Source organism: Sapajus apella, unplaced genomic scaffold, assembly GCF_009761245.1.
Source record: "Sapajus apella isolate SASKATOON/1434 unplaced genomic scaffold, GSC_monkey_1.0 scaffold115, whole genome shotgun sequence".
NCBI classification, from domain to species: Eukaryota; Metazoa; Chordata; class Mammalia; order Primates; family Cebidae; genus Sapajus; species Sapajus apella.
The window spans coordinates 5,256,980-5,317,927 of NW_022437055.1; the positions used below are offsets into that span (position 1 = coordinate 5,256,980).

General features: G+C 41.8%; 1 protein-coding gene across 3 annotated transcripts; it reads right to left on the reverse strand.

The window, feature by feature from the left end:
- Positions 1-34,051: 34,051 nt before the first annotated feature.
- MOSPD1 (motile sperm domain containing 1) lies at positions 34,052-59,337 on the reverse strand. 3 transcript variants are annotated; one of them, XM_032260274.1, is made up of 6 exons: positions 59,175-59,337; positions 45,800-46,054; positions 45,608-45,683; positions 43,339-43,556; positions 37,861-38,022; positions 34,052-35,612 (listed from the first exon to the last, which is right to left on the reverse strand). In XM_032260274.1, the coding sequence occupies exons 2-6, from the start codon at positions 45,951-45,953 to the stop codon at positions 35,581-35,583; spliced, it is 642 nt and encodes a 213-aa protein (XP_032116165.1). In that variant the 5' UTR covers positions 45,954-46,054; positions 59,175-59,337; the 3' UTR covers positions 34,052-35,580. The 3 variants fall into 3 exon arrangements, with proteins under 3 accessions (XP_032116165.1, XP_032116167.1, XP_032116166.1); XM_032260275.1 differs by lacking the exons at positions 34,052-35,612; positions 37,861-38,022 and adding exons at positions 38,105-38,230; positions 39,504-39,611; XM_032260276.1 differs by lacking the exon at positions 37,861-38,022.
- Between the last annotated feature and the right edge of the window lie 1,611 nt (positions 59,338-60,948).

The window sequence follows — 60,948 nt, forward strand, 5'->3', positions numbered from 1 at the left end:
TCTTTCCTAAATTAGTTTTTTAAAATTGTCCTGTAACTCGTCTTTTTTTTTTTTTGAGACGGAGTCTCACTCTGTCATCCAGGCCAGAGTGCACTGGGGAGATGTTGGCTCACTGCAACTTCTGCCTTCTGGGTTCAAGCAATTCTCCTGCCCACAGCCTCCTCCTCAGTAGCTGGGATTGCAGGCATGCACCACCATGTCCAGCTAATTTTTTGCATTTTTAGTAGAGACAGGGTTTCACCATGTTGGCGGGCTGGTTTTGAACTCCTGACCTCGTGATCCACCCGTCTTGGCCTCCCAAACTGCTGTGATTACAGGCATGAGCCACCGCACCCGGCTAACGTCTTAAAAATGTGAGAACAAGAGGTGACTATAAAGCATCATTATTAAGCCTCAAATATGTGTTCAATCAAGTATTCCTATTTTACTTACAATGTTATGAAAGAGCAGTGCTCCAAATTTACCCTAATGATTCACTGAGATTCAACATGAAAACTCACTGTGGTAATGAGTTGTGTTGTCAGATCAGGAAAGAATATATATGGTTTTTTAAATTTATAATTACTAAATCAACCGATAACATTTATGATTTTAAGTATATTCAATAAATACCTAATGAATACATTCTGTGACAGGAAACTTTAGTAAAACTTGTGTGATACATGAGGATGAGTGAGATACGTTATCTGTCTTCAAGCAGAATAACTAAGTACAAAAATAATGATACAAGATAGCCTATGATAATATGACTATAGATGCACATAAGAAAGGACACTTTTACTATAAAATAGGATATAATACTGAGATCATGTAATCTTAGTATTTAGGGATTTTAGACGTCTTTGAAAGAATTCCAGATTATTTTTTAGTCTTAGTTTGAAATCTTGGAGGAATGAACTGACTCTATCACAAGACAGTTCATTCTATTGTTGGACAGCTCTCATATTTAGAAATCTCTTATGTTAAAAGGTGGGGGGATGGGTGTAGAGTTTGTATTTAGGTGGCCTGTTTCATTGGCTCTTTAGAATTGAGGCAAATCAAATGAGCTATTAAAAGCACACAAGTTAAGTTTCTAATTCTGCATTAATCTTTGTCCCTGCTCCTTGAATTATTAGTACTCCCACTACAGGATATATTTAATCTCATCTCCTAAATGAATTTTTAAAATTCACCTAGAAGCAACTATATATAAATATCCATGATGAAAATGCATGTATGATACTTTAGATATGTGGGGAAAACTAATTACAATTTGCCTAGAGTGTTTTTAAATATTTTAGATCTTAAAAGTTGAGCTTGAAAAATCTATCATATAGGTAGTCTTCACTGTCGGATAGTTAAAATTGTGCATTTAGAAAAGGTCAGGGAGCCATAAGTACTCCAGCAAATATGTAATTTTGTTTTCCTGAAATTCCATAATGTCTCGTAGACTTCTTACAATGTGGTTCTTAACCCAAGGGTAAACAAGATTGATTTCCACAAGCGTCTATAAGGTATAGGGGGAGAGAATCATACATCATATAGGAATCTTGGAAACTTGCTCCACCCCCTTATTAAGGGAGACTTGATGACCATGGTCTCTCAGAAGAAATGCATTAAATGAATGCAGTTATTAACTGAATCCTATAAATTGACCAACAGCTACATATGTGCAACTGGAGATTTCTGTGGCTTTACTCACAGCAAGGTAAATCAGCAACATAAATGCTCATGTCAGCCTTTTTGGAGAGTGACCAAACTACATTGGTAGTAAGTACAGGAGTCAGGAGACTAGCTACGTGGGCCTTTGGGCAGGTCACTTCACCTCTCTGGGCCTCAGGAATTCAATCTGTAAGAGATCAGACTACTGTAGTTATTTGTAAGGTCCCTTCTGCCTCTTAAAATTTTATGAATTCTGTGACAATATCTGCCTTCCTCTTTGCTGGCATGACAGCAAAAGTCATGGTGGTATTTAAAATATTTGGAAAATTAGAGAGCTTTGTACCTAATATTTTTATTCTTTCTGGCAACAAGAAACTCATTTTGCTCAGCTTCATCAATAGTTTCCTCTCTTTTCTGAATTATACATGATTTATGATGAAATGTGGAAAGCTAATTTCCCCCTGGTTTCTTGTTTTGTGTGAATAAATGATCCTCTCAGGATTTCCATATTAATAACAAGTTCCCACTGACACAGCACTCACCACAAAGTTTTCATTGTACTGTAACAACAACCTGAGACAAAACAAAATAAAGATATACTTGGTTTATTTGTTTCAGAGAAGCAAGGGAGACGTGTCCAAAAACTACATCAACTATGAAAACACCATCCCAATACAAATTCAGAAGTGCTCTACTCGCACTAAAAAGCAGACTACCAGTCAAAGAGCTTTTCCTTTTTCCTTGATAATTATGATGTGGCAATAAGAAAAGCCTTCAAACGTTAAGTTGGTTTACTTCTTGCATGGGTCTTGTGCTTGGTAACTCTGCAATGAACACCAGCAAAAAAGGACAAACTTGAAAGTTGCAAGTAGCTGCCTTGTGACTTTGCTCTGAGAAAGGAAATACTTTAAAATTACATTACCCGGCAGAGGAACCTAATTATACTTTCCATTTCTGGCCTCTCTTTTCTGAGAGGAAGGGGTTAGTTTGCTTACTTAACTCGGCTTATGTTAAGCTCTAAGAGTGGGGTCTTTGGAAAGGATGGTACTGAGGCCGGCATGATAGGGCTGTGAAGGAAGTTCAGCTAAAACTCCAACTTTTTTTTTTTTTTTGAGACAGACTCACTGTTACCCAGGCTGGAGTGCAGTGGTGTGGTGTCAGCTCACTGCAGCCTCCACCTGCTGGTTCAAACCATTCTTGTCCCTCAGCCTTCTGAGTAGCTGCAACTACAGGTGCCTGCCACCATGCCCGGCTAACTTTTTGTGTTTTTAGTAGAGACGGGGTTTCACCATATTGGTCAGGCTGGTCTCGAACTTCTGACCTCAAGTGATCCAGCTCCCTTGGCCTCCCAAAGTGCTGGGATTACAGGCGTGAGCCACCACACCCAGCCCCTTTAACTTGATTTGGAATACATTCCCATGCCACGTTGATTAGCAGAAATTTAAAAAATTTTATTTTTTATTTATTTATTTGTTTATTTTTATTTTTATTTTTATTTTTTTGGGGACGGAGTTTCACTCTTGTTACCCAGGCTGGAGTGCAATGGCGCGATCTCGGCTCACCGCAACCTCCGCCTCCTGGGTTCAGGCAATTCTCCTGCCTCAGCCTCCTGAGTAGCTGGGATTACAGGCACGCGCCACCATGCCCAGCTAATTTTTTTGTATTTTTAGTAAAGACGGGGTTTCACCATGTCGACCAGGATGGTCTCGTTCTCTTGACCTCGTGATCCACCCGCCTCGGCCTCCCAAAGCGCTGGGATTACAGGCTTGAGCCACCGCGCCAGGCCAAAAATTTTAAATAATATACAAGGCTGTTGACAGCAGGAAAAGTGGTGTCTAAATTTACTGTGGTAGAATCCTAATGTCCTTTAATGGGGAAGTTCGGTAGGGTGTATCAAAAAGCCTTCAAAAAGTGCATCTCTTCGCACCATCGCACTCCAGCCTGGGTAACAAGAGTGAAACTCCATCTTAAAAAAAAAAAAAAAAAAAAAGTGCGTCTCTTTGGGGATAGCAATTATAGGAATTTTTCTTAGGGAAAAATATGGGACAAGTTGAAAAAGGTATTTATTGTAATGTTATTTGTAAATGTGAAAAAAATCAGTTATGAAAAAATTTACTGTCTTCAACAAGTGGTGCTGGGGAAACTGAGTAGCTACATGTAAAATAATGAAGTTGGGCCATAAAAAGGAACGAAGTGGCCAGGCACAGTGGCTCATTCCTGTAATCCCAGCACTTTGGAAGGCCGAGGTGGACGGATCACCTGAGGTTAGGAGTTCGAGACCAGTCTGGCCAACATGGAGGAAACCCCCGCCTCTACTAAAAATACAAAAATTAGCCGGGCATGGTGTTACGTACCTGTAATCCCACCTACTCGGGAGGCTGAGGCAGGAGAATCACTTGAACCCAGGAGGTGGAGGTTGCAGTGAACCGAGATCACGCCACTGCACTCCAGCCTGGGCGACAGAGCAAGACTCCATCTCAATAAAAGAAAAAAAAAAAGAATGAAGTCCTAACACATGCTGCAACATGGATGAATCAAGAAACATGATACTAAGTGAAATAAGTCTGACAGAAAAGATCAATATTATTTCACGTCCATGAAATATTTAGAATAGACAAATTCATAAAGACAGACGATAGATTATAGGTTACCAGGGACTGGAGGGAGGGAGGAATGGAGAGTTATTAATGGGTGCAGAGTTTCTGTTTGGGGTGATTTAAAAAAAGGTTTAGAAATAGATAGTAGTGATGGTTGCATAACATTGTGAATGTAATTGAGACTACTGAATTGTATACCTAAAAATGGTTAAAATAGTAAGTTTTATGTTAAAAAAAACTAACGACTAGGGACCAGGCACGGTGACTCATGCCTATAGTCCCAGCACTTTGGGAGGCTGAGGCAGGCGGATCACCTGAGGTTGGACGTTTGAAACCAGCCTGACCAACATGGAGAAACCCCATCTCTCCCAAAACTACAAAATTAGCTGTGTGTGGTGGTCCATGCCTGTAATACCAGCTACTCAGTAGGTTGAGGCAGAAGAATCACTTAAACCCAGGAAGGGGAGGTTGCGGTGAGCTGAGATTTCGCCATTGCACTCCACTCAACAAGAGCAAAACTCTATCTCGAAACAAAAACCAAACCAAACAAAAACAACACCAAAAAAAAAAAAAAAAAAAAAAAAAAAACCAACAACTAATGTCTAGTCACACTAAGATCAATTAAATTAGCATTTCTCAGGGTGCTTTATATTAGGTTGGTGCAAAAGTAATTGTGGTTTTTGCCATTAAAAGAAAAGGCCAAAACTGCAATTCATTTTGTACCAACCTAATAAAATGTGAATAAGTAAATGTCCTGAAGAATTGAAGAAGAAGGTCCAGAGGGATTCCATGATCAAGTAAGCTGGGAAAATTCAGTTGACTTGTTTCTTTAACATTCTGAAAGCCCAAGAAAGAAGATGTGGATGAAGCATTTTCAAACTGTTTAACCCACATTCTCTTGTTAAGGGACAGCTTGTGAGATTGTTATGTAGAATGCCCTTTGGGAAACATTGGGTTAAAATAGATTATGGTATGTTTGTTCCATGGAAAACTTGGCACCAATGAAGAATGATGGCATGGTCATAATCACTTCATGTGGAAAGATATTTACACTAGCTTATAAAGTAAAAAAAACAGTGTGATTAATGGGATCTCATTTTTGGTTTTTTGGTGTTTTTTCTTTGTTGTTTGTTTTGTTTTGTTTTTGAGATAGAGTTTCACATTGCACTCCATGCTGGAGTGCAATGGCGTGATCTCAGCTCACTGCAACCTCTACCTCCCGGGTTCAAGCAATTCTGCTGCCTAGCCTCCCAAGTAGCTGTGACTACAGGCATGCGCCTACATACCCGGCTAATTTTGCATTTTTAGTAGAGATGGGGTTTCAACATGTTGGCCAGGCTGGCCTCGAACTCCTGAGCTCAGGTGATTCACCCACCTTGGCCTCCTAAACTTCTGGGATTACAGGTGTGAGCCGCCACATACAGCTTTGTTTTTATTTTTAAGAAGTATATGTAGCTGGGCGCGGTGGCTCACGCCTATAATCCCAGCACTTTGGCAGACCGAGGCGGGCATATCATGAATTCAAGAGATCGAGACCATCCTGGCCAACATGGTGAAACCCTGTCTCTACTAAAAATACAAAAATTAGCTGGGCGTGGTGGATCATGCCTGTAGTCCCTGCTACTCAGGAGGCTGAAGCAGGAGAATTGCTTGAACCCAGGAGGCAGAGGTTGCAGTGATCCAAGATCGCCCCACTGCACTCCAGCCTGGGCAACAGAGCACGATTCTGCCTAAAAAAAAATGTATATATGTATATAATTTTATATAGATATATAACAGAAAAAAATTCTGTAAGCTTATATGCCAAAAAATTTAAGTTTCTAGGGGAGGTAGTAGGATTGATGATTTTTATTTTTGTTTGCTTTTCTCTTTGCCTTGTCTGTATTTTCAGATTTTTCCACATGGAATATGTATTACTTGTGTAATCAAGAAATAATAGAATTTATATGTATTTTAGAAACTGACATGCAGTTATTAATTGTGTGAGAGATGGGGTGAGAGGATCCAGAAGCCCGCCTCTATTTGAGCTTTTATTGAAGTAAAGTCTAAGAGTCTTTCAACTGTTGGAAAATTCTACTCATTTAAACATTCTTTCTGACATGGAGGCAAAATTACCTTCCAGCCTTTGGCCCTAATTTGTCCCAGGGAATGCCACAAAATAAGGACAACCTACCTCCTCTCCAATCGATGCAGATATTTGGCAATGACTATCATTGCCAAGATTTGTCTTCACAAATCTTTTTTCCTCTAGATTTTCCATTCCAGTATTTTTTCGTTAAGAGTTTCCAGACCTTGATACTATCCTGACCATTAGCTTCTGAACATTTTCCAGTTTATCAACTCGTTTAAAGCATGGCATCCAGAAATTACCACAACACTCCACACTTTTTCCACGTCTAATTCTTAGTTTCTATGAATTGTGGTATTAGAGTTCTCTGACTTGAAAAGTAATTTCAGAATGTGACTGTACTCCGAATTCTATACTAAGATTATGAAGAAGGAGCAGGATTGAAATAATAAAAAAGAAAGAAAAATAATAATAATAAAAAATTGGCAGCCGGCGCAATGGCTTACGCCTGTAACCCAGCACTTTGGGAGGATGAGGCGGGTGGATCACGAGGTCAGGAGTTCAAGACCAGAATGGTCAACATCGTGAAACCCCATCTCTAGTAACAAATACAAAAATTAGCTGGGCGTGGTGGCTCATGCCTATAATCCCAGCTACTTGGGAGGCTGAGGTAGGAGAATTGCTTGAACCAGGACCCGTGAGGCGGAGGTTGCAGTGAGACGAGATCACAGTGAGCCGAGATCATGCCGCTGCACTCCAGCCTGGGCTACAGAGTGAGACTCCATATCAAAAAAAAAAGAAAAAATTGGCTGGGCATGGTGCACTCCATTGCACTCCAGCCTGGGCGACAGGGCAAGACTCCGTCTCAAAAAAAAAAAATTAAGATTAGATGAGAGACATTCAATTATCTATCCCCCCATCTTTAATTTCTAAGGTTATATAGATAGATAAAGCGGTCCAGGTCAATTTCTTATCCAGCCCCCCACATTTATTAAAATGTTAGTAGAACTTTTTACCTAACATTAAAAGAAAAATTAGAGACCTTCTCTACTGTTGGGGAAGGCAAATAAATCCCTGTATCTTGGACAAGGAATTTGAAGAATCTCATGTCCTATGCCATTTTCTACTCTTTGTCCCAGTCGTTGATACCAGTTTTTCTGGCTTTTGATCAACATTAGAGCTGAGTTAGGCAAGGTCACACTGCATGAAGATTGATTGGCCTCTCAACTGAGAGGCACCTCACAAGACGATAGTGAAAGGCCAGGGTTATTGGTGATGTGTAGAATATCACTTCTTGTCCTTGACATGTTCTCTGCTCTCCTGCTGAATCCAGTGTTCACACGGGTCTTCTTTCCAGCCTAATGAGTACTTTGCCTTTTATTCTTTTTGCCATTCCTCGTACATAGTAGGCACCTATTACTAAAGCATGATAAATACATGCACTAGCTCCAAATAACACTGAGCTCAATGATTTCCACCATGCATATGTGCCTATGTGCTTAGTTTTTCAAAAGAGTACTTGCTTAGTTGTAGGTACTGCATCTTGGTACACAGGATGCTTTATATTTCATGCTTACTAGGCAGAAATAACTTTAAATTTTCAAGGCTTGAAGTTTTGTATTTATGCAGCTTTTATTTTATTTTTCTTTTTATTGTTTATTTTTGAGACGGAGTCTCAGTCTGTTGCCCAGGCTGGAGTGCAGTGGCATGATCTTGGCTCACTGCAACCTCCGCCTCCTGGGTTCAAGTGATTCTCCTGCCTCAGCTTCCCAAGTAGCTGGGATTATAGGTGTGTGCCACAAAGCCCAGCTAATTTTTTGTATTTTTTAGTAGAGGCAGGGTTTCACATGTTGGCCAGGCTGGTCTCGAACTCCTGACCTCAAGTGATCCTCTCGCCTCAGCCTCCCAAAGTGCTTGGATTGAAGGAATGAGCCATCATGCCTGTCTTACACAGCTTTTAAAATCAATTTTATTGAGACATAATTTTAAATTACAAATTGTACCCATTTTAAGCTTACAATCAAGATACACACCATTTCCATTGACACGGAAAATGTCCACTGCCCGTTTGCAGTTAAGCCTCCTCCACACTCACCGCTGGCTCCAGGCTACACTGAACTACTTTTCATCACTGTAGATTAGATTTTCTTTTTATAGAACTTCGTATATATGTAATCACACCACATGTACTCTTCTGTGTCTGGTTATTTTTGCCCTGAATAATGTCTTTGAGATCCATCTGTGTTGCTTCCTCTATCAGTAGTTCATTACTTTTTATTGATGAATCGTACTTCATTGTATATGTGGCACAATTTGTTTATCTATTCATGTGTTCATGGACATTTGGGTTATTTCCACTTGAGAGTTGTTACTAATAAAGCTACTGTCAACATTTGTGTTTAAGCCTTGTGTGAACATATATTTTAATTTCTCTTGAGTAAATACCTACTAGAATTGCTTTATTATATAGTGAGTGCCTGCTTAGCTTTCTAAGAAATTAGCAACCTGTTTTCCAAAGTGATTTTACCATTTTATATCCCTGCCGGGAGTGCTTGTTCATTTATGTAGTTCATATATGTAGCTCTTTTAAACAATGTTTTGATTTTGAGATCCTGCTTTTCAAAAGCATTTGTTGGCTAAACGTTGCTTAACAAAAAAAAGACATCAATGAAGGTGAGGGAATATGTTTAAATATGTCTATTTTATTTAAAATGTTGATCAGATTTTTTTTTCTTTTTCTGAGAGGTAGTCTAGCTCTGCCACCCAGGCTGAAGTGCAGTGGCACAATCTTGGCTCACTGCAACCTTTGCTTCCTGGGTTCAAGTCATTCTCCTGCCTCAGCCTCATGAGTAGCTGGGATTACAAGTGTGTGCCACCACACCTGGCTAATTTTTGTATTTTTAGTAGAGATGGGGTTTCACTCTGTTGGCCAGGCTGGTCTCAAACTCCCTACCTCAGGTGATCCACCCGCCTTGGCCTCCCAAAGTGCTGGGTTTACAGGCATGAGCCACCACGCCAGGCCAATCAGATTATTTTAGTTTTTAAAGAATTTAATTTGTAGATCTTGGGTCTTGGTGTTTAACCAAACACAATTATTCATTGCTGTTTAAAATGATCAGCTAAATGGCATACTTCCTTCCAAAGAAAATGCTATGTGATTTAGAGAATAAACTGACCTGACTTTCTCTAGAGGCTGCTAAAATTTTTAGGAATACCTCCATATGACTTCCTACTTCTTTTATTTAACTTGGAAACTCATGGTAAAGCATGTTAAATTAAAAAAAGACTGTGACTTGCTAAAGTTCCAGTGATCAGTGGCATACTAGATGTGTATGTAGCCTCCCAAAGCCCCCCACTTACTGGCTGCAAAAGAATCTGACTTCATAGATACTAACAATGTCCTGTTGATTGGGTATCGGTGGGTATCTGAAAAGCCACAAAGCATGGTATTGCGCTTTGGATCTTGGTAACAAGAAAGAAATAAAAAAGCAAAGCAAAATAAAATAATAGATGTACTTGGTCTATTTCATCATACCAAGATCTAAGGGTTTACAAGAGCACTTGTTACCAAGCAACAAGCTTTTTGCTAATCCCACTTTAACAAATTGAACCTCCAGTGCAAGGACCAGGGTTGTCTGAATCTTGTTTGCAGCTCCCTACACGCGGGCAGTAGAAGGAAGCCATTTGTGTGTTGGATAATGTAGTCCCCCATTCAACAGGCTGTCAACTAAATGAATCTGATGTCTCCTTTCCTGAACAGTGAAAACAGGGGTGATGTGCCTGCCTTTCAGAATTTCTATCCTATTGTAGTCAATCCGCACCAAACAGATCCAACGTTGTGTTCCTTTGTGGCATAGGACCTACAATAACCCATCACATCTGTGGGCTATTAGAGGTCCTTAGGCAATGCCCACCCTGCACCACAGATCTAACCCCTTCTTACTTTTAGCTTTTTAGTTTCCACAAGAAGCTTTTCTTTAGTCTGCTATTTCTTCTAAGTGATTTAAAAATATTTATTCTATACAAGAATTCATCTTTCCTTTATAAACCAAATATTTAAGAGCTACTCCAATGCCCACATTCCAGGGTTACCATATTATATTGACTTTTTATTAAGTCTTTCAGGTAATGTGGGTTCATCTGTGTGAATTTGTGGAATTGTCATTTTTCAATGAGAACTAAAACCAGAGAAAGGCGTTATCTCTGGCTCAAAGTCTTTTTCTTCAAGACAAGATCTCACTTTGTCACCCAGGCTGGAGTACAGCGGTTCGATCTTGGCTCACTGCTACCTCAACCTCCCAGGTTCAAGTGATCCTTCCACCTCAGCCCCAAAGTAGCTGGGACTACAGGTGCATGCCACCATACCTGGCTAATTTGTTATTTTTTGTAGAGACGGGGTTTCACCATGTTGCCCAAGCTGGTCTTGAACTCCTGAGCTCAAGCGATCCCTCAGCCTCCCAAAGTGCTAGGATTACCAGTGTGAGCCATTGCACCTGGCCTGACTCAAAGTCTTTGATCAAGTAGGTCAGAATCCAATATTATTTCTTATGAATAAAAATGACTTTTTTTGACATGGCATATTGCACTGTCACTGAGGAATCTTGGCTCACTGCCACCTCCTCCTCCCAGGTTCAAGCGACTCTCCTGAGTCAGCCTCTCAAGTAGCTGGGATTACAGGTGCCCACCACCACACCTGGCTAATTTTTCATATTTTTAGTGGAGACAGGGTTTCATTCTGTTGGCCAGGCTGGTCTCAAACTCCTGACCTTGTGATCTGCCCGCTTTGGCCTCCCAAGGTGCTGGGATTACAGGCATGAACCACTGCGCCTGGCCAAAAATGATTTTTTTTTTTTTTTAAAGATACAAAGATGACTTCTCAGGAGTCGAATAGCAGTAATATACTTTGAGAGACTAAGCAGGTTGGCAGGACCAAGGCGCTCTCTAATGATGTATTATTTATTGTCAGGTAGATTCTGCTTCCTCCCCAAAAGGACTTGAATTAGAGACAGCTGAAGTTGATAGGGTTCGTCTTTAGTTTCTTTCCACCTTTCTGCAGCTTCTTTCCCTCCGGCTCCCCACACCCAAGCGCTTAGTATCTACCCTGCTCTGCCCTCTTCCAAAAAAGAGCCTATGCTCCCAAGGCACATCATCTTCCCCTCTTCTAATCACAACCTCCCATCCTAGCAAGGCTGAAATCAATTTGGACATTCTGATTAAAGTTCTTCATAGGAAAATTAAGTGACTAATAAATTTAACTCTGGGGAGAGGTGTTTTAAAGCAGTAATTTAGTTCTAATCTCAATTGTTGGCATTGGGAAGGCAGTCAGGGAACACTGCAACTGGGACGCTTGGTCCCCTTCCTGTCCCCTTTCCAAGTCTCCCCTAAGCATGGCATGGAGTGGGTAGAAGCCAATGGGCCCTTCTCTCCTGTATTCCCATTTTTGTCCCCATTAATTTAGGAGGAAACTGAGGTTTGGGAAGGTTAGTCACTTTACCCAAGTTCCTTCCTAGACCAACGGAGACAGTAATGACCCCTCGTAGGGTCATTGTGAAGATGAAATTGTCTGCTGCATGTGAAACCCTAAGCTACCTGGAAAATAAGGACATAGCTTAGAAAGTGCTTTTTGTTGCTGTCATTTAATAACTGACCTACAAAAGGAAGGGAAGGGTCCAGCGCTAGGTACTCTCCAGTTTCCCTTATTTATTTATTTATTTTTGAGATGAAGTCTTGCTCTGTCAACCATGCTGGAGTTCAAGCGGCATGATCTTGGCTCACTGCAGCCTCTACCTCCTGGGTTCAAGCAATTCTCCTACCTCAGCCTCTCAAGTAGCTGAGATTAAAGGCATAAGCCACCATGCCAGGCTAATCTTCGCATTTTTAGTAGATACAGGGTTTCACCATGTAGGCCAGGCTGGTCTCTAACTCCTGACCTAGTGATCCATCCGCCATGGCCTCCCAAAGTGCTGGGATTACAGGCATGTGCCATCTCACCCGGCCCAGACTTTCAAAATTTAGTAATTCATGTGCTTCCTGGCTTCCTTTCCTCCTTCCATGTTGTCCCCCAAATTTAATACAAAAATCAGAAATATTTTTTTTCTTCTTCTTGGTTCTTTACTTGGAAAAAAAATCAGAAATATTGACAAGTGAAAAGGAGAAAATCAAAATTATCCACAATGCCACCATCAAACAATTGGCATTTTGATGTATTTCTTTTCATGTATTTCTTTTCAATCTTTATATGGCCCCTTCCCTTCCTTTTGTAGGTCAGTTATTAAATAACAGCAACAAAAAGCACTTTCTAAGCTATGTCCTTATTTTCCAGGTAGCTTAGGGTTTCACATGCAGCAGACAATTTCATCTTCACAATGACCCTACGAGGGGTCATTACTGTCTCCGTTGGTCTAGGAAGGAACTTGGGTAAAGTGACTAAACTCCCCAAACCTCAGTTTCCTCCTAAATTAATGGGAACAAAAATGGGAATACAGGAGAGAAGGGCCCATTGGCTTCTACCCGTACTCCATGCCATGCTTAGGGGAGACTTGGAGAGGGGACAGGAAGGGGACCAAGCGTCCCAGTTGCAGTGTTCCCTGACTGCCTTCCCAATGCCAACAATTGAGATTAGAACTAAATTGCCGCTTTATGTATTTATGTGTTCTTTACAAAATTGAACCTTAGTATAAATACTGCTTTAGTAAACGCACTTCTTCGAGTGAGTTCATTTCCTCCTGTATAAAGTGAGGACTATTACAGTAACTACTTCACAGGGTTGTTACGAGGATTACCTGAGATAAAAATATAGAAAAACACTTACCACAGTGACACATAGCAAGTTGAATTAACGTTAGCTATTACGATCTTCCCACGTCAACAAATATAGCTCTACATGAGAATGTAACGCATTCTGTCACTGCAGTGTCTGAGAGGGATGACTAAAGCACTGCAGTGACTCAACACACATTCATTTGGCACAAGAGCAAGCATATCTGTGAGATAAACTCCTAAAAGCAGAATTTCTGGGTCAAGGCTATGTGCATTTGTAATTTTGATGGATACAATCAAATTGCCTTCATCTAGTGCAGATTACCATGATTTCTTTAACTTATAAAGAAGTAATGAGGCTGTTTCACATTTTTTCACTGATACAAACCCAGACCACGAAGAAAGTTCTTTTTTTTGACACAGAGTCTCGCTCTGTCGCCTAGGCTGAAGTGCAGTGGCACGATCTTGGCTCACTACAACCTCTGCCTCCTGGGTTCAAGGGATTCTCCTGCCTCAGCCTCCTGAGTAGCTAGGACTACAAGTGCCCACTGCCACGCCCAGCTAATTTTTTGTATTTTTAATAGAGATGGGGTTTCACTATGTTGGCCAGGCTGGTCTTGAACTCCTGACCTTGTGATCCACCTGCCTCAGACTCCCAAAGTGCTGGGGTTACAGAGAACATTCTTATAACCAGATCTTTGCATAAATCCATGATTATTTATCCAGGGCAGAGGAAAGAGTATGAGTAAGGGCCCAGAGGTGGAGGCTCAAATGATGTGCATGGGAAACTGCTAATATCAATAACTAACAGAGGGGAGAATGGCAAGAAGCGGGGAAAATAGAGTGGGAGCAAATTATGAAGGACTGTGAAAGTCACTGTTATTCATTCAGTCAGTCACCAAATATTTATTGACCACCTACTACAGACCAGGTACCATTTTAGATACTTTGTCCACTTACTGAACAAAAACAGAAGATTCCTACCCTGAGTGAGCTTACATTCTAGCAGAGAGTGACAAACACTATATGCAATGTTATAAAGTGATAAGTTCTTTTTTTGTTTTTTTTTTTAAGATGGGGTTTTACCATGTTGGTCAGGCTGGTCTTGAACGCCCGACCTCAGGTGATCCACCCGCCTTGGCCTCCAAAGTGCTTGGATTACAGGTGTGAGCCACCATGCCCAGCCAGAAAGTGATAAGTTCTATACAGAAGGCCGGGCCTGGTGGTGCATGCCTGTAATCCCAGCACTTTAGAGGCTGAGACAGGCGGATCACGAGGTCAAGAGATTGACACCATCCTGGCCAACATGGTGAAACCCCACCTCTACTAAAAATACAAAAATTAGCTAGGTGTGGTGGCACCCACCTGTAGTCCCAGCTATTTGGGAGGCTAAGGCAGGAGAATCGCTTGAACTCAGGAGGCAGAGGTTGCAGTGAGCTGAGATGGTGCCATTGCACTCCAGCCTGATGACAGAGCAAGACTCCATCTCATAAATAAATAAATAAATACGTTCTACAGAGAAAATGTAGAGCAGGCCAAAGGGGATCAGGAGTGCTGAGAGCTGGGGCAGGTAGATGCAATATGAAATACAGTGGCTACCCCAGTGTGGACTTTGAACTTACTCTCCAATGAAGAAATAGGCGTCACTTACATTTATCACCAACTTGCCACATCCACATACCTGATAATCTAATTATTCTCTTTAAATCATCTTACCTCCCCTACTTAAATTTATTTCAAAGGAAACTTCACAACAGTAGCATAAATGGAAACCCAGGAAATCTCTGTCACAAAGGTCTAGAAAGGGAAGACCCTTCTAGAGGGGGCTGAGGCAGGAGGATCACTTGAGCCCAGAAATTCAAGACCAGCCTGGGCAGCATAGGGAGACTCCATCTCTACACACACAAAACTTTTTTTGAAAAATAACCAGGCATCTGGGTGCTGTTACTCAGGCCTATAATCCTAGCACTTTGGAAGGCTAAGGCGGGTGGATCGCCCGAGGTCAGGAGTTCAAGACCAGCCTGGCCAACACAGTGAAACCCTGTCTCTACTAAAAATACAAAAATTAGCTGGGCACGATGGCAGTTACCTGTAATCCCAGCTACTCGGGAGGCTGAGGCAGAAGAATCACTTGAACCTGTGAGGCAGAGGTTGTGGTGAGCCAAAATTGTCCCACTGCACTCCAGCCTGGAGGATAGAGCGAGACACTGCCTCCAAAAAAAAAAAAAAAAAAAAAAAAGTAGCCAGGCATGGTGACATGAGCCTGTGGTTCCAGCTACTCGGGAGGCTGAGGTGGGAGGATCACTTGAGCCCAAGAAGTCAAGGCTGTAGTGAGCCGTGATTGTGCCACTGCACTCCAGCCTGGGTGGCAGAGTGGGGCCCTGTCTCTAAATAAATAAATAAGGGCCGGGCACGGTGGCTCATGCCTATCATCCCAGCACTTGAGGGAGTTCCTGCTTGATAACCCATGTCCTGTCATTGAAATCCAAAGCTAGGCCCAGTACCAAGGGGTCTGGCACAAGGATGGGGTAGGGGATATGAGGAGAGGCAGAGGAGTTGGAACAATCGCTGAGAGAAATTTGATACAGATATATATAAAGGGACTGCCTTGCAGCCCTTGGGGCCCAGCTGAGGCTGGCTGGCCTGGCTTTGTAGTGGAGCCAACTTCATGACATTCTCCAGCAATAGCTAGCAGGCTGGGAGCGGGCAATGGAGAGAATGCATGGTGGGGTTTTCACAGGGCCAGGGATTGGCAGAGCAGGTGCTGCCAAAGGTCACGGGGAGAGTGAGTCCAGGGGGATCAACGCTAGCAGAGCTAAAATGGCCGATGGTGGGCTGACTTGGAAAGAGGAGAGGAAGCCAGGAGGATGGTCTCTGGGAAAGGAGACAGGAGGAAATACAGGCTGGTGGCTGTGGGGCTCAAAATGTGGTTGAGGGAGACCAACAAGAGGCTGCGGTTGGAGGGGCTTTTCTCAGTTTGAGATGTGGAAGTGATCCTTTGACCCTGGATTAAGAGGAAAGGAGAAGCAAGGAAACGGTGCGTGATGAAAAGGTGCAGACTGCATTCAAACAACTCTTACCTTTGGAGACCACTGGGCAACTACTATCAGAATTACAAATGCACATCCCTTCTATCCAGGAATTCCATTCTAAGGAATTTTTCCTCCAGATATACTTACTTGCTTTTGTGCAAGATGAATGTGTAAGGCATGTCACTGAAGTATTGTCTGTAATGGCAACAGGTTGGAAACTGCCTAAAAGTCCATCAGTAGTAATTTGATCAGTTAAATTAATTATGCTTCATAAAATAGAATGCTATGTAGCTGTTAAAAAGGAGGAAGATCTGGCCAGGCACAGTGGCTCACGCTGGTAATCCCAGCACTTTGGGAGGTCATAGGCGGGCGGATCAGGAGGTCAGGACTTTGATACCAGCCCGGCTAATATAGTGAAACCCCCTTCTCTACTAAAAATACAAAAATTAGCTGGTGTGGTGGCGTGTGCCTGTAGTCCCAGCTACTCAGGAGGGTGAGACAGAAGAATCGCTTGAACCCAGGGGGCAGAGGTTGCAGTGAGGCGAGATCGAACCACTGCACTGTCAGCCTGGGCGACAGAGCAAGATTCTGTCACAAAAAAAAAAAAAAAAAAAAAGGAGGAAGATCTTTGTGTATTGATATGGAATGATCTCCAGAATATATTAAGTGGAAGAGACAAGGTGCAGAACACTGAGTAGTTTGCAATCTCTTTACTAGCATATGCATATCTGAAAGGATCCATAGAAAAACTGTTGGTTGGTGCAGTGGCTCATGCCTGTAATCCAAGGGCACTGGGAGGCTGAGGTGGGAAGATTGCTTGAGGCCAGGAGTTCAAGACCAGCCTGGGAAACATAGTAAGCCTTCATTTCTACAAAAAAAAAAAAAAAAAAAATGTAATAACCAGGCATAGGGGTGCATGCCTGTAATCCCCACTACTTGAGAGGCTGAGGCAGGAGGAGCTCTTGAGCCCAGGAGTTCAGGATATAGTGAGCTATGATTACACCACTGCCCTCCAGCCTGGGCAACAGAGCAAGACCCCGTTTCTAAACAAGACAAAACAATAAAACTGTTAATATTCATTGCCCCTGAGGAGGGAGAGTTGTTGGCAAGTGGACAGGGGTTGGAAGAGAACCTTTCACATGTCCTGTTTTTTTTGTATCTTTTGAACTGTGAACCATCTGAATGTATTAATTACTGAGAAAATAATTAAAAACATGTACACATAATTTGAATCTCTTAATTTTAATATGATGTGTACATATGTAATTTGAATCTGTTATATAGATATTAAATCATTAAAACAAAAGCACAACAAAAACTTCCACCAGAGATTTCCTTTATACCAGTTTATCGGAATAATGGGTGGGGATTTGGAGAAAATGAAATTGACCAAGTGTCAATAATTGCTGAAGTTGTGTGATGGGTATATGGGGGTTTGTTTTCATTTAAAACAAAATTGCCATGTGTGTAGATCAAAAATGGTCAAATTTTGGCAATTTCGTGGGACTTAAACTAATGCTGTGTCATTATTTTCGTAAATTCTTCATAGCACAAAAGTTAAAAAAAAAAAAAAACAACTCCCCTTAGGTCCTTGCTAAGAACATGGGTGTGCTTTCTCATCCTGGCTGTTGTATCTCGTAATTAAATGGAAATTCCCATTCCCACATCAACTTCTGAAACAGCAGTACTGCCTTCCCAATTTCCCTTTATTATGGGACCTGGTACTGTTCTCAGGATTTTTTCTATTAACCACACTCTCTCCCCACCCTGTTGCATGTTAATTGGCTACTACCTTATCCTTATTGCTGGTAAAGCTCATCCTGTTCTCACAAAATCACTTCTTCCCTTCTGATTGCTTGACACTCTCTTCCTGCCGTGAAGTTTATTATTAGCAACTTTAACTAATTTGGGCCATGCCATTATCCAGGTTACTTGTATTTATCAATCCGGGGCCTGATACCTCTCGGGCATCCATTATACATCACCCCAAAGGTCATCAGTAAGCACACTTGTGTTCAACCTTTCAGCCTCAACTTTTGCTGATGTCTGCGCTTCTTACGTTACCTTAGAGGCTATAACAACCTCATCCTGGCCTCCAACACCTGCTAATCTGTGCCTTGTTGTCTGTCCTCGGGAAGGAGGTGGCTTCCCCTTGCTGCTTAGGGGCCCAGGCTTCTTCCCCCAACTTCTTGCATGTCTCACTGGCACCCCAAGCTGAGTAAGTTATCTCAACTCTATGCCTCTTCTTTCCCTCCTCTGTAGAGAGCCCCACTGACTCCCTTGCTTAGGGAGTCTGGGTTTAACATACACCTCTGTGCTCACAGTATCCTTGATCACAGGGATGCTTGCCGCTTCATCTCCCCTGCCTCAAACTGTGAGCTAAAGGTAAAGACCATGTCTTGTTCTCCCTTGAATACTTCACACCTAGTACAGCATCAGGCACATAGTTAAATGCTCAAAATAATATATTTAAAAATTTTTAATTTGAAGCACTTTCAACTTACAGAAAATCATATGCAAAAACAGTAAAAAGAACTTTCACATACCCTTTATCAAGATGCATCTGTTGCAAGCATCTTGTTACAAATGCTTTATCATTCTCTCTCTCTATGCATATGCACACAGAAACACACACATTTTTTTCTAAAACATTTCAGAGTAAATTGCAGATGTCATGTTCCTTTTCTCCTTAATACCTAAAACTGCATTTCCTAAGAACAAAGACAATCTGTTATATAAACACAACAGAGTTATCAAATTCAGGAAGGATAGCATTATTACAGTATACTCAAATATAACCTATGGTTCATATCCAATCTTAATTGTCCCAATACTGTCCTGCATAGCCTTTTTTTTTTAAGTCCATGATCTAGTCTAAGATCACACATTGTATTTAGTTTTTATGTCTCTTAATTTCTTATGTCTCCTTAAATCTACAACAGTCCTCGACCTTTGTCTTTTGGAAGAGTACAGGCCAATTATTTTGTAGAATGTCCCTTAACTTGGGTTTGTCTGATGTGTCCTCATGATGAGAGCCAGGTTACACATTTTTGGTGGGAGTGAAATATAAAAAGGCATGCGATTGTTGGTGATGTTAACCTTGATTCTTTGGTTAAGATGATGTCCACCAGTTTTTTCCACTGTAAAGATACTATTTTCTTGGCCGGGTGCGGTGGCTCACGTCTGTAATCCCAGCAATTTGGGAGGCTGAGGTGGGTGGATCATGAGGTCAGGAGTCCGAGACCAGCCTGACCAACACGGTGAAACCCGTCTCTACTAAAAATACAAAAATTAGCCGGGTGTGGTGCCATGCACCTGTAATCCCAGCTACTAGGGAGGCTGAGGCAGTAGAATCACTTGAACTCAGGAGGCAGAGGTTGCGCTGAGCTGAGAGTGTGCCATTGCACTCCAGCCTAGGTGACGGAGCGAGATTCATCTCAAAAAAAAAACAAAAAAAAAAACTATTTTCTTTTTATACTTAATGACTGACATATGAGGAGATACTTTGAGACTATGTAAATATCATGTTTCTCATAAAAATTTCACTCACTAGTTTAAGGATCCATTGATGACTCCTGCCTGAATTAGTCATTACTTTGGTGGTTGCCAATAGTAATTTTTTTTTTGAGACGGAGTTTCACTCTTGTTACCCAGGCTGGAGTGCAATGGCGCGATCTCGGCTCACCGCAACCTCCGCCTCCTGGGTTCAGGCAATCCTCCTGCCTCAACTTCCTGAGTAGCTGGGATTACAGGCATGCGCCACCATGCTCAGCTAATGTTTTGTATTTTTAGTAGAGATGGGGTTTCACCATGTTGACCAGGTTGGTCTTGATCTCTTGACCTCGTCTCGTGATCCACCCGCCTCGGCCTCCCAAAGTGCTGGGATTACAGGCTTGAGCCACCGCGCCCGGCTGTCCAATAGTAATTTTTAAAACTAATACATATGCACTGATTAAATGAATCACCTGTCTGTCCTACCGAAGGGATGCCTCCTTTGCTAGGACAGCAGCCTCTGGTTGGTTGCAAGAGTAGAGGCGTCTAGGCAGAGACAAGCTGGCAGCCTGGCTCTGAAGCATATGATACAGTATAGCAGGGTATATTAGTCCATTTTCACGCTGCTAATAAAGGCATACCCGAGACTGGATAATTGATAAAGGAAAGAGGTTTAATTGACTCACGGTTCAGCATGGCTGGGGAGGCCTTACAATTATGGCAGAAGGGGAAGGAAACGCGTCCTTCTTCACATGGTGGCAGGAAGGAGAATGAGCAAAAGGGGGAAAAGCCCCTTAAAAAACCATCAGATCTCATGAGAAGTCACTCAATATCATGAAAACAGCAATATGGGAGTAATCGCCCACATGATTCAATTACCTCCTACCAGGTCCCTCCCACAACATTTGGGGGATTATGGGAACTCTGATTCAAGATGAGATTTGGGCAGGGATACAGCCAAGCCATAGCACAGAGGTATTCAATCTTTTGGCTTCCCTGGGCCGCACTGGAAGAATTGTCTTGGACCACACATACAATACACTAACACTAACAATAGCTGATGAGCTAAAAAAAGAAATTACAAAAAAATCTCATAATGTTTTAAGAAAGTTTACAAATTTGTGTTGGGCCATAAAGCTGTTCCTAGGCTGCATGTGGCCTGCGGGCCACAGGTTAAACAAACTTGTAGTATCGCTCTTGGAAACCTTAAATGAGGCCAGTTCTCCTGCAAGACCCCTGGCCTTTATCAGGGCCCAGAATGGACCCCCTTGCTTTCCCACGGCAGTCTCCATGCTGAGGGCTAGCAGCAGCAGCTGTTTATGCAGAAGTTCCCATGCCTGTGGGTCCCATGCCTGCCTGTTCTTGCTATTTTCCAACAAACTTGAGAACAGAGAGGGTAAAGGAGGGACCCTTGGCTTCCACCTTGGCTTATTTGAAAAACATGCAATGGTGGGGCACGGTGGCTCACACCTGTAATCCCAGCACTTTGGGAGGCTGAGACAGGCAGGTCACCTGAGGTAAGGAGTTCTAGACCAGCCCGACCGATATGATGAAACCCTATCTCTACTAAAAATACAAAAAATTAGCCGAGCGTGGTGGTAGGCACCTGTAGTCCCAGCTACTGGGAAGGCTGAAACAGGAGAAATGATTGAACCCAGGAGGTGGAGGTTTCAGCAAGCCGGGATCATGCCACTGCAGTTCAGCCTGGGCGACAGAGTGAGACTCCGTCTCAAAAAAAAAAAAGAAAAAAGAAAAATGTACAATCAAATTCAGAATTCCATGCAAGCTCTTCTGCCATTCTGGAGACCCATATTTTGAGGTTCTTGGATCAAGGCATTGTTTATTATGTGGATTCATGTACAGAAAAGAAAGGGGCATCTGACTAGCTGGAGAGCAGAGGGAAGGGCTGTGTCTGTTTTGGAACTGTATTGGTTTCCTGGGGCTGTCACAACACAGTGCCACAAACTGGGTGGCTTACAACACAAATCTATTCTCTCACAGTTCCAGAAGCTAGGAGTATGAAATCGAGGTGTTGGCAGGGCCGTACTCCCTCTGTAGCTTGTAGAAGAGGACTGTTCCTTGCTTCTTCCTGTTTCTGATAGACCCAAGCATTCCTTGACTTGTGGCTGCACACCTCCACTCTCTGCCTCCGTCTTCACATGGCCTCCTTCCCTGTGCGTCTGTGTCTTCACATGGCCTCCTTCCTCGTGTGTGTGTCAGTGTCTTCACATGGCATCCTCCTTCCTCTGTGTCTGTGTCCAAATTTACCTCTTGTAAAGACACAAGTCATATCAGGCTAGGGCCCACCCTTTTGATCTTATCTTAACTAGATTACATCTGCAAAAGCCCTATTTCCAAATAAGATCAAATTCACAGGTACTGGAGGTTAGGACTTCAACATTACATTTGCAGGAACATGATTCATTTCATAACAGGACTTTATCTGAAATCCAACCCACTTGAGAACACAAAGTGGAGTGCTATTCTCTGTAACAGTAGCCCAGTACAACATAACACTCTATGTTTCTCCTGCTCACTCTGGTTTTGGTTGGCTTGACAACATGTAAGGAAGGAAAATAAGACAGGCAGAACATGTTCAGCCCCCTTGAAATAGACTTAGGACATAATTTTCAAGTGATCACAGGCTATTCATGTAACAATTACATAGAGGACAATAATAGAGAACAAGCATTCTGCAGTGCTCTCGCCCCTGCATTCCCTCATATAATTCTAATAATTACTTTATGATATAAATACATCTGTCACCATTTGGCAGATGGGGAGCATGAGACCCAGAGAGGTGAAGTCATTCCCGCAGGTCACACAGCTATAAATGTAGTAAATTCCATGCAAGGCAGGATCATGTCTGTGATACACAGAGCCTAGCCCCACGGTAGGCTTTCAGTAAATGTTTGTTGGCTGAATGAGTGAATCTGGGACTCCAGCTCTGGTCTTCATTTCCTGATCCATTACTCTTTCCACTGCACCTCAGAAATGACTACAGACTGAGGTATGGTCCCAAGACAGTGATTGGGTATAGATGTAACGGGGTCAATTTCAGATTCTCATGCTCCATTTGATAACTTTCTGAATTCTGTGGCAATGAGCGTGCCAGTCTGTAATTGCCTCTTGTTCCTACTTCAGATCTGCAAAACAGATCAATAAGCGATTTTGTTAAGACACTTAAACCATTGGCTTCTAATTTTACTTAAGCTGCATAACTGGTGTCTAAAATTATGTTTGCACTAAAGGCAGGACTTAGCACATGAGTGTTGCTATAACAATGTATCAAGGAAATAAAGCATGTTGGCTGGGTGTGGTGGCTCACTCCTATATTCCCAGCACTTTGGGAGGCCAAGGCAGGTGGATCACCTGAGGTCAGGAGTTCAAGACCACCCTGACCAACATGGTGAAACCCTGTCTCTACCAAAAAATACAGAAAATTTACTGGACGTGGTGGTTGGTGCCTGTAATTCCAGCTCCTCAGGAGTCTGAGGCATGAGAATCACTTGAATCTGGGAGGCACCAGTGAGCTGAGATCATACCACTGTACTCCAGCCTAGGCAGCAGAACTAGACTCCATCAAAAAAAAAAAAAAAAAAAAGTTAAGCATGTTACCCTCATAACTTTGAAATGGCACGTTGGCATTTTCTTACACTCATTTCGGGTCCCCATCAGCATTACTGAGGCAGCCAGGAAAGGTCCATTTAGCGTAGCCAATGCAGAGCCATTAACAAGTTACCGTGTGCCCAACCCTAGGCTACGTACTGGGTGAGAAAGAAAGGAGGGGAGCTCCGTGAAGGAGCTTACAATCTAGTAAGTGATGTGCCATTCACATGGGAAACAATGAACAGAGTAAGGAGAAAGCTAATACCTGCTGAGCACCTGTTAGGTGCCAGGCACCTTATGAACCCTGTAAAGCAGGTTTTACCCCCATTTAACAGGTAAGCAAGCTGCGGGGCAAAAACATTTAGACAACTTGACCAAGATCACATAGCTAGTAGGTGGCAGAGCTGGGATTTGAACCCAGGCTCCTCTAAGTCAAAATAAGAGAACACTGTGAGACAACTTATTGTCAAGTGCTAGGTTGCATGAGCCAGAGACGATGCAATGGAATAAATGTAGGAGGGCCAAGATGGGGCCTCTGGGATATAGGGTGTGTCAGGAATGGGGTAGCCTGCAGCAGACGCTCACATCCCAAATCCCTTTGTGACCTGTGCCCATTACAACCATCTGTTCCCACCAAAGGACTCAGGCTTTGTTCATCTCCTCTTCTGGTGTAGTTGGGGAGGCTGGGAGGGGAAGCTGGTTCAGATTTCTACATTCAACTCAAACTGCTCCCCTCTGAGGCCAGCTTTCAAGTGCCTGATGTCCTGGGCCAATTTCTCTATATGTCTCAACCCCCAAAACACAGCTCTTCCTGAGCTGAGAGGAGCCCCTCCGCTTTGTGCAATGGCCTGGTGCTTCTCATTTCAGAACCACTAGACCCCACACCCTCCTGGCCTGCCCCTCCCTCCTTGCTACCCTTATGCTTCTATTCACATAAAAAGGGTGGAAGGAATTTAACATGTTTCTGCTTTTCTTCTGTGGCAGGAAGAAGAGCTGGCTTAGCCAGCTATAGAAGCTTCCCAGTCCGCTCAAGCCATTACTAGTGGAATAGTTCCATTGGAAACATCGGATCCATAGATAAAATAAAAGAAGGGCACATATGTTATCTGACTTTTTTTTCTCCCAGTGGAGAAATTAAGATGCAAAAGTTTGTTTCTAAGTCTGTAGTTCTAGTTCTCAAGAGTCAAAGAATTATGGTATATGGGGTAGGGGTGAGATGGGCTTCTTTTGAAAGAAAAATTGGATAAATGAAGGTTTTGTAGCACCTTAGAAGGATTTTGTAGGCCCTTGAAGATTTAACTTTTTATTTTGAAATAATTATTGATTCGCAGGAAGTTGCCCTTCACCCAGTCTCCCCCAATGATTACATCTCACGTAATTATAGTACAATATAAGGACCAGAAAATTCAACATAGGTACAATGTGTGTCAGGGGGTTCTATGCCATTTTTGTTTGGTTGGTTTTTGTTTTGCACTAACTGTTCCTTCTGTATGCCATTTTATTACACGTATGTATTCGTGACACCACCGTGGCAATCAAGATCCAAAACACTTCCATCAGCACAAAGATCTCTCCCATGTCTTTATAGTCAAATCCCTGACCGTCCCCAACATCATTAACCTCTGGTAACCATTGACTTGTTCTCTGTCTGTATGATTTTGTACTTTAAAAGGTACAATTTCTTTAAGAAAATAGATTGGCACCTCTAGTTTTCACAGAATCTCAGGCTTGAAGAAGAGGCTTCTCCAGCCCAGACTTGTGTTCCATACCCAAATTCCCTCTGCAATATCCCTGCCAAGTTTCCATCTAGACCCTACCACGTGCAAACCAGGACCTCCTCTGGGATTTTAGAAATATTGAAGAATTTGATATAAACATTTAGAGCAAGGACATTGTTTCATTCCATAAACTCATTCCATAATTAGTGAAACTCTTAGGTTTAACCATTATAAAATGCCTTCTCACGTGCTAATTTCCCCATTGCACACTGTTCTGTCCCAAACAAGCATCTACTTTTGTGTTCCTTTCACCCAGTGAGAGAGATGAGGTTCAGAAAGCCTGGAAGGCTCACAGAAAATTCCAGAAATCCTTTCCTAACTACAGATTACATAGCCTGGCCTCTAGCAGTAGGCACCCTTCAAATAAAGGTGGTTCATGTGTGGAGTTTCATTCCCGGGCTGATTATGAATGTGATATCTACACAATATCTACAAGGCTTGATCCATGAGATAATTTGAACTGGACCCCAACTCCCCAGGACTCAGGAAAGCTATACTCGACGCTCTATTGCCCATTGCAATAACATCAGAAAGTACTGTCAACAAATATAAACCTGAAAGAGCCAGTCCCTCAAGATGAGTCCCAAGTACCTAATTGTTTTTTTGTTTTGTTTTGTTTTGTTTTTTTGAGACAGAGTCTCACTCTGTCACCCATGCTAGAGTGCAGTGGCACCATCTTGGCTCACTGCAGACTCCGCCTCCTAGATTAAAGCAATTCTCCTGCCTTAGCAGGAGTAGCTGGGACTACAGGCACACACCACCATGCCCGGCTAATTTTTGTATTTTTTAGTAGAGACGGGATTTCACCATATTGACCAGGCTGGTCTCAAACTCCTGACCTTGTGCTCCGCCCGCCTCAGCCTCCAAAATTGTTGGGATTACAGGCGTGAGCCACCGCACCTGGCTAAGTGCCTAAATTTTTAATGGAATCAAGTAGCCATCTGCTGACTAGAGGTCAAAAAACCCACACTTCTCTTTAACTTTGGGACTTTCAGAGCCCCCCTGAAGCAACCAATCAGAGCTCACCTGTAGCAACCAGTCAGGGCTCATCTGTATCAACTAATCAGATCTCAGGGATGTTGACCAACCAGAACTAATCAAATTTGAATCCTTCTTTGCATAAAAAGAACCTGACTGAGAACCTGAACAGGAATGTTTGCTATAAAACCTGGACCCTCCCTTTATTAGAAGGCTGTGTTTCCTCTCTACCCCCTGCCCCCCCAACCAGTTTGTTCACTGGAATAAAGTCTCGTCTTCCAAATTCCTTATGAGAGAACTTTTGTTCATACTAATGACTCAAAGTCATGTTAAGACCTGAAGAAGCTAGCAGAAGTGAAGCCATGGTGCTGCCACAGGTAGGATCAATTTGGCTCCCCCACCCCCGTCTCCCCTGGCCTCTTGACATCTTTCCACTTTGCACAAATTTCACTTGCTCTTCACTTCAAGAAGAACACCGTGGTCTCCTCAGCTGCATAACAGCCCATATACAAAGCTACGCTCAGACCCATTAGGATGTAGTGGTCTTCAGAAGAAGTGACTTCAGGCCAGGTGTGGTGGCTCATGCCTGTAATCCTAGCCCTTTGGGAGGCCAAGATGGGTAGATCACCTGAGGTCAGGAGATTTGGGATTTGAACCTGGCCAACACGGCGAAACCTCGTCTCTACTAAAAACACAAAAATTAGCCAGGCTTGGTGGCAGGCACCTGTAAACCCAGCTACTTGGGAAGCTGAAGCAGGAGAATAGCTTCAACCCGGGAGGCAGAAGTTGCAGTGAGCCAAGATCGTGCCATTTTACTCCAGCCTGGGCAACAAGAGCAAGACTCCATCTCAAAAAAAGAAAGGAAGTGACTTCAAACTAATGACTCCCTCCACAGCCAGCCCCAGAGGTAGCGATCAGGGCAGGCAACTGCCTTTGATCCAGGAGACACTGCAGTCCAGGAAACAAGGCCCCAGTTCCTTACTTTTTGAGTAGAGACCCCTGCTTTCCCGCATACTCCTCACTTCCCCTCAGGTGAGGAGAAGATGAGCAGTGAGGGAAGGAAGGAGAGAATGAAGCAAGCTCTGTGCCCCACTCCAAGGGCCACTGCCCTGGGTCTACATCCAAGCACACAACCAAAGGCCCTCAATATGCATGACGAGTGCAGCTTATTATGTCTCAAGCTTTCCCGCTTACCAAATAACACATCGGGTATAATTTGTAATTTTCAAAGTGAAAAAGTATTTCCAACTAATTTAGTAAACCTGACATATTCTCAGTTGCCTTGGTTTTTGTAGGAGGTCATTGTTTGCGGTTACTGTCATGCTGTCTTTTTCTTCCACTTATGGGAAGTGAAAAAGATGCAGGGCTGGCGTGTGATCTGCATGCTGGTTTTGGCTCTGCATCTTACTCACTGGGAGGCCTTTCTTTGGAAGGCAAGTAACTTCAACTTTCAGTCTCAGTTTTCTCAGCCATAGAAGAGGGATAAATGATAATTGCCCTTTCAATCTTATGATGGTAATCCTTGAAATAAAAATATGGCTTAGAAAAGTCTTTGTGAAGCTTTGGAGGGAAAAATACAGTGATTAATACATTATCAAAATGCAGTATTTATAGTACCTTGTTTTAAAATGTTCTTCAGTGTTTAGAAAAACATTCTTAGAATAACTTAAAATCTTATCTATTTTACCTTATATGTTTTTTGTTTTGTTTTTGCTTATGTTGACTCTATTAATATTATTCATTATATATATTTTTAGTATGAGGGCAAGGTTGGCCATGAAATATTAAATTCATTAGAATGTGGGATAAAGTGGCACAAATGGTTTTATTTACATGGCAGGGGACATACCCTAAGAATTTGATCTCATGTATAAAGACAATTAGCTTTGTTGAGCCAATAGGTTTACTACTTTTCCACAGCATATTACTGTTTCACAACAGCACATTATGTCCAGGCTATTTGGTTATAAAGTAGAAAGTCGATCATAACCCCATGGTGACCTATCATTAGGCCAGTTTGTGAGCCTCTTCACCTGGTCTTTTTTATTACGAGAGCAAATTGCCCTGAACTGGATCCCTGGAGCTTTGAGCTAAGAACTTCATCAGATTCCTGCTAGAGGCTAATTAATCATCAAATCAGCTCATTGCAAAACCAAGTAGCCATGCTGATCCATTAATGCAAGTCCCCAGAGTCATTAGGGCAGCAAAAGAGAAGGAAATGGCCTAATCTCCTCCCAGGATTAGAAGGGAGAAGTTCCTGAGATCTAATGAGTTCCTGCTAAACTAAGGGTTGTGCTCCAGGAATTATGCTTTTTCTACCTTTTCCAGTAATATTCCTTTCAAAAAGCTACCCAGAAACAAAAGGGCCTATTGTATTGCCCAGCAGTGCTCAAGCATTTAAGGTTCTCTTCTTGGTGTAAGCAATTCCACACTCATGCAGAGCTACAGGCTAAGGTCGCCCAGCGGGTTAGAAAGAGAAATAGCAATCAACTACCTGCCCTTTCTGCCTACATGAAGTCAGATTGATCTGACTGATTTTTTAAAATGCCTTTACCAGTTACACGGGACTATAGCAAATCTTCTATTTGTTCTGGAAGAGCATGTGGTTTGCAATTTGGTTCATATTTGGCTTAACAGTCACTGACAAGAGGGAATAACTTTGATAATTGCTCCAGGTTTTTTGATTGCTCTGAAATATTTAGCTGTCCAACATGACACCGTAATAACTGGCTGAAACGTGAAAAGCCTTCTAGTGGAGCAAGCAGCATGCAAGTAGCTTGCATGGTAGCAGCTTGGTTTGCTGCTGTTGTTGCTGAGATGACTGGGTCTTTTGGTGTTGTGTATACACATACCATCCCGGTTTCTTTTCTTCACTGAGTTACCCTAAAAGTAAACTCCCTTTAAAAAAGCCAACTCTTGGCCGGGCACGGTGGTTCACAACTGTAATCCCAGCACTTTGGGAAGCCGAGGCAGGCAGATCACCTGAGGTGGTTCGAGACCAAACTGACCAACTTGGAGAAACCCCATCTCTACTAAAAATACAAAAGTTGTCTGGGCGTGGTGGCGTATGCCTGTAATCCCCGCTACTCAGGAGGCTGAGGCAGGAGAATCACTTGAACCCGGGAGGCAGAGGTTGCAGGGAGCCAAGATTGCACCATTGCACTCCAGCCTGGGCAACAAGAGCGAGACTCCGTCTCAAAAAAAAAAAAAAAAAAAAAAAAAGCCAACTCTCTAACTGGGAGGAAGCATGCTATAAATCATAGACTCTGAAGCCAGACCGACCTAAGTTTATTAGCTGTGGGATCTTGGAAAAGCCAAATAACATCTCTGCACTGTAGTTATCTCATTTGTAAATCTGACATGATGATATCTGCCTTGTGGTCTTGTTGCAAGATTGTTAGGATGCTATTCAGAGCCCACCCCGTGCCAGGCAGTCAGTACTTCTTAACTTTCAATACACAGAGCACCTGGGGAATCTTGTTAAACCGCACACCCTGATTCAGTTGTGGGTGGAGCCTGAGGCTCTCCATGGCCAGTAAGCTCCCAGGTAAGCCCATGCTGCTGGGCCATGGACCACACATGGAGTAGCAAGGGTCTAGATACCATTTGCAAAGTGGCTAACACAGTTATTGCTTAATACTAATGCCTGTTCATCCCGGAATAATTTCATCACTCATTTAAAAACGGGTGAGAAGCTCCTTTTCCACAAAAGTAATACCAGTCTGCCAATAGCTATGTTCCCATATCCTTTACAAAATCCATCTTGGCCCCGCGGTGGCTCACGCCTGTAATCTCAGCATTTTGGGAGGCCGAGTTGGGCAGCTCACGAGGTCAGGAGTTCAAAACCAGCCTGGCCCATATGGTGAAACCCTATCTGTACTAAAAGCACAAAAATTAGCAGGGCGTGATCACACATGCCTGTATTTCCAGCTACTCAGGAGGCTGAGGCAAGATAATCACTTGAACCCAGGAGGTGGAGGTTGCAATGAGCTGAGATTGTGCCACTGTACTCCAGCCTGGGCAACAGAGCGAGACTCTGTCTCAGAAAACAACAACAACAACAAAAACAAAGAAACAATATCCATCTCATCACGACTGGCCATGGTTGGTAATTTCCAAAGGCAGGTGATGGGTACATAGGCAGAGTTTATTTATACTATTCTCTTGACCTGTGTAAATATTCAAAATTTTCCATAATAAAAATTTTAAGAAAGAAAACCCCAACAGAGGATTTTTAGGGTAGTGAAACTACTCCGTATGATGCTATACTGGTGGGAACATGCCATTAAACATTTGTCCAAACCCATAGAATATATCACACTAAGAGTGAACCCTAATGTAAACTATGGGCTTTGAGTGATCATGATGTGTCCATGTAGATTCATTGATTGTAACAAATGTACCAGTCTGGTGAGGAATGTTGCTAGTGGGAGAGGCTGGGCATGTGGGGGAGGGAGGAGGGAGTATATGTGAACTCTGTACTTGCTGAAAAATTTTGCTGTGAACCCAAAACTGCTCTCAAAAACAAAGTCTATTTTAAAAAAACACACAAAGAAACAGAAAACATCTGCTCCCTAGCAGCCTGAGAATAGCCGAAGATACAAGTTATTTAGTACAGTCATTAACTGCAAAAACATGTTTATTAGGAGAGAGGGTGCTTTTGTTTAATAAATTGCATTCCTGGCCGGGCGTGATGGCTCACACCTGTAATCCCAGCACTTTGGGAGGCCGAGGTGGGAGGATTGCTTGAACCCAGGAATTTGAGAGCAGTCTGGGAAACAAAGTGAGACCCCTATCTCTACCAAAAAAAATTTTTTTTAATTAGCCAGGTGTGGTGGTGTGTACCTGTAATCCCAGGTACTTGGGAGGCTGAGGTAGGAGGATCACTTGAGCCTGGGAGGTTGAGGCTGAAGTGAGCCATGATCACACTATTGCACTCCAGCTTAGGTGACAGAGGAAGGCTCAGAGAAGGAAGGAAGGAAGGAGGGAAGGAAGGAAGGAAGGAAAGAAGGAAGGAGAGAGAGAAAGAAAGAGAAAAAGAAAGGAAGGAAAAGAAAGGAAAGAAAGGAAGGAAAAGAAAGGAAAGAAAGGAAGGAAAGGGAAGGAAAGAAGGAAAGGAAGAAAGGGAGGGAGGAAGGGAAGAAATAAAGAAAGAGGAAGGAGGGAAGGAAGGAAAGAAGGAAGGAAGGAAGGAAAGGAAGGAAGGAAAGAAAGAGAGGAAGGAACCAAATCAATTTTTAACCATACCTCCTGTGATTTAGGATTGTACAAAAGTAATTTACTGTGGGATTTCATCTGTGTGTATGCATGTGCACCTGTACCACATTTGCATTCTGCTTTCCTTCCCAGAGGTTGGCAGTTTTCTTAATGTAAGCACAACTCACACTTCATTTTGTCAAGACAGATTTCACATTGTGTTTCTCTACCCTGGTGGACTAAAAATCTGTCTACATTCTCATGAAATCATTTCATTTATTCCTTTTACTTTATCAGATCAAGCCTTTCCCTCACCTACTTGGATCACATTCTGAACTGTCTAGCTTATGTGTTTACGTCAGTGATTCACAAAGCAATCACCCAGCTAATCGGCAAACGTATTTAGTGAGCTAGACATACCTCACCATCATCGTCCTCGAACTGGACCCAGTTTCTATTAGGTGTTGAAGCTGACATAGCTCATGGCAGGTGTCACTTTAATTTGTTGATCATCTTTTGATTAACCAAGTGATGGGCAAATCACAGCAAAACTGAATGAACAAAATAGCCAGCTTGAGTTGAGTCCATTTGCATTTCTGTTCTCTCGGTCGTATAAAGCCTTTGCAAACCAGAGTCAATTTGTTCCTTTTTCTGCCCATGGCTTACTTAAAGGGTCTTTGATGTGGTAACTGGTCAGGCCTCTCTTAATGTCCTGTAGCTGGGTCAACTCTTTGTTATTCTGTTTGGTATTTAATCCTGGAGACTAATGTTCTGCTCTGGTATGTTGTTTATCACTTCCAGATTATAGGTGTAGCAAATATTTTCCTAATGAAATAATCACTAACTTGACATTCTGCTTCTAGGATAGTGCAGCTAGGCTGGCTGGGCCCCTCCATTTGAATCCTCTAAGATAGCTCTATGGTCTCAGTTCCTCCCACCTCCTAACTTCCTTTAGGTTTAAATTGATCCTTTTAGGCATGCTTTCTCTAAATGGCAGGGTTTTAGGTGCCACTTGAAATCCTCAATCTCTTTCATAATAGTAAAGTTTTGAAACCTTAGCGTCTATTTCCATGTGCATGCGGAAACCCTGTAGATACCGCCTCTGCAGCTGCTAGAGTCCTTCCACTTACTCGTTCAGTGAACGAAAATACCTGGAAGACACTCGTTTCCAGAATCTTCTCTAGAAACCTAAAACTTCCCATGCTGATTTTGTACAACCCCTTTTCAAATGAACTCAGGAGGCAGAACTGTGCTGGCCTAACAATTTCGAGGTGGCAGAAACACCTGCAGTGACAGATAATTGCGACTATTGCCATGTATCTTGCTGTGTTTCCTGTTTGCTAGCTGCCTTCAGGATGAATCATATTTGTTTTCACAATGACGATTACTTCTTTACCTCTTCTCTGATTGTATTTTGTGATACCTGTAGCCCCTTGGCTAGCTTAGTTCTTCCCTCATGAGCCTGTGTTCATCCCCATGAGTCATGGCAGTCAAGTTTTCTTCACAGCAGACAGGAAATAATGGAACACACAACAGTCTCATCTCCCTAGACATTACTTCCAAACAAATCTCACCTCGTGGCACATCCTTGCCTCTTCTTGTGAATCTAACTTCTCTCTGTATGTGAATTCAACTCACCCTTCCAGAGCCAGCTTAAGCCCCAGGTCTTTGACTACTCATGAAACTGTTATTGTTTATATAGAAAAGAAATAAGAATATACAGGTTGAACACCCCTAATCCAAAACTCCAAGGTCTGAATTGCTCCAAATTAAAACTTCTGGAGTGCCGATTTGATGCCCCAAGTGGAAAATTCCACATCTAACCTCATATGATGGGTTGCAGTCAAAAGGCAGGTGGACAACAGTTTATTCAATGTCCCGAAGGGAAAAATAAAATTACCTGCTGGCAGGCCACGCACGGTGGCTCACGCCTGTAATCCTAGCACTTTGGGAGGCTGAGGTGGGCGGATCATGAGGTCAGGAGTTTGAGACCAGCCTGGCCAACATGGTGAAACTCCGTCTCTACTAAAAATACAAAAATTACCCAAGCACAGTGGTACATGCCTGTAATCCCAGCTACTCAGGAGACTGAGGCAGGAGAATTGCTTGAACCTGGGAGGCAATTGTTGCCGTGAACTGAGATCACACCACTACACTTTAGCCTGGGTGACAGAGCAAGACTCTGTCTCAAAAAAAAAAAAAAAAAAAAAATACCTGCTGGCTATGTGCATAAGGTATGTATGGAACAAATTTCATGTTTAGAAATGGGCCCTATCCCCAAGATACCTCATTATGTATATACAAATATCCCCCAAATCTGAAAAAATTCCCAAATTCTAAACATTTCTGGTCCCAAGCATTTTGGATAAGGGATACTCAACTTGTATATGTTTTGCATAAAGAAACAGAAGTAGCCTGGCCAACATGGTGAAACCCTGTTTCTACTAAAAATACAAAAATTAGCTGGTGTGGTGGCGCAAAGCTGTAATCCCAGCTCCTCAGGAGGCAGAGGCTACAGTGAGCTGAGATCACACCACTGCACTCCAGCCCGGGTGACAGCGTGAGATCCTGTCTCAAAACACATACATATATTTAAACTAATAAAAGTGGTTACTTGTAAAAGGCTGGGTGCACAGGGAGGGTGAGAAGTGATTTTTCACTGTATAAAGTTTTTTTAATTTTTGAAGCATATGATTGTTACCTATTCAAGAAGTTAAATTACAAAGTAAATTAAATCCCTTGAAATAAAGAAACTCAACACATTTCTAGCTGATATATTTCACTGTTTCTATTTTTCCTACATCAGTCACAGAAATACGAGACAACTTTCGGAAATAGGAGAGCTAAAACCTTGAGATCCTCAAAGGTAACTGAAATAAAATGTTTAAATCAATGTGAAGCTCAGGTCTCCAATTTTGTTTATTTTTTTAAAGTAATTTCTCTTCTTTACAATGTGTTATCACACACACATGTGTATGTGCACTTGCACACATGTGCACATAAAGGACTTGAGATGGATAAACAAGAATAGCCTCCACACATGATTTTTTTTTACAAAGTTCAAAGTAGATTACATTTATGTGCTTTTCATTCATTACACAATGTACAGACATGATTTGTTCAATGACTTATGCTCCCCACATGGTTAAACAATGAGGATTTCCTATGGAAGACTAGACATGAAAGTTTTTAGAAGCAGAGACGTTTTCTGCAAAAACCAACTTCAGGCATACATTTGTGTTTACATATATTCCTTGAGAATACTACAGTAGCAGTGCATAAGTTCATTCTGTAAAAAGATCTGAAAGATGATTTTCAAGAGACTTAATGCATTGTGCTTTCAGGTAAAAATCCTAAGACAAAAGATCAGTTACTATGACAACAGTTAAAACTGCATATATGTGTTAGAGATCAGAAGAGGCTATAAAGAAATGTAAATAGTTGTGCTTGGGGGACTTTTTTTGGCAAAGTTGTCTTAATAATAAATAAAAACTTAAAAAAAAGTCTCAGTGACTGATATAAAATAGACACAGCTATCAAGAGTTTCCTATACTTGGCTTAGAGGTGAAAAATAATCTCCACATAAATCACCTGGTATCTGGTAATCCCAGTCTGGGCAAGTCAGGCGGGGAAGGGGCTTGGAAGAAAAGAGAGTGATGTTTCCTTCCTATTAACACAAAGCATTAACCAGAGGTAAAGCCAGGTTGAACCAACTAGCTAAACAGATGCCTACCTTCCTTTAGAACTCTTAGACCAAAGAGAGAGGTCACCCTACTTCTATTAGATTTTTTTTTTTTTTAACCCCATATGATGTTTGGTGTCTGGACCACATCCATTCGTAATTCACAAGATGAACTAAATATGTCCTGTCTTCTGTGAGACCCTAGGATAAGCATGATCCCTTAGTACTTTATGCTTTGTTTGCCCTCTACACATTAATGGTAAAATACTTATTTTTAGAAACACCATGGCAACCATTTATAATGATAGAGGGCAAGGTATAATTTACATAATCAGGTTGATGTTTGTAGGTAGGGAATAAACGTCATTTTAGTTTTAGGCCAGTTTGCTCTTTTGGTCCTGTAACTTTAAAGCATACGTGACCCCTCGTAATCAAAGGGAATTAGAAAAAAGATGAGAAAATAACAAATGTTTTAAAGTCTTTTGCACACCAGGTATAGATATAAAAAGAACTTCTTCAAATAATTTCCTAGGTGTCACTCAGAAACACCCTTGCTGTCTGTAAAATAATGTTCTGCAGTCCTTCAAATTAAATTATAGAGTAATTTAAAATATATATTATACATTTGCAATTATTTCAAATCATTCTATAGTTGGTAGCATGTTAATGCAGTGAAATAGAGATAAAAGGCAGTCCACATTCATATGTTCAAGACAGTTTTACTTCAGAAGTCAACTGAAATCCTTGCTCATGTTCTAAGTATGGCCATTGTGATAAGACCTGAAAGAAGAAAAATGGAGAACAGTTAAAAGACATGCATCTAACAAAATTTCCATTCAATAAGCAATTGTTTGGACCTCAATGAACAAATAAAATATAGCACATACAAAGGCACTCTACCAAGAACTCAAAAGTCAAATTGAATTTTGTTGGTATTATACAAAAGAAATCCAATTTATAGCAATGGACAGTCACTGGAGAGATTTAATTAAATCACTAATGTCTGGCCATAGCAAATCTATCCATCAAACATACCTCCTACTTTATCTAGTCACATCAGCCACAGTAATAGCAGATGTGCCATTTTAAAGCATGGGTAAAGCCAGCGGACTTTGTCAACAAAAGAATCAAGAGTCTACCTATATTCCAGGGCCCTAGGGCCACAAAGAGGCAGAAGCAGGGCACTCCTGTTTTGCTTCTCTCTTTTGAAGAGACTCTCTATATAAAACAAAAATAAGAAGAAGAATATGTTTTGTCCTAAATGAAGGGTAATGAAAGTGTGATTTAAACAAAAAAAAGTACACAGAAGGAGGATAATCACATGGGACTGGGGAAGTCAGAAAAGTTGTCCCCAGTGGTAAAAGCTGCCTTAAAAGATGGACAGGGGCCAGGCATGGTGGCTCATGCCTATAATCCCTGCACTTTGGGAGGCCAAAGCAGGTGGATCACCTGAGGTCAGGAGTTTAAGACCAGCCTGGCCAACATGGGGAAACCCCGTCTCTACTAAAAATACAAAAATTAGATGGGTGTGGTGTCAGGCACCTGTGATCTCAGCTACTCAGGAGGCTGAGGCAGGAGAATCCCTTGAACTGGGGAGGCAGAGGTAGCAGTGAGCCGAGATTGTACCACTGCCCTCCAGCCTGAGTGACAGAGAGAGACTCTATTAAAAAAAAAAATGGACAGGAAAGAGACAGAATGAGGAGATGGGCAGGCATTTCAGGTAAGGGAACGGCATGAGTAAGGGCCTGGAGGGCTGGGCCGCTAGAGGAGCTTTTCCAGAATCAGTGAATAATCTAAAAGGCTTTATGCAATGATTTATAGAGGGAAGCAGCTAGACAAGATTGGCTCAGAGACATCTCAGATTGTGGAGTCTTAAATGACAAACTGTGGCACTAACGGTTATACACTTCGTCCTATGGATTATGGAGAACCACTGAAGGTTTTTGACTAGGGGGTGGTCGCGAAAGCAAGGAGAAATTAATCTGGCAATGTGATGGATGGTTGGTGAGGGGAAGCGAATGGATGAAAGCAGGCCAGGCGCGGTGGCTCACATCTGTAATCCCAGCACTTTGGGAGGCGGACAGATCACGAGGTCAGGAATTCAAGACCAGCCTGGCTAACATAGTGAAACCCCGTCTCTACTAAAAATACAAAAAATTAGCTGGGTGTGGTGGCAGGTGCCTGTAATCCCAGCTACTCGGGAGGCTGAGGCAGGAGAATTGCTTGAACCTGGGAGGTGGAGGTTACAGTGAGCAGAGATCGCGCCATTGCACTCCAGGCTGCGCGGCAGTACGAGACTCCATCACACACACAAAAAATAAAATAAATAAAGGAGAGAAGGAAGAACACAGACAGAAGGTAGAGAGACAACCTAGAAGACGGTTTTGAAATGAAAGAGAGAGAGCAATATACCAGAGAATACTGAAAGAGTTGGCATCTAAGCAAAGGTGAGAGGAGACCATGAGGAAAGTCATTCGTCACCAGAACACTAATCCTTGACACATGGAAGGTACGGAATAAATGTTTGTTCAATTTAAATAATTAACTCTAAGATTTCAAGCCAGGATGGCTGAGGGAAATAAGGGAATTGGTTGAAAGAGAAAGGTTCTGAACATGGTGTCTTCAAAAGTAAGGAAAAAATAATAATAAAAGAGAAAGGTTCATAATATTAAACAAGGCTGCACTGTTCATCTTTATCACGGTATACAGTTTGTCTTTTTCCCTAGGAGCAATTCCTAAACGTAGAAATGCTGTATCATGGAATACATATGTTTTACATTTTATACATGTTTTACGCCATTGTAAGTCAGAAAAGGAAAATAATTGAATACAGTATCAGGTATTAGATAAATAAGCTAAAAAGAAATAAATATGAGCTAAAAATTCTTCAAAGGCACCTGACCTCAACATGCTCTTGAAGCATTTCTTTACCTGTTCTTCTAAAAAACAAAAAAATCAAACCACCACCACCCTGCCACACACATAAAACCCTACACATATGTCCCAAATGCATCTTTAAAACCCTTACCTAAGATATAAGCAGCCACTAATTTTTGATTCACACTTAAGTGGAGGTAGAGAGGCACCAGCGATTCCACATCCCCCAGTGTAGGCAGCATGAGGGCTGCAATGCACACCACTCCCAGGAAGACAGTTAGTAAACTAGGTCCTGAGGAGACAGCTCTGTTTTCTGTAAAAAGACAAAAATCCCTAAGCTTCCTTCTAAAAACTTTAAGACAAAAGTTCCTTCACATATACTGGCCGCCACTCACCAGGATTCTGATTTTGTCTAACTTCTCCGATTGTTTCCCCATCATTTTCATCCGTCAGAGAGTTAACTGCTGGGCTGACATGGAAGCCCATGTCTTAGCCGGTCTGAATCATGGCTGTATAGAATGCTGACGTAGCATTGTGAGGTAGTGAGTTCCTCCTGAAAGGTGGTCACCAACTCCTCCCACCATCCCACCCTAGCCAGTAGAAAGTATCCAAGCATGTATCATCAATGTATGCACATTTTAAAATTATATGCACAAGTTCTGTACTGTTACGCTTAATATATACAAATTGAATTTTGGAAGAATGTGCTAAAATAAATATAAATTGAAGTTCTGATATTTCCTTCCAGTACCCCAGTAACTTGCCTGTGTATATTCAATTTGAGCCTGCCACACTAGACCTCCACTACCTTTCTGGAATATTTTAGGGAGATCTCCAGATAGGTTTGATCCTAATAACTGTATATCCTGCTATCGATTTTGAAAATGTTAAGGAACCAAAAGTGTTTCCCTCTGCTCTATCCCATTTATAGCAAAGAAGAACACAGCAGAAATGGTATCTGGCAAATACGCTAAGTGAAATAAGCCAGTCACAGAAGGACAAATACTGCATGATTCCACTTATACATGGAATCTAAAATAGTCAAACTCATAGAAGCAGAGAGCAAAATGGTGGTTGCCAGAGGATGGGGGAGGAGGATAATGCAAGTTGCTAATCAATGGGCATAGTTCTCAATTATGTAAACTGAGTCCTAGAGATCAGCTTGACAACACTGTCCCTACAGTTAACCAGTATTTTATTGTACACAAACATTCATTAAGAGAGTAGATCTCACGTTAAGCGTCCCTAAAATAAATTTCTAAAAGCTTAAAAATAAAGGCTGGGTGTGGTAGTTCACGCATGTAATCCCAGCACTTTGGGAGGCTAAGGTGGTAGATCACGAGGTCAGGGGTTTGAGACCAGCCTGACCAACATGGTGAAACCCTGTCTCTACTAAAAATAGAAAAATTAGCCAGGCGTGGTGGCATGCACCTGTAGTCCCAGCTACTCAGGAGGCTGAGACAGGAGAATTGCTTGAGCCTGGGCGGCGGAGGTTGCAGTAAGCCTAGACTGTGTCATTGCACTCTAGCCTGGGCAAAAGAGCAAGACTGTCTCAAAAATAAATAAATAAAATGTTATCAGACCTGCTATTCTACAGTTCTGGCTCTATGTTATAGTATACATACTCACATTTTTAAGAAACCCAATAACAGCATTGTTTTGTCATATGGCTTTTCCCACTACCTTTCCTTTCATTAAAAGGAACAGCCAACAGCAATACAATCTTTGTGTTTTAATAATGAAATAATGCTGTTCATTCTATTATTAAATGGAACTTTTCTAAATTATTAATACCTTAGCTGTTGTGTGGAGTTTAATTGAACTTCATCAGAGCCAGAGAGGTGAAAACAAATTCAAATTTTATAGTAATTATTGCTTGGGATGAAACAATAGCAGAAATACCTAAAAGAAAAACCCCAAGTCTTATTTCAGTTAATAGAGTACCCTTATAGTTATATTTGCAAGGATGAATTCTCAAGAAAAACAGTTATTTATGACAAGTACACCGTTCACTGCAGACCCACGATAAAGATAATTTCAAAGAATTTTTAGTATTTAGAGAACATTTACCATGTAGAGAAATTTGGAATTTTTAGTATTCCAAAAACATTTGCATAAATGCCTGAAATTTTTCAAAATGGAAAAAGCTTTTTTTCCCTAGTACTACAGGATAATTATAAAATACGTTATAAAGATATAGAAAATGTAAACGTTCCTCATAATTCCACCTTCCTAGAGCTAACAGTGTTAACAGCTTGGTATGTATTCTTTTAGATTTTACAAATGCCCATATAAACATTTAGAAGAATATTTTACATAAATAATGCCATATTATACATACTGTTAGGTAACTGCTTTTCTTTTTCCTTAGAAATGTATTTGAATACAAGTCATGGCACAAAAAATAAAAATTAAAAAAAGAAATATATTTGAAGCTCTTTCTATGACAATGTATAAGCATTTATCATTCTATCAGATCCTTGTAAATGTCTGCCTGGCACACTATCTTATGAATATTTATAATTTAATCAATTTCTGATTGATAGGCTTTTAGGTTTTCATTTTTTTTATTTTTATAAACAACAATTAAGACGATAATTTTTTTATATGTATGTGTGTGTACAGACCATAATCTTCTTAAGCCAGAGGGCACTGACTCAAACATTATAGCATAGCCATAGCAATTCATTAGTAATGTAATTAAGACAAACCAACTAAAATTCCGATGTATCTTTTAAAATGGCTTTTTAAATAACCTGAGCTCTAGTACTTTATAAAAGTATACTCTGCAGGTTTCCCTTACAGTTAAATTTCTGTTGAATGAAAAAAAAATCCCAAAATATAAAATTGTACTTATACACATAGGCAAGGTCTGGAAAGTAACATGAACACTTAACAAGCAGATTTGTTAAATGTGTGAGATTACAGGTACATTTTCTTATGTTACTGCTATATGTATTTTATACAATAAACTTAAATTTTTTTTTACTGACTTTCAATATATTTCAAAATCCAAATTTTTCATAATGTAGCCATCAACCATTTTCCTGCTAAAAGCGAGTCTCACAACACTTTTGTACCTATAATACTTTAATAACATTGTTGAAATGTCCTCTAAGCTAAGGACTTGCAAAAGTAATGACATTTCAAAGCCTCCCCAAAACAATCTCAATTTATTTAAACATTTTAATTCAGAGAAACTTAATGAAAAACCTGAGTGTTCCACATGTTGGAAACCACATATAAATTCCTGTAAATTTAATAGACAGGAGACTAAATCAGCCATCATGATACTCTATTAAAGAAGAAACTTTACCCAACTTACTGCCAGGTTATTAGGCACACTGGAGTCACTACCCATAAATGGGATATGCTAGCCAGGACTGTGAATGGAGCTCTACTGTGGTATCATCCTTCCTCTAAAAAGCTGTCATAGCCATGAAAACCTTGTAAGCTAAAACAAAACAAAACAAAACAAACTCACCATTGCCACAGACCGTTACCAGACCTGACGCAAAGCCTTCCTAGCTCAGCCCATTTACAAGTTAATGCCAGACCCTGTGCTAGGTGCTGAGGATATAACAGTACTAGGAAAAGTGCCTGCCTTCACAGAGCTTCCTTGCAGGAATGGATTGGAGAATTCTTCCCCCCCAAAACAGAGATCACCATATGTTATACCGGCATCACTTATCCTCATTGATCTGCCTACTCCAATTTTACATCAGAAAAATTCTCTAATGTACTTTAGATGTCGAGGTTTGTTATAAAAGTAAAGTAAGGCCTGAGCTCTGTAATCCCAGTATTTTAGGAGGCTGAGGGGGGAGGATTACTTGAGGCTAGAAGTTCAAGACCAGCCTGGGCAACACAGTGAGACCCTGGGTGTGGTGATGTGCACCTGTAGTCCCAACTACTTGGGAGGCTGAGGCAGGAGGATTACTTGAATCCGGGACTTGGAGGCTGCAGTGAACTATGATGGCACCACTCCACTCTAGTCCGGGTGACAGAGTGAAACCCTTTCTCAAAAAATAAAAAATAAAACAAAATAAGACAATACATACTATAATTCTTTTTTTTTGTTGTTTTAGACAGGGTTTCACCATGTTGGTCAGGCTGGTCATGAACTCCTAACCTCAGGTGATCTGCCCGCCTTGGCCTCCAAAGTGCTTGGATTACAGGCGTGAGCCACCGCGCCCGGCCATACTACAATTCTTTAGCCTTTTAGTAGGATCTTCACCTGAATTTTAATAAATTTTAAAATAAAAGGAATAAACTTCTCCTACATATTATTTACATACACATATACCCCTAAATCTTAACCCTTATTATTTTTGGCTATTAAACCAATCTGTTAAATACAAAATTGAACTTCAAAGACTATTTTAAATTACAAGTCTAACTTCAAAAAACAAATACAAATTAAATGGCCTTTTTTGTACTGGTGAAGGCATTTTAAAAGTGGAATCTTGCATTTCGTAACTAGGTTAACTTTACAATATTGATCTGACAAAGGGACACTGGACAAAAGTTCTCTTTCAGCTTCAAAAGATGAAAAGCTGGTCCTGTCAATTGATAATAGTTGCTGAGAATAAAATAATCCACTATAGGCTGGTGCAAAAGTTATTGTGGTTTTTCCAATTAAAGTAATGGCAAAAACTGCAATTGCTTTTGCACCAATCTAATAGCTACTACCTGGTCCCCAGTCCTGGTATTACCAGAAAATCTAGATGCTCCCTAATGGACCGGGAAGAGACTTTTGGCTACAATAAATCAAAGAGGCACCACTCCTTGTTATTGAAATAAACATTCTATGAACAAACTGATATGACTGAATATAACAGCAAGATTTTTTTTAATCCTTCATATAACGTTGCAATTTCAAGGACAGCTGCTGTCATAGTCATGTGACAGTGTCACCATCAGAAAGTTTCCAGTTTCCCTGTTTTTCTATGGAAAATTTTATCTTTCTCCTATTACAACAGGTTTAGGAGGAGATAATGAGAAGTTAAAAGGAAGGGGTAATGACGTCCAAAGAGTTGAATATGAGGTAGTGTCAATGTTGAAAGAATATATCATAACACTTCTGAATATCTAAGCTGGAAGGAAATGAGGACTGGAGAGGGATTCAATTAATAGCCCACAGGGGATATTATAATCTACTTAGTTTAATTAACTTCAACTTTAATGAGATTTTTTTTTTTTTTTTTTTTTTCAAAATAATATGAACAGTGCACTAAGCTTGGCCTATTGCCAAACACAATCTCTCTCTTCCTTGGAACTAATTAAATGAGAAAGGATATAGGAAAGTCATGGAAACAAAAGTATAGAACTGCCAAATTGTACTAGCTTCATAAAGTATGGTGCCTGCAGTCTTAGATATATTTATGCTCTATTTAAAAGGCCACAGCACCAACTCCACTCTCCCTACAGCCTAGTCCAGTGAGGGGTATTCCTTCCTCTCAAAGTTCACCTCCAGGCTTCAGCTACCTGATTCTCTGGGTTCAGTTTTTAAGTAGTCAACCATGTTTGAAGTGGGCGATGATTTTCCTAGTAATTGTTCTTAGTTGCCTGATTATTTTAAAGTTAATAATGTGTAAGGCCTCAAAAGGGCTTTAAAACAACCCAAAACTACCTGGTTGAAACGACTGCTCAAAAAATAAACTTTCAGTTAAATGTTCCTTTATTCTTTTTTCCTCTTCTTCCTTTTGTTGTTCTTTTGCTGATGGGAGAAGAGTAGCAACAACCTCTTTTCTTCCCAAAGCCTTCCTTTGGCTTTGCTCGGAAACTTGGAGACGGAATTTGTCTATCACGCCATAGTGACAGGATCGAACATCTCTATGACGAATCACACTGAAAACAGCAAAAATAACAAATGCTGTTTAGATTTCTGGGAGCCAGCCAAACAGAATGCAGTGAGATATTTTAATACACTAAAACAATATTAACTGACTGTAACCAAATACTCAAAAACAGAAATTTGCTAAGATGCTAAAAAATCACAGTATAACCCAAAAGAAATCAGTAATTCTGAAATATTTGATTAAAACACATATTCTAAAACACAGAATAAAAGTCTTAAGCCAAAAATAAATGATAGGTAAAGAAAATTTCTTTTTGGTCAGGCATGGTGGCTCATGCCTGTGATCCCAGTGCTTTGCGAGGTTGAGGCCAGGATGACTTAAGGCCAGGAGTTTGAGACGAGGCCAAGCAACATAGAGATCCCATCTCTACAAAAAATTTAAAAATTAACTGATGCGGTGGCATGCGTGTAGTCCTAGCTACTTGGGAGGCTGAGGTAGGAAGATCCCTTAAGCCCAAGAGGTTTAGGCTACATTAAGCTATGATCGCTGCCACAGCAAGGGAGCAAGGCTCTGTCTTAAAAAAAAAAAAAAAAAAAAAAAAAATCCCTTTAGCAGTGACTTTTTTTTTCTGAATATCTCTGTGAAGCAACATTTACTAAATAGGAATACATGCAATTGTTTATTCCCCACAAACATCTCATAAATTTCTATTGCTACTTACTTATTGTTCAAGCAATAAACCTCACCCTACACTTAAAATTGAATTTCAGGCACGCAGGTAGAAACAAGCAACTGAATAAGTAAGTAATCCAGTACAACAGAAGGCCAATAATACATCTCTATTTCTCTAAAGAGAAAAGAGTATGAAGCACTGTAATTCTTTTTTTTTTTTCTTTTCTGAGACAGTTTCACTCTTCTTGCCCAGGCTGGAGTGTAAGAGTGCAATGGTGTGATCTCGGCTCACTGCAACCTCTGTCTTCTGGGTTCAAGCGATTCTCCTGCCTCAGCCTCCCAAGTAGCTAGGATTACAGGCACCTGCCACCATGCCCGGCTAATTTTTTTGTATTTTTAGTAGAGACGGGGTTTCACCATGTTGGCCAGGCTGGTCTTGAACTCCTGACCTCAGGTGATCCTCCCGCCTTGGCCTCCCAAAGTGCTGAGATTACAGGCATGAGCCACTGCGCCCGGCAGAGCACTGTCATTCTTTTCTGCAATTCCATTTATTTTATTTTGTTCTTACTAGGGAACACAAAACAATTAGGTGAAAGGTAACACATTTATTTGGCAAGAGACCACATTTCTTTGAAATAGTTGTTTATTGTGTACTGAATGAAAATTTTTAAAAATGTGCAAAAACACATTCCCAAAGATACACCATTTTATGGCTTTGAGTTTCTGAAAAAGTATTCAAAAGAAAAGAATTCTGTTTCTCATTCTCTCAGAAGATTTAAACAAATAGTGTACTTGGTAGCTTAAATTAAGGGCTGGTCAATGGATCCATCTGGTCACCACTATTTCTAAAGTAAAAATTAAATATGAACAGCTTGAACAATCATTTATCTGACACTCGAAGATGAAATTATCTGGAAGAGCTCAGATAGTATTTTACAGATGAGTAGTTACACAACTGCTTCCTGTTTATATAGATTAACTTCCAGGCTTTTAGTTGAATCACTTCAGAAGAACTTATATTACCATTGTTTTTAGACTGCAGTATTATAGTTTTCCAAATTTCACTATAATAGCAGCATGTTCCAAAGAAAATTAAAATCCCCTATTATGGCTGGAGAAATTTAAAGGAATAAGTCAGAACTTTACCTTTATAACATCCCTGGTATGACTAAAACCACAACAATGAGAAAATGTTCATGGAGATACTAACACATATATGAGCACCAACATCATGAAATATTATTAAGTATTTGGCCAAATCTCTTAGACACTTCTTACAAAGAATTTGATAGACAAACTTTCAGCAAAAATTCAAAAGATTATAAATCCCTATGTGGGAACAGCTTCAAGAAATGATTTTTTTTTCAAGTTAAAAACATAAGTATTAACACACTTAAAACGTGTTACCAGGAAGTGATCTTGACTTACATATCCACACAACACTGAGGCTTTACTGCACCTGCAGCATCAACGACAACATACTTATTTGGAGTAGTACACAAAACTGAAAGAAAAAGTCACAATGGGCATTAGTGGTTTTTTTTTTTTAGATTAGTTTCTATAAGTAAAAAATTAGTAGGGACCAGTTAAAAACCCAGAAAACATAGCTAAGAGACTTACCTTTGAACTTTAAGGCAAACTCATAGGGATTGTACAGTGTCAACACTTGCTTATGTGTTGACTGATCATCTGCATAAAATATGAGCTCCGTGGGGAACACGAAAACAGGAAGATTTCCTTCCACTAACTCTGGTTGTCTTTTTTGTTGATGCATTGGCACTGAATCCCCCTTGCTGTGGTTTCTGTTTTTACACTCTCAAATCTATTTTGGATTTTTCTTAGATTGATTTAAAAACTCCAAAGCATTTTGGCAATCTAGAAATAGAAGGAGAAAGCAAGAAGAAAAGTGAATGATCCCAATTTTCATTAATCTATAGCCCCTCCACAAAAAGCATATTTAGCATGCATTAAAATAGGCCTCCAAATCAGCCGGGTGCAGTATCTCATGCCTGTAATCCCAGCACTTTGGGAGGTCGAGGCAGGCAGATCACTTGAGGTCAGGATTTCGAGACCAGCCTGGTTAACATGGTGAAACCCTCTGTCTACTAAAAATACAAAAATACAAAAATTAGCCGGGTGTGGTGATGTGCCTGTAGTCTCAGCTACTCAGGTGGCTGACGCAGGAGAATTGCTTGAATCTGGGAGGTAGAGGTTGCAGTGAGCCGATATCGCACCACGTCACTCCAGCCTGGGCTACAGAGGGAGGCTCCGACTCAAAAAAAAAAAAAAAAAAAAAAAAGTCCCCAAAGTACTTAAACATGCCTTTTGACTTTTTCCCTTGACTTACATAGCTTTTACCAAATTATACAAAGAGGTTTATACATGCTCCTTTCACACTGAGGATTTCAACCTATGGTAAATTATCTAAATACTCAGAGGAATAAAGAAGTCTTTTTCAAATTAACGACCCCCTTTCAAAGAGGTGAGATCAAAGGGATATCACCCTTTTTAAACCTCAGATTTTTTGAAAAGTAGAATAAATTAAGTATAATCACAACTGATTTTGCATGAGTCCAGCAGAATTCTTAAAGACTAAAAAATAAACACAAAGTAAGTTTCCATGATTTCTGGGAGAAAACCATGAGAATCACTTTTACGCTTGTGTCAACAATACTTTATTTAGTGCCTTCTTGGCAGCATGGGTGGGAGATTTCTTTTATTCTTTTTTCTGCTGAAGCCAGAAACAAGCTAAAATGTCTTGAAAGAAGGCCGAATGGCAACACATGCTAAGCAGTCCTTGGAATTTTTTTATGAAAATGTGAAGTCAGTAAGTAGGCTTTGGCATGTGAGTGGCACTGTGCCTCTCCCACCTACATCAAGTACACATGCTTTGTGAGAGCTATTCTCCTCCAACTTCAGAGGCTTTTTTGGATTCCCTCTGTGTTCTTGAATATGTTCCAGATAGCTATAACTGACAGAAGTCTGAATGCCTGATAAGTGTGATGTTTCTCTATTTCCTAATCTCATTTAAATCAATATTCTTATTTACCAAGCACATCAAGTGTGCCTTTTTTTTTTTTTTTTTTTTTTTTTTTTAAGAGACAGGTTCTCCGTATGTTACCCTGGTTGGATACGAACTCCTGGCCTCAAGCAATCCTCCTGACTCAGCCTCCAGAGTAGCTGCGACTATAGGCATGCCCTCACAATTGAAGCATGGCTTTTAAAAATAAAATGCAAAAGCTAAAACATACGATCAAAGAAAACCTCTGATTTTCACCCTGTAGATCACACCTTTAAAACAGACTATAAGCCACTTAACAGTTTCAAGTTCAGGTTCTCATACATTCAAAGAGAAATAAAACAAATCAATGAATTATTTGGTTTTACCAGCTACTGAGGCACATATGCTCTGCTTCTGACAGAGGCCTTTCCAACTTCTATCAAACAGGAGCTGTGTAATCACGTATATGTATGCAAATGTTTATTCTTTTCTTTCAGCTGGACATCTATTTTATGCCAGGAACTATGTCAGAGCTGAGCAGAGATACAAAGATGAATAATGCACAGGCTCTACCCTCAAGAAGTTGAAGTCTAATTGACAAGACAAAAATATTGAAGCTACCTCAAATATAATGCATACCATGGTATATATAGTGCTAGAGAATCAGAAGACTACATAAGTAATTCTACCTGGAAGAAAGGCCAGGAGTTGGCTGGGTGCAGTTGCTCACGCCTGTAATCCCAGCACTTTGGGAGGCCGAGGCAGGCAGATCACTTGTGGTTAAGAGTTAGAGACCATCCTGGCCAACATGGTGAAACCCCGTCTCTACTAAAAATACAAAAATTAGCCAGGCATGGTAGTGTGTGCCTATAATCCCAGCTACTCAGGAGGCTGAAACAGAAGAATTGCTTGAACCCAGGAGGCAAAGGTTCCAGTGAGCCGAGATTGTGCCAACGTACTCCAGCCTGGGTGACAGTACAAGACTCCATCTTGGGAAAAAAACAAACAAAAAAACCTGTTCCTGAAGATAGAAACAAACAAAAAATGATAAATTCATCTGTATAACTTTTTAAATTCTGCATGGCAAAAAAACTTTGTGAGCAAAGCCCAAAAGAACATTTGCAATCCATATCATGGGCAATAACTTCCCTACTATATGGAGGGCCTATGAACTACTGAGAAAAAGACAACTCAATATAAAAGTATATGCAATTATTGCTTTTCAATTAAAACTACAACAAATTTCCAGATATAAAAGGTATAAAGAGAAATAAGAATTTTTAACTACAACAAAAAAATGAGCAAACTATAATATTTCATCAAAAAGGGACATAAAAATTCTCCTTGAACTTACAAAAGGATGTTTAACCTCACTCACAATAAAGTAAATGCAAACTAAAGCCATACTACGACACAATTTTTTACCTGTCCCGTTAGTAAAACTCAAACTGTGATAGCACATCATGGGAGCAATCAAGCATGTGCTTACACTGTTTGTGAGGAGGTGAATTGGCATAACCACTGTATCTGCCAAATTAAATGCACACATCCTCAGATCCAGAGATTCTATGTCTAGGGATTTATCTGGCTTATATATTCCCCTTGTGTGAAGTCATGTAGGTGAAAGGTTTTTTTTCTCTGCAATGCTGAGGGTTAAATAAAATAATTTATGTGAAACAACATGGAAAAGACCTTGGCACTCAGTAAGAGCTAGTTTTTTTGTTGTTAATAGTAAAAGATTGGAAACAAGCCAGGCGCGGTGGCTCACACCTATAGTCCTAGAGCTTTGGGAGGCCGAGGTGGGCAGATCACCTGAGGTCAAGAGTTTAAGACCAGCTCGGCCAACATGGCGAAACCCCATCCCTGCTAAAAATACACAAATCAGCCAGGAGTGGTGGTGTGTGCCTGTAATCCCAGCTACTCGGGAGGCTGAGACAGTAGAATCTCTTGAACCTGGTAGATGGAGGGAGGTTGCAGTGAGCTGAGATTATGCCACTGCACTCCAGCCTGGGCGACAGAGTGAGACTCAATTAAATAAAGTATAGTCTATCCATTCATTGAGATACCAGATATCAAGAGGAGACTCTGTGTAGCTGGAGATGGACTGATCTTCAAGATGTAGTGTTAAGTGAGAAATGCAAGGAGCAGTGCAGTGTGTAACAAATGCTGCCATTTGTATAAAAAGGGAGATAAAAGAATATGTAAACCTATTCTCTTGGATATGGGTGAAATTCTTTGGAAGGATATCCACATTTGTCCATGGAGAGAAAAACTAAGCCGCTAGAGATGGGGTGGGAAGAATTCTTCTCTGGATACCCTTTTGTATCTTTTGAATTCTGACAGTCTTTGAATACTTATTTTTTAAGAAATCAAATTAAGTAACAACTCTACTAGGTAGGGCCTATTTTGAAAAAAGTGCCTGTTTTGAAACACAAGAGGAAATTTAGAAACAACGTGTGAAAAATCTCTGTTGGTGGAGAGGTGGGGGGCGGGGGGGGGAAGAAAAATCTCTGTTAAGTGTATTTTCTAATTTATAATCCTCTAAAAACACTGAAAACCTTAAACTATTGGCTAAATAGAAAAATTTTCATTTTCTAAAATAATTTACATGCAACAGAAACTCAATGAGAAAAACAAAGATTTAAGATAACCTGCAAACTTAACATGTTTAACTCTAACGTGAAAGTATTTGTTTTAAAAGAGTATGAAATTGTTCATAAATCTGACTGGGAAGTCAAAATTCACCACACAGACAAGTGCTAAACTCTTGGTTCTAACTTTAAGCAGAAGTTAGTCAACAGAAGTCAAAGTAGAAATTTTACTTTTACTATCTTCGAATAATGGCATGGTAGAAATTCCTTTTACTTTTAATTTCAAAGCCTTCTGTGTCTCAGTTTCAAAGTCCTGCCTCAGCTGGGCGTGCTGCTCATGCCTGTAATCCCAGCACTTTGGGATGGTGAAACCCTGTCTGTCTAAAATACAAAAATTAGCTGGGCGTGGTAGTGCACGCCTGTAATCCCAGCTACTCAGGAGGCTGAGGCAGGAGAATTGCTTGAATCTGGGAAGTAGAGGTTGCATTGAGCTGAGCTCACACCACTTAACTCCAGCCTGGGTGACAGAGTGAGACTCCGTCTCAAAAAACAGTTCGTATTTTTAGTAGAGACGGGGTTTTGCCATGTTGGCCAGACTGGTCTCGAACTCCTGGCCTCAAGAGATCTGCCTGCCTCGGCCTCCCAAAGTGCTGGGATTACAGGCGTGAGCCACTGCGCCCGACCAGGGAGGGGAAATTTGAATTAGGTTTTGAAAAATGAGTAAAATTTTGCTGTCCAGAGAGGAAGAATGGGGCAAAGCTTAGTTATTAATGCCCTGATGAATAGTTCCCGACAACTATAGCTGTTTCATAATCAGGAAAAGAGTGTGTGCAATTAAGTAAGTGAAATTGTCTCTTGATTTTTCTTTATATATATATGAAAAAAAGTCCTGCCTCCCTGATGCTGACTACCACACATGCCCTAATCTGTAGCCACTGTCCCTGCTTATCAAGAAGATCAGAGTTCGTGCAAAGGATGATCCAAAATTCACGTCACAATCAATTCTGCATTGTTTTGTGTTTCCTTTTCAGTTTTATAAAGAAAAATCAAGAGACAATTTCACTTACTTAATTGCACACACTCTATTCCTGATTATGAAACAGCTATAGTTGTCGGGAACTATTCATCAGGGCATTAATAACTAAGCTTTGCCCCATTCTTCCTCTCTGGACAGCAAAATTTTACTCATTTTTCAAAACCTAATTCAAATTTCCCCTCCCTGGCCGGGCGCAGTGGCTCACGCTTGTAATCCCAGCACTTTGGGAGGCCGAGGCAGGCAGATCGCTTGCGGCCAGGAGTTCGAGGCCAGCCTGGCCAACATAGCAAAACCCTGTCTCTACTAAAAATGCAAAAAAAAAAAAAAATTAGCTGGCTGTGGAGGTGCACACATGTAATCTCAGCTACTCGGGAGGCTGAGGCGGGAGAACCACTTGAACCAGGGAGGCAGAGGTTGCAGTGAGCTGAGATGGCGTCACCGCACTCCAGCCTGGGTAACAGAGCAAGACTCAAAAAGAGAAAAACAATTCCCCCTCCCTGTGGCATTCCTCTACTACGGTGATCGCCATCTCCATGGATCTCACCAATTTTATGATACTTTTAATGTACTTACTGTATGAATTGAATTCCTTTTTGAGACATGATCTTTCTCTGTCACTCAGACTAGAGTACAGTGGCACAATCTCAGCTAACTGCAGCCTCAAACTCCTGGGCTCAAGTGATTCTTCCACCTCAGTCTCCCAAGTAGCTGGGACCACAGATATGTACCACCACTCCTGGCTAATTTTTTAAAAATTTTATCGTAGAGACAGGGTCTCCCTATGTTGTCCAGGCTGGTCTTGAACTCCCGAAAGGAAGCCATCCTCCCACCTCAGCCTCCAAAAGTGCTGAGATTACAGGCATGAGCCACTGCACCCAGCCAAAATGGAATATTTTGACATTTGTTTTGTGTGCATTGATTCTGACTCCTCAATCAGATGTTAGGCATAAGACCATCTTGCTTTTTGTGGGATGCTTTTGTTTTTTGCACCCCTCATAGGCCCAAAGTCAGTGCTGGGCACTTAGCAGATAGCTAAAAGCTTATCAGTTATACTACAGATGTCTACTAATGACTGTCTTCTCCACTGGGGAACACCCCCCTCCACCCCGCACCGCGCCGCGCCCTCGCCCATCACAGCTGAACACACTTTGTCCATACAAGACAAGCAAGGGATCCTAATTAGAGGAGCAGGAAGTCTTAGGTGGCTGCTCACCATGGGTTGGGGTAAGAGGACAGCAGAGAGGATCAGCACTCCCAATTGCCTCTCTTCAACTCTTCTCCCCTCCCCTCCTTCTGTTTCCCTCTGATTTCCCCTGGCTCTTCAGTGCCTAACTGTGCCAGCAAACATTTAGAAACCTGAGGCTCCAACATACTTCCAACCTCACAGGCAGAGATCTGGTGATACGGGAAACTGTCTTGTCTTCCTCCCCTGTACCAAAGGCACAGAAAAGCAATCCTGAATGAAATTATAAAGAAAACCTTATGTGTGCACACCACCTTGTGACCAGTTTGCAAACTACTTTGCGACAAAAAGCAGCATAAACAGAGATCTTCACACACGCCTGCCACTACCATCAATCCAGGGAGACCAGCACCCCAAAGTATGATGATTTTCTCCATTTTCCTCACTTTGCATTGACCAGAGGAAGGAAAAGACCTTGAGATAAATAGGAATCCATTTCACCACCATACATACAAAACTTAGAGACTGTTAAGTTGCACTGAAGCCGCTTTCATAGCATTTTCTCATTTGTACCCCGCAACCTGTTTTTGGAAAGAGGAGGCTGCAAGAAGCAAGTGAAATAAGTGGTTCGAAGTTTGAAAACAGTTAAGGATGATTCGAAGTACAGTCTTCACCCAGAAACTGGCAACCCATTTGCTTGGTCAGTGTACCAGCTACTTAACTATCTTTCCCTGGGTCTTGCTGTTTACTCTGATTAAGGTTCCCAGCTCCACCTTCAGGTCAGCTCCCTTTTATCTGGGCACAGGGGCTATCTCCTTCTTCCATACTCTGTGCATCCCGTGCCAATGGCCAACTACATATTAAATCGTTAAGAGCAATATGTTCTTTTCCTTTAGTCTCACTAGTATTAAAACGTCCTTCCCTCACACTTCATAAACTCAATTGTCCTCTGAATTGCCAGTATTGTTTATTAGGGTTTCTAATGGCTGGCATTTTCCTAAAGTCATAAGAAGTGACATTCTAATGTTTACTTTCTACTTTAATGCTCATTGCTTAATATTTGGCAATTTTGTTTATATATTACATGCATATATTTTTTAGATGGAGTCTTGCTCTGTCACCAGGCTGGAGTACAGTGGCACAATCTTGGCTCACTGCAACCTCTGCCTCCCAGTTCAAGTGGTAATTCTGCCTCAGCCTCCCGAGTAGCTGGGACTACAAGCACGCACCACCACGCCCAGCTAATTTTTGTATTTTTAGTAGCAATGGGGTTTCACCATGTTGGCCAGGATGGTCTCGATCTCTTGACCTCGTGATCCACCCACCTCAGCCTCCCAAAGTGCTGGGATTACAGGTGTGAGCCACTGCACTCAGCCTGTTTTTATATATTTTCTAGATTTTTGGTATGCTTTGCTATTTTAACTAATGGGATTGACTGCTATAAAGCATATGTACTGATTGGCTAGTCCATATTCAAGATTTAAAAGTTGAGTAGTATACATTTCAAGATTAAAGGAAAGAATACCCTAATGTCTTTTTGAAAACACTTCATGTTTTCAAATGTGTTATTTACAACCTGGTTATAATTAATGTGTTATTTCCATGTTTTACAATATCTCAATATGTCCTCATTTATTTCAAAATTTGCACATCTCAAAGCAAAATCCACATTATATGATTATATATATATATATATATATGTTGCTACATGTAGCACTGAGAAGTTTTAGAATCACAAATTCATGGCCAGGCACCGTGGCTGACGCCTGTAATCCCAGCACTTTGGGAGGCCGAGGCAGGTAGATCACCTGAGGTTAAGAGTTCAAGACCAACCTGGCCAACATGGTAATACCCGGTCTCTACTAAAAATACAAAAATGAGCCAGGCATGGTGGTGGGCACCTATAATCCCAGCTACTTGGGAGGCTGAGGCAGGGGAACCTTGAGCCCAGGAAGCAGAGGTTGCAGTGAGCCAAGATTGCATCACTGCACTCCAGCTTGGGCAACAGAGTGAGACAATGTCTCCAAAAAAAAAAAAAAAAAAAAAAAAAAGAATCACAGATTCAACAAACATTTCCTCAGCACATATATATGAGGCACTGTGCTAGGGAATATGGGGACAAGATGAAAATATTTTGTCAGCCCTCCAAAAACTGGGAGTAGCAGGAAAAACAGATATACAGCAGTAACTAGGATATGATGAGAAGTGTTAAACTGTTGATAGATACAAAGTGCTCTGGGAGCATAAAGAAAGTGATCATCTGCCTTAAGGCTAGTCTGCAGTAGAAGTGGAGGGCAAGGTGAATTCCAGGAAGAATGTGTGTAGCAGCACAAAAGGGATGTTTAAAATAAGCTTTGGCATACGGTTACAACTAGCATATATGGGAGGAGTGGCAAGAAATTCAGCTAGAAAGGTAAGTTAGAGGCAGATTGTGAAAGATTTTGTGAACGTTTGGGGGTTTAGACTTGATTCCGTATGCCAGTGGTTCTGGCTTGTTAGAAACACAAATTCTTAGTTCTCACCCTAGGCCTACTGAATCAAGAAATTCTGGGATTGGGGCCCAGCCATCTGTTTTAACAAGTCTTCCAGGTGATTCTGATCCACACTAAACTTTAAGAACCACTGCTGCGGGCAGTGGGAAACCACCTAAGGATCTTCTCTTTTAAATATAGGGACAAGGTCTCACTATGTTGCCCAGGCTGGTCTCGAACTCCTGACCAAGTGATCTGCCCCTCCTTGGCCTCCCAAAGCACTGGGGTTACAAGCATAACCACAATTGTGCTTGGCCTTAAGGACTTTAAGCAGGGAACTGATCTAATAAGATTTGAAGTAGGAAAGGGTTGCCGTTGACCATTCAACCACAACACCTGACTCCTGAGTAGTTACCATAAAAAATAAAAAATTGGCCGGGTTTGATGGCTCACGGCTGTAATCCCAGCACTTTGGGAGGCCGAGACGGGCAGATCACTTGGTCAGGAGTTTGAGGCCAGCCCAACCAATATGATGAAACCCCATCTCTGCGAAAAATACAAAAATTAGCCAAGCATGGTGGCATGTACCTGTAATCCCAGCTACTTGGGAGGCCAAGACAGGAGAATTGCTTGAACCAGGGAGGGAGAGGTTGCAGTGAGCCGAGATCACACCATTACACTCCAGCCTGGGCAACAAGAGCAAAACTCCGTCTCAAAAATAAAGAAATAAAAATAAACTGTCGAATGAATGTGGCATGAAGAAATGATGAGGGCCTAGGCCAAGGGTTCAGAAATGGTGAAGAAACAGATTTTTAGAGATGTTTTACATGTGACCCAATTCAACCAAGTGACTAGGATATATCCACACAAAGGTGTGACTGAAATGGTTTTTATATAAAAGAAACCTGTAATAGTGTGGAATATATTAACTGCTAGGCTTGAAAAAAGTGGTCCTCATAGAACCTGGAAAAAGGGGAGTTCAAGAGCAAGTTGTTTGTGTTTCTATATAGTCAAGAGCAAAGCTTGCCTTGGCTTGCACATGAGTCTTCTGGTCTGTTTGACAGTTCTCCTTCTCACTGAGAGTTAGTAAATTGTCATTCATGCTCACAGGAATCTTTTGAGTTAGCTTGGTGTGAATCGATCAGTGAGACTGACAATTTCTGGATGTGCCAATGAAATGTTGAACCTGGAAAAGCTGAAAACCAGACATTGGTTCTGGTGATGTAACCAAGGTACTGCTCAAGTAAGACACTACTACAGCCTTCCTTTTTAAAAAAGAATTCTAACTTCATACATAGTCTGTCTAATTCAGGAAGAAGCTGGAATGAGTAAAAGAATCAGACTTTGTTCTCTGCCCTGAAGGTCAAGAAAGTGAACTGAAGCTGTTATTTCTAATTTTGGAGGCAGGATTTAGCTGAGGCCATCTTCGATTTCCTTATGAAGAGAGGTATAGGTCAACCTATATGGTTAATATACATAATGAGAACTCTGCAGGGTGCAATTCCTATTTCTTTTTCTTTTTTTGAGATGGAGTTTCAATCTTGTTGCACAAGCTGGAGTGCAATGACATGATCTGGGCTCACTGCAACCTCCACCTCCCAGGTTCAAGTGATTCTCCTGCCTCAGCCTCCTGAGTAGCTGGGATTACATGCATGAGCCACCATGCCCGGCTAATTTTGTATTTTTAGTAGGAATGGGGTTTCTCCATGTTGGCCAGTCTGGTCTCAAACTCCCTCAGGTGATCCACCTGCCCTGGCCTACCAAAATGCTGAGATTACAGGCGTGAGCCACCATGCCTGGCTGGAGTGCAGTGGCATGGCCTCAGCTTAATGCAGCTTCAACCTCCCAGGTTCAAGTGATCTTCCCACCTCAGCCTCTTGAGTAGCTGAGACCACAGGTGCCAAGCCAGTATGCCCAGCTAATTAAAACAAAAGAAATTATTTTTGGCCGGGTGTAGTAGCTCATGCCTGTAATCCCCACACTTTGGGAGGCCGAAGCAGGTGGATCACCTGAGGTCAGGAGTTCAAGAGAAGCCACAAGCCTGGCCAACATGATGAAACCCCGTCTCTACTAAAAATACAAAAATTAGCTGGGTGTGGTGGTGGGCGCTTGTAATCCTAGGTACTTGGGAGACTGGGCAGGAGAATTGCTTGAACCCAGGAGGTGGAGGTAGAAGGCCAAGCGTGGTGGCCCATGCCTGTAATCCCAGCTTTGGGATTACTTTGGGAAGCCAAGGTGGGCAGACAGCTTAAGACCAGGAGTTTGAGACCAGCCTGGGCAAACATGGTGAAACCCCATCTCTACAAAAATTACAAAAGTTGCGGCCGGGTGCGGTGGCTCACGCCTGTAATCTCAGCACTTTGGGAGGCTGAGGCGGGAGGATCACCTGAGGTCAGGAGTTCAAGACCAGCCTGGCCAACATGGTGAAACACTGTCTTAAAAAAAAAAAAAAAAAAAAATTACAAAAGTTGGCCAGGCATGGTGGCTCATGCCTATAAACATAGCACTTTGGAAGGCCGAGGTGGGCAGATCACTTGAGGTCAGGTGTTCAAGACCAGCCTGGCCAGCATGGTGAAACCCAGTCTCCACTAAACATAAAAATAAGCTGGTCATGGTGGTGCATGCCTGTGATCCCAGCTAATTGGGAGGCTGAGGCAGGAGAATCGCTCGAACCTGGGAGGTGGAGGCTGCAGTGAGCCAAGATCATGCCACTGAACCCCAGCTTGGGTGACAGAGCGAGACTCCGTTTCAAAAAAGTAGTAATAATACAGAAGTCAACTGGGAGTTGTGGTGGTATGTCAGTAGCCCCAACTACTAGAGAGGCTGAGGCGGGAGATCGCTTGAGCCCGGGAGGCAAATGTTGCAGTGAACTCACATTGCCCCACTGTACTCCAGGCCTGGGCCACAAAGCAAGACCCTGTCTCCAAAAAAAGATGTTTTTTGTAGACATGTAAAATGTCTCTATATTCCATTTTAAACTTCTTTAAAAACTGAAAAAGAATAGTAGCAAGTTACTTTATTGGCCTATTAGGGAATGGAATAGTTTTTCTGATAATTTCTTAACTGTTTTCAGAAAATGGAGTTAAATGTAAAATCTAAGAAAAAATTAAACACTTGGGAAGTAAATGTGGACGAACAATTTATGGAAGAAGCATACATTGTTTTACAAACTATTTGATCTGTTTTGTATTTTTGCCTATAAAGGAGTAACTTTATACTGAATATGTGTCCATTACATTTAATTATATGTTATTAATACAAGTATAGGGAATCTATCACAGCTATCCTTCCAGAGTTGAAAAATTCCAAACTTTCGTAGTATTTGAGTAAACCTGTTGTTTTGAGAGTTCAAGAAATGCTTCAGAAACTAGTTTAGTCTCGCATCCTGATTGGGTATGTAGATGTGAACAACTTGAAAGACACATTTGGCCCCATTTCCTGTTTTCCAAACTTCTCACTACCAATTATAACTGTAATCTAAAAGTTGGCATCCACTCCGTATTTAATATCCTGTATATCGTATTTTCTAGGCAGAGATTTTCCAGTACTTAGAGGAAGCGTGGATAAGATCTTCACCGAGAACGTTATTAAATCCCATGTGTGCCTTGCGTGAAAAAGTAGACTTTCCCCTTTCTGTCTGGAATTCACATTAAGAACGCAATGCACTCCGAAAGTACAGGACTGCTTTTAGGCAAGATCCAAAGGACCCAATTTTTCACGTTTGCGTCCTCTTCTTATTTCCCTCAAAGGTAAATTTTCACTTAGTATTTGTCCTCTGGTTCCCCGACGGGAGATCTCTCCCATTCTACTGGGGCAGAACTGCTACTTCAGCCGGGGAGGGCAGATGTTAATTACTTTCCTTCAAAGGGGGAAACTGCGGAGAACTGATTAACGGCTGGAGGGCTGGAGAGGGAGTAAAAAATGGTCTGCCCTAGGACTTCAGCTCCACCTGATTGGGGCCCAGCCTTCCCAGCCCTCGTCCCCACACCGGCCGCTCCATGTGAAACCGATCATGTGAGCCTGTTTACAGCAGAGCAGCTGGTGCAACCATCAGGATCCGTGCAGAGGTCCAGGGAAGGGGAAGGATATAGGCCACGCACCCCCTACACCCTACCCCATTATTCCAAGAAGGCGTTCGCTCTCCCGCCCCGCCTCTCCACCCCACTTTCATCTCCCTCCAGCCAAAGAGAGCAAAGCCGAGGATATCCCGGGACGCTTCGCTCCAGCCCAGCCGATTTCCATCCAGTTGCTCGCTGGGGCGACCGGCTGAGCTGGAGGAAGGGCGAGGACCGTGTCACCCCAAACAGAGAGTCAACCTCTCTCCCCCAGCCCTCCTCTCTGCGTCCACCAAAGAGTTGTCCCTAGAGCCGCATCCCCGGGGCAACCAAACTCCGCTGGGCAGGCACCGAGAGGCTCCCGAGCCTGCCTTTGCCCAAGCAGGAGCGAGCCACACAGTAGCTGACCAGACCCCAGGGCCGGGCGCTGCGGGCGGAGGGTCCACTGCCAGGCACACACGGGACAGGAAAAAACCCCCGCCGCCTCCTCCCTGCCGCCCACCCGCATCCCGGCGCCACGGAGCCCCGCTGTCAATTACAGAGCCAAGCTCCGGCTGTGGGGATGGGTCATTCTTGGGCGGGGGGCTCTCAGCCACGTAACTTCCACGTTTTCCCGAAGTCAGAGGAAGTGGGTGACGGGACGGTGGGGGACTCTCACCTCGGCAACACCGGCTTCCTCGGAAAGCAGCTGCGACTGCTCCTCCGCTCCTTTGTCAGCTTCTCTAGGCTGCACTGCCTGCTGGGATACCGGAGGACTCAAATGCCACTTCTCTCCGCCCTCGAGGATGAGCCGCGGTTTGGGGGTGGGAGGCGGGAAGGAGAAGAGGTGGAGCCGGGGGCGGGGCCGGAGCCCGGGACAGGGCTTTGGTCTTGCCACCTGGCCTCTTGGGTTTCTTCCTTGATACTCCAAACATCTTCCTTCTCTGTCCTCTGCTCTTTCCGTCCCCTGCCGTCTCCCCTAGAAGAGACAGCCTGGAGGCTCTCACAGAGGGTTCTCGCCCTCTCTGCGCTCGTTAGGCAGTCCCTCTTGCCTCCTGTCCTGTCTCACTGCCCTGCACACAGGCATCCAGTGACTACTCAAGGCTGGTGGTTTCCATTAATGTTCTGAGACATGTCTTATTGATCGCCTTTGCCTCCACCCCATCCTCAGAACCTCTTTAGGCCCCATGACTTTTTGCTTGGACTCCTTCAGTAGCCTCCTATTTGGACTCTACTTCCACTCTTACCTCAGTCTAAACAATCTCCCAGACAGCAGACAGAGGGATTGATCTAAGATGTACACATGGCCCACGTTACTTTTCTCCTTAAAACCTTTCGGTCTCAACAGAACCTATAACACCTTAGCATGGATATAAAGTGGGCCAAGGCGGGTGGATTCCTTGAGGTCAGGAGTTCAAGACCAGCCTGGGCAACATGCTGAAACCCCATTTCTACTAAACATACAAAAATTAGTCGGGTGTCGTGGCTCACGCCTGTAATTCCAACACTTTGGGAAGCCGAGGCAGGCAAGTCACTTGAAGCCACGAGTTCAAGACCAGCCTGGCCAACATGACAAACACCATCACTACTAAAAATACAAAAATTAGCCAGGTGTGGTGGTGCATGCCTGTAGTCCCAGCTATTCCGGAGGCTGAGGCATGAGAATCGCTTGAATCTGGGCAGTCCCAGACTGTAGTGACCCAATATTGTGCCACTTAACTCCAGCTTGGGTGTCAGAGCCAGATGCTCTCTCTCTCAAAAAAAAAAAAAAAAAAAAAAAAAAAAAAAAGTGAGACATAGAGGTTGTACATATTTTCAGAGTTCAACTGATATTTTGATATGTTCATATAATGTGTAACAGTCAAATCAGGGCAATTAGAATACCCATCACCTCAGAAATGTATGTTTATGCTGAGAAAATTTAATTTTTTCTCTTCAACCTATTTTGAAATATACGATAAATTACTATAAACTATAGTTACCCTACTGAAGTATCGAATACTAGCTGTCATTCCTTCTGAAACTATAAGACTACTAGAAAAACATACTGAGAGGCTGGGCGCGGTGGCTCACGCCTGTAATTTCAACCCTTCGGAAGGCTCAGGCAGGCACATCACGAGGATCGAGACCATCCTGGCCAACATGGTGAAACCCTGTCTCTACTAAAACTACAAAAATTAGCTGGGCATGGTGGCATGCACCCGTAATGCCAGCTATTCAGAAAGCTGAGGCAGGAGAATCCCTTGAACCAGGGATTCGGAGGTGCAGTGAGCCAAGATCATGCTTCAGGATAGGGCAAATATTTTGGGGGTAAGACTGCAAAAGCACAGACAACAAAAGCAGAAATAGACAAATGGAATTACATCAAGCTAAAGAGCTTCTGTACAGTAAAGGAAACAAAGAGAAGAGATAATCTACCAAATGAGAAAAGATATTTGCGATCTTGGCTCACT

Coding starts and splice junctions, on each gene's coding strand:
- MOSPD1 (XM_032260274.1), bottom strand. CDS start 45,953: ATGCATCAACAAAAAAGACAACCAGAGTTAGTGGAAGGAAATCTTCCT. Junction 45,684..45,799: donor GTTTGCCTTAAAGTTCAAAG/GTAAGTCTCTTA, acceptor TTTTTCTTTCAG/TTTTGTGTACTACTCCAAAT. Junction 38,023..43,338: donor TGAGCAGTCGTTTCAACCAG/GTAGTTTTGGGT, acceptor GTCTTTTTACAG/AAAACAGAGCTGTCTCCTCA.